The following is a 62,508-nucleotide window of genomic DNA, read 5'->3' on the forward strand; positions in this document are numbered from 1 at the left end:
TATATATATATATATATATATATTTTAAGAATAATATTGTAGTAATATTTATCTTAATTTCGTATCATTATTATTTTGATGATATAATGTCCCCATCTTTATTATATATTTTCCAACAATCTAAGAAATTATGACAAATAATAAAAATACTTCAGAAACTATTTCTGATACCATCAATGTTAGTGTTTCCCTCGTTTCTTCAGTTCCAATTGTCTTACCATATGCCAAATCATTTCCGGATGTGTCAAATATTGAAATTTTTGCCGATGAAAATTCAAAATGTGGCAAGGATGTATATTTTCATTGCTTGATGTTCATGGTGTTGCACATGCACTTACATCCATAACCGGGTGCAGACGTTGATAACAAAATTTTGGAATCATGGCAATATGCCAACAAGGTATGTCATCATATTATATTATAGACTATTTTTAACGAGTTGTTTGGTGTATATTGTAGCTGCAAAGAAGCAAAAGTCATTTGGGAAAACTTGATTAAAATATTCAATGCCGAAATGCCACCAAACAAAAATTTATGGCTGGAAACCAATGACAAATGAGTAACGAAAAGGAGACGAAAATTCAAATCAATGAACATCAAAATTTGCTTGAAGACTTAAAGGCTGAGGGAATCACTCTACCAGAAAAATTTGTTATTGCAATGTTAATTGAAAAACTACTGGACTCATAGAATGACTACAAAAATAACTTAAAGCACAAACAAACAAATTTCACTATTGAGAAAATAGTGACTCACATTCTGATTGAAGACACCAGCATAAATGAGTCATTCAAAGCTAAAGAGTTGGCGTTCGAGGCAAACGTACTACAAGGTCAAAACAGCAATGACAAAAGGTATGATAATAACTCTAATGTTTATAAGCCTTATAATTCAAATTTTAAGAAAAATAGAATCTCTTGTTTTACTTGTGGAAAACCAGGACATCATGCCGCACAGTGTAGGAGGAGAATAAAAAATGACAAGGAAAAGGTCCTCCCAAGGCTAATTTAGCTGAAGGAGATCAAAATTATTGCAACTATCATTTCTCAAGTAAACATTGTAGCACATATAAAAGAATAGGTGTAGACTCTGGGGCTACTCGGCACATTTGTGCGAATTGGGAAGCAATTGCCTCCTATACATCAATGGGGGATGACAGTGAAGCAATCTACCTTGGAGATTCAAGAACAACTAAAGTCTTGGGGTAAGGGTAAAGTGCTCCTGAAACTTACTTCGGGAAAAACTTTAGCCATTATAGATGTGCTACATGCTCCTACTATGCATGCAAACCTGATTTCCATAGCCTTGCTTAATAAAGCTGGAGCGAAAGCGTCATTTAAATGTGACAAAATCATACTGACAAAAAATAATGCGTTTGTGGGAAAAGACTATTGTAACCAAGGACTTTTTTTACTTAATGTTTGTAATGTTGTCAATTCGAAAGCATCTTCTTCTGCTTACATGATTGAATCTATTTCTTTATGGCATGCTAGTTTAGGACATGTGAATTTCTCTTATATAAAAACTATGCAATCACTTGGCTCTATATCTTACTTAGATTCAAATAATATTAATAAATGTGAAGTATGTACTAAAGCTAAAACTACTAAAAAGTCATATTTTTCAGTTAGTAGAGAAACTGAATTATTGTCTCTAATTCACACTAATTTAGGTGATTTAAAGCAAACAATGACTAGAGGTGGTAAAAAATATTATGTAACATTTATTGATAATTTTTCTAGATTTACTAAGCTATATTTACTTAGAAATAAAGATGATGTTTTTAATGCATTTACTTCTTATAAAAGTGAATTTAAAAATCAACTTAGTGGAAAAATCAAAAGAATTAGATCTGATAGAAGGGGAGAATATTAATCCTTAAATGTCTTTTGTGAAAAAGAAGTAACTCCACCTTACTCTTTCAAATTTAATTGAATAGCTGAAAGGAAAAATAGAACATTAAAGGAAATGACGAACTCTATATGTTAATAACTCCTCATGTACTAAATAATTTGTGGGGTGAAGCCATATAATTTGCATGTCACTTACAAAATAGAATTCCTCGTAAAGAACTGGCAAAACACCTTATGAACCGTGGAAATATTATAAACCAAGTTTAAAATATTTAAAAGTATGGGAGAGTCTTTCTGAAGTTCTTTTTCCTGAACCTAAGAAGAGGAAAATAGGTTCTAAAACAGCTTATTGTAATCTTAATGAATATGCTCAATATAGTGTTGCATATAGATTTCTTGTTTTAAAGAGTGATTTGCTTGATTGCAATACCATTATTGAGACTAGAAATGATGAGTTTTGTAAAAATATTTTTCCACTACGTGATAAACTTTCTCATGTACCTGATGAAAGAAATAGTGAATCTATTTCTAATATTGAAGAACTAAGGAGGAGCGAAAGGCCTAGGAAAAAATATTTTTCTTATGGAAATAATTTTAAAACTTTTCTTGTTGACAGTGAACCATAAAATTATTTTGAAGCTATATCTTCCTTTCTATGATGCTAAATTTTGGAAAGAGGCACTAAAAATTGAAATTGATTCAATTACGAAAAAAATACATGGATTTTGATTGATCTATCTCACGATGCAAAATATATTAGTTGTAAATGAATTTTCAAAATAAAACTTAATCATGATGGATCTATAGATAAATATAAAGCTCGGTTAGTAGCTAAAAAGTTTGTTCTCAAAAAGAAAATATTGATTATTTTGATACATTTGCACCAGTGACTAGAATTTCTTCTATTCGGATGTTAATTGATTTAGCACCAATTCATAACTTTTTTCCCATCAAATAGATGTAAAAACAACTTTTTAAAATGGTGATTTAGCAGAAGAAAAATATATGGTTCAACCTGAAGGATGTATTTTTCTTGGACAAGAAAATAAAGTTTGTAAATTATTTAAATCTTTTTATGGCCTTAAACAAGCTCCTAAGCGGTGACATGAAAAATTTGGAACTCTTGATGAAAGACGATTTTTCTTCTGTTGAAGTGGAAAAATCCGTTTATACGAAAATTGTTGACAATGATTATGTAAAATATATTTAAATATTGATGACATGCTTATATTTGGTACAAGTTTAGATATTGTACAGAATGTCAAATTATTTTTTCTACTAATTTTTATATGAAAGATCTGGATGAAGTAAATTGATATTGAGAGATAAAAGTTATAAAGAGTGAAGATGATATAATGTTGTCACAAGAAAATTATGTGGAAAGACTTCTTAAGAAGTATGAATTTTTTTAGGTGACACCTGTGGCTACTCATTATAATGCTAACTCTCAATTGAAAAAGAATAAAGGAACCCAACTTCTCAGTCTAAGTATGCTCAGATTATTGGGAGTCTGATGCACTTGATGAATTTTACTAGGCCTCATATAGCCTATGTTGTGTGTAGAATGAGTAGATATACTCATAATCACAATAAAGATCATTGGTTTGCATTAAATAGACTAATGAAATATTTGAGAGAAAACATGAATTATGGTATCATGTATAGTGGATTTCCTTCAACATTAGAAGGGTTTATGATGCAAACTGGATCTCTGATTCAGATGAGACAAAATCCACTATTGGATATGTGTTCATGTTAAGTGGTGGTGCAATATCGTGGAAATCAGCAAAATTGACGATCATTTCTAACTCGACTATGGAGTTAGAGTTTGTAGCTACGGAATGGTGGTTCTGAGGCTGAATCGCTAAGAAATTTCTTAGTGAATATCCTTTAAATAAACGATGAATTGCCTCCTGAATGTGATTGTCAAGCCGCAATTGCTAGTGCGAAGAAAAAATCTTACAACTGTAACAGTAGACACATGAAATTGAAACATGATGTCGTTAAGAAACTGCTGAGAGATAGAGTAATTCCCATTGATTATGTAAATTCAGAATTGAATTCGGTTAATTCACTGACTAAACATGTGGGAAGAAAATTAATTCTTCAATCCTCGAAAGAGATGGGTTAAAGCTAATATGATTTTCAATAGAGATGGTAACACAATCTATGTGATTGGAGATCCCATTAAGTAGGTTGATATGGGTAATAACAAGTCGACTTTGACACTGCGCACTAATCAAGAGTGTTTGAACTGCTACTAATTATGAGGGGTGAGTTAAAAACGCTTAATGAATTCATAGTCCTTATGGATGGTGTATTTAATGTAGTATACACTTGATGAATTCACCTATATGAGAAGTGGAGTAAAACCGCTCCTATGAGATTTTGGCTTAGTCTCTAGAGCTCTCATGAATAACCAGGCACAAATATGGCTTATTGGTGCGAAACCGTGTTGAACAACAAAACATGAGGTTTAAAATGTGATTGGTAGAATCTCCGACTTACATAAGAATAATTGGTGCATAGAAATTTTATATATCACCAATAATTCTATAAGTTAAAATTATATCTGTCTAAGTTTGGTTCATAGTCCAAAAGACCCCAAACCTATAACATCTTGATCATATGAAATAAATCAAGTCGAGATATTTTAAAATAACTTTAAACCCCTTATTGAGATCAACTCTTATGTCATATTAAATGACTTGGATCCCAAGGATTGCCAATTGCATCAGCACTAACGTAATCAACTTTAGCCACTATATATATATATTGGTGGGTTTTGTATTGTAGATGAACAACAAAGGAAAGGATTAGTACTTAGCCAACTCTCCAACTCTTTATCTCTTCTCTCAACTTGCTTTCTTTTTTATTATTTTTATTTTGTTGATTCCCGTATCCTCTAATTAATTAGACAAGACTTGTCTAATCCTGAGGCAATATTTCACCCTGAAATAGTTTTACTGGACAATGTCTAGCACGACTCAAGGATTATATAAATATATGCATACATATATATTATTGAAGAATAATATTATAGTAGTATTTATCTTAATTCTTGTATTATTATTATTTTGATATTATAATTTCCCATCTTTATTATATATTTTCCAACACTCCTTTGTCGAGAGCACAAAAAGCAGAGTTAGACAGTCTAAGGTTGAAAGATATGAAGGCAAAAATAACTGTAATTTTAAAGCCATTGATATCTTAATATTGAAAACTATTCTTTACAAATATAGTGTTTAAAAAATATGAAAATTCATGAAGAAGAAGTATGAGGAAACGATGAAGGAAAAAAGGGCAGAATCGAAAACACTTTGCGCTGATTTCTAGACATTACAAATGATGATGGAGGAATATTACTTCCCGAGGACTATGGCAATAACAAATAAATAGCGGATTCATGGTGAAAAGTTGAAAGATGTCACCAAAAATTTCCTTCGCTCCATGACATGAAAATTTAACTATGTTGCTTGTTCAATTGAGGAATCAAAAGATACTACTGATCTATCAATTGATGAATTTCAAAATTCACTGTTAATTCATGAGAAAAAAAATAAATCAACAAGTACTGAGGAACAAGCTCTTCAAGTCCCATCCAACTATCATTATTCAAAAGGTGGTGGTGGGAGGAAGAGGGAGAGGAAACAATTCTGGTGGTGGGAGACACTTACACCGAATATTTGAAAAAGATTCTCAAGGAAGGGGAAGAAGTTTTGAGAACAACAACAATTCAGGTTGTTATAAGGCGAAATCAGTAGACAAGTGAAAGGTTAAATGCTACATATATCACATGTATGACCAATATAAATTAAAATGCAGAACTAATTGCTTAAATAGTAATGATGGAAGATTGTCTAATTTTGAAGAAAAGTAAGAAGAGATCTATTTGTTAAGGACCTATCAAGAGAAAGAATAACTGATGGAGGAAATTTGCTGAATATCTTGCCATTTTGTAGCTAAAAAATATCACATCATCACTAAGAATGTAGGTTTACCAACGAAATAAATTTTTCTCTAGAAATTGTCATAGTTAGGAACGATTGCAATCGTCATAAAATACAAAGTTAATTTGTAGGTAATAAGTAGGATATTTTGGGACAAATTTTATTCTTTTTTATCAAATGTCATACCTTTTATGAATAAAATGTGACTGTCTTAAAACGTACAAGAAAATCATCGCTAAAAGTTAATAATATACTAAAAGAAGTAAGATAACAACAAAAAATAATTTAAAAAACAACATCATATATTAACTAAGAACAACCAAAATAACATTCATGAGATGATATCTCATTACATATGCCTTAAAGAAAAATGTAACTTAGATATACTAAACTTGCAAAAACAAATAAAAAAATGAAGTAATAAAATTGAGGTTGCCTATCAAAAATATCATTGTTAAAGCACTTCTAGAATAGTTTGTCCTGATTTTCATCTTTCACAACCTGTGTAAACAAAGATTTAAGATTTATTTTTCACATATAAGGTAATTTAAGCTTAAAAAACAATTACAATTAGATCACTCATACAACCTGTGTTGAATTTTAAAAGTGTAATTGAGGGAATAAGATCACTTTTCCAGCAAATTAGATTCAAGAGTGTGCATAATGTTTTTTCTTGTAGGTAAAAGCTAACAGAACAAAATTGAACACAATTATCCTTGAAGAAACATAGTTATTATTGTACCTGAAGTGATAATTTGAGAAAGTTCTTTGATCGATGTATCAAGAAAATGAAACATAATTATATATTAGTTAAACAAGTTGTAATGAAATTATTATAGTTTAAAGTGTACTATGTCTAACCTTGATAGTGATGAACTCATAAACTGTTGCACTTGTTTCAAAATGTCATCTTGACGTGCCAATACAACTTCCAATTTTGAGATTAGAGTTGTTATTTGAGGCTGTTGTTTTTCTACCACGACTTCCGCTGCATTTAATCGTTTCTGTAAATCATGTTGGACAATAGCAGCTTCCTCCTTCACCTTTTTAAGTGAGTCTTCTAACTCTGCCGCTTTCCTTTGAGTTGCTCGAATAGTATCAGGTTTCGGACCATAACCAAGACCTTTTATGTATCCCGATTTTGTACCAAGTACAGCATCCACAATTTCATCAATAGTCATTGAAGACTCTCCTCCCGAAGTATATATAGCTTTAAATCATTCATGCTATTCTGGAAGAAAATATATTTGTTTGAAGTAATGATAAACATAGAGTAAAGTATATTTACATATGTGCTTAAAATACTTATTTTCTTACATAGTCAGTTTCAGCGAGTTGAGATAACCAACCCTTTACAACTGAGAAGTGGATGTTTTTGTAGAACTCAATTCTATCCGGCTCTACCCCTTCAAGTTGTTCACCCTATAAAATAAAATAAAAAATTTATCTCATAGGAGGACAATGAAGTAGTCTCTTCCAAAAAGTAAGAAACGGAAAAAAAATTGGGTACATGTTCATAAAAGACGATATTCACAATAGTTTCAACACTATATCACCACTAGTGAGAAAAGAAAAAAAATATAAAGCATACAATTTCAGCACCTGCAACTACAAATGCTTTTGATCCCATGAAATGATTACATTTGAGCTTGATCAATTGACCTTGTTTACCCGACATCGTTTCTAAAAAGAATATACAATTATAATTCAATCCTCCTGGAAATAACTATAATGCGTATTTATTTGAATATGAGTCACCTTATGTTTTGGATCACACCACATGTCGCAAAGCCTATTCCAATTCCCAGAGGTTAGTTCTTCCACTTCTATTTTACGAGCATCTTCCTCAAAACGTGCATTGTCAAACATCTTTTTTAATTTATAACGCCATTGTTGACTCCTATTTTTGAGGATTTCTTCATAACTATCTTTGACGTAACGTTCGTCCAAATTAATTTCAAACTTCTCCTGAAAAAGTATATTTCCAAAGGGAAAAACATAAAAATAAAAATCAAACACTAAATGTCATGACGATACTAGATTAAAAAGTACAGAAATCTTACGTTACACCTAAACAGAGCAGAATCTTTTTCCTCTGTTGTAAGTTCCTTCCACTTGTTTGGAACTGCAAGACAGTTTCATGCAATTATTCCCAACTCATTTGATAGTTTTGATGACTGGGCTGCCTTAACTGGCCTCCCCTTACCAAGTGGGATCTCTATCACCATCTTTTTCTCCAAAGTTCTCTTAAGTTTTTCAACACCTTTTCCCCTGGTTTTTCCTCGACCATTCTTAATTCTTGTTGTATCGTCTGAGTAGGAAAAATATGTTTAAAATAGTTATGTATGCATCTAAGTATATATAATATAGATTTGTATTTGTCAAGGCAATCAAGGTCTCTGTAATCTTGAATGGACATTTTTTTAACATAAGTCTAGGCGTGCAAGGTCTCTAGAATCATGAAAGGACATCTGAGTTTATATAATATAGTTATATATTGATTAGTATAAGAAGTTATATTACCTGTTTTATTAGTCGGAGTACATGTATTTGATACATCACCATGTTCAGTAGCTGTAACAGTTTTCCTAGTTACTGTTTTTTCCTTATAGATACGTCCTCCAGGTGACATGGCTCGCTCCTGTTTTTGAGTAAGATTTATCGACAATTTTGAGATGTTTAAGTATTTTCAACTATACAAATATCAAGTGAATAGTTGAAACTCAAGGGATATAAAATTAAACTGACATTATTCCAAAAGCCATACAACTTGTTCAAGACAACGAGATCGACGATGAACAAAAATTTAAATCGAAAGAAAAGCAAAATATTTAACAACTTCAGAAAGAACGGTACGAAAAAAAATCGTTCATACATGAATCATAATACCTAACTTTGTATATCAGTTTTTGTTTGTTGATGGTTTATGTACTCACTATCGTTCAAGCAAACAAAAACGAAACCGTTCATACCTAGTTCGTGTCTTCAATCTGATCTTGAATCCTTCTTCACTGTGAGATCAGTCTTTTCATCAATCTATCTATATATTTAGATGAATATTTTCGAAATATAAGCGCCAAAACTTCATTTTCTTAGTGCAATGTTGATTCCTTTTTTTGGTGGGAATTTGCAATCCGTTTGAAGCCCCCAAAACAGAGGAAGACTAGAAGCTTTTTTTGAAAGTTGTAGCGTGATTTCTCTGGGAACAAATTATAATACTTAGGTTTAATCTACAGAGTATTTAAAACATTAATAAGTAAAAATTAAATAACAAAAGAAATAGAAAAAAATCCCACACCCTCTTTAATGTATATATTTATGCTATAAAAGTAACACTTCAAAAATAAATTTAACTATCGGTATGATTTATTAAAAAAAATGTGTCGTGATTATACAGCACATGACGAGTGTAAGTGTTCCTTAATTAAACATGAGATGTATAATTTATATATAAAAATTGTATCGGGTTGGTATATAAAAAAATAGAGAAGGTAGTCGACTAAAGGGGAGGAGTGAGTTTAGAAAAACGTGGTATGAAACACTCTATATAGTTATAACTACGCTTTGCATGCCCCAACATCGTTCCAGAATGTCGATTTGTTGAAAATAAGATTGTTAGACGTTTTTGATAGCACATGACGAGTGTAAGTCTTCCTTAATTAAACATGAGGCATATAATTTATGTATAAGAATGTATCATTTTTATATTTAAAAAATCGAGAAGGTAGCTCGACTAAAGAATAGGAGTGAATTTGGAGAAACGTGGGATGAAACACTCTATATAGCTATAAGCATGTCTTGCCCCAACGTGATTCCAAAATGTCGATTAGATGAAAATAAGATTGTTAGATGTTTTAGATAGCACATGATCACGAATGTAAGTCTTCCTTAATTAAACATGAGGCATATAGTTTATACATAAAAAATGTATCGTGTTTATATATAAAAAATCGAGAATGTAGCTCGACTAAAGGGGACGATTGAGTTTAAAGAAATGTGGTATGAAACACTCTATATACATATAAGTACTCTTTGCGTGCCCCAACGTCGTTCCAAAATGTCTATTTGTTGAAAATACGATATCGTGTTTATACATAAAAAAATCGAGAAGGGACCTCGACTAAAGGGGAGGAGTGAGTATTACATACCTAATAAGATTTTCCATGTAATTTAATAAAATTAATTATTTGACTTTTGGATATACTCCCTGCCGACGTTCATTAGAAACACCACATGATAAGAAGCTTGGTTGTCCACCTTCCAATGACCCACCTTTGTACAAATTTTAGCTGATGCTTTTGGAATTACCTCAGCCTCACTAGTGTTCAAGTAAGTATCTGTCCTTCCTCTTAATGTTAATTGGAATTTTATCCATCTATGTTCCCTTTTGACTTGGACCAGTAATTATCCATACACAACTTCAAGAACTTAAAAGACTAATTTCACTGTATTGATAATGAATACTTGACCCTTTCATAACGTTTAATTATTATGTGATTATGCATATTTTCAGTTTATAATGGACAAAGGATGGCTAAATTCTACAAAGTTCTCTAAAAGATATGTTGAGGGAGTCCAATCTTTTATGCAATTTGTTCGGTCTCGCTTTGATCGAAATTCTAAAATTCGATGTCCATGTTATGATTGTTTGAATATAAATTTTCAAACACAAGATGTAGTTTATGACCACTTGTTGTTGAAAGGATTTAAGAAAGATTATATTCACTGGAACTACCATGGACAACAATATCAAATGAGAGATGATGATACAATACTTTACAGTGAAGATGAAAAAGGGGAAAGGATAAATGAAGAACATGTCAGCAATAATGATATTCATGTCATCTTAGCATAAATTAGTGAAAGATTAAAATTCAATCTTGTGGAGGATACAATTGATGATAAATCATGTGATAATTCGAGCAAGAGTGAAGCAAAGAATTTTGATGTTTTGTTAAAAGAAGCGGAAAGTGAATTGTATCTAGGATGTAAAAAATTCTCCAAGCTTTCATTTCTTCTGAAATTGCTACACTTGAATGTGTACAATCAATGGAGTAACAAGTCCTTTAATGTGTTGTTGGAGTTGCTATGAGATGCATTGCCTAATGGTGAGACTCTTGCAAAGTCGCATTATGATGCAAAATGTATGCTGCAAGGTTTGGGATTAGGAAACACTTCAATCCATGCTTGCAAGTATGATTCTGTACTTTATTGGAATGAATTTAAAGATAAAAAAGATGTACTTATTGTGGTACTTCCATGTGGAAAATTGATAAGGAAAAAGGTAAAAAGATTCCTCATAAAGTTCTGCGATATTTTCCATTAAAGCCGAGACTTCAAAGATTATTTATTTCTACAAAAACAAGCACAGATATGAGATGGCATAAAGAAAAATATGTGCAAGATACCAATGTGTTAAGGCATCCAGTCGACTCTATAGCTTGGAAAGAGTTTGATAAGACTCATACATGGTTTGCAGAAGAACCACATAACGTAAGACTTGGCCTCGCGACTGATGGTTTCAATCCATTTGATAACATGAGCACAACTTATATCATGTGCCTGTAATTTTATTTACTTATAATCTTCCTCCTTGAAAATGCTTTAAGGATCCGCTTACGATGATGTCACTACTTATCCCTGGTCCTCAAGAACCTGGAAAGGATATTGATGTTTACTTGAGACCTTTGATTGATGAATTGAAAGAGTGATGGAGTAGAGACATGTGATGCGTCTACAGGAAAGTGCTTTCAGATGCATGCTGCTGTTTTATGGACCATAAATGACTTTCCGGCTTATGGTAAGCGTTTAATTTTCTGATTGTTGAAGTTGTCTGAATCATCTCCAGTCATACCCGAGTCATTATTCCTCAACTCAGTTAGAACATTGCTTTTTGTGTTTTCACTATTGATACACACAGTAAATTAGTCTAGATGAAGCACTAAAGGATACATTCTTCAAATTTCTCTGTTTTTTTCTGTTTTAAAATTATGCCATTCATACAGTGTGGCTTTGTACATTGCTATGTAATTTTTGTTTCTATTTCTCTGATTTTTAAAATTCAGTTAGAACATTGCTCTTTTTTTGTTTTAAAATATCTTTTTTTGTATCAGGTAATTTGTCTGGATGGAGCACTAAAGGATACATGGCATGTCCTACTTGCAATAAAGATGAAAATTCAAAAAAGATAAGAAGCAAAATTTGTTACATGAATCACCGTCGGTATCTTGAACCTAGTCATAAATGGAGAAGAAGCAAGAAGTTTAATGGAAAGATAGAAAACAAATTAAAACCAAAAGTTCTCTCAGGATATGATGTTCTACAACAATTGGATTTGCATAGTACTGATATGCCAGGAAAATACTCAAATAGTAAGAAAAGAAAAGTTCTTCCTACAGAGTTGAATTGGGTGAAGAAAAGTATTTTTTTTGAGTTACCATACTGAAAAGACTTAAAGTTACCAAATAATATGGATGTCATGCACATAGAAAAGAGAGTGTTTTAGGAACATTATTGAATATTGATGGGAAGTCTAACGACACATATAAATCGAGACAAGATCTTGAGGATATGGGCATAAGAAAAGAACAATGGTTGCAACATGATGACTCTGGTTATACGATATCATTTGCTTGTTATAATATGTCGGAAAAAGAAAAAAAATATTTTGGTGATTTTTGAAATCTGTTAAATTTCCTGATGGTGATGCTTCAAATATCTCTAGTTGTGTAAGTGAGGATGGTGGTAAGATAACTAAACTCAAAAGTCATGACTATAATGTTTTGTTGCAGTGATTGTTGCATATATTTTATCGTGGTTAAAGAAATAAAGATGTTTCTTTAGAATTGATTGAGTTGGGTCATTTCTTCCAAATATTATGTTGTAAGACATTGAAAATGGATGACTTAGAACAACTTGAAAAGGATATAGTGATTATATTATGTAAGCTTGCAATGATCTTTCCACCTTCTTTTTTTGATGACATGGTACATTTGGCTGTGCATTTACCACGAGAGGCTATGAATGCGGGACCGGTACAATATCGTTGGATGTATAAAATTGAGAGGTTTTTATGCAAACTCAAGCGTTTTGTGCAAAACAAGGCATGACCAGAAGTTCTATTGCAAAAGGTTATATTATTGATGAATGTTTGACATTTTGGTCCATGTATATTAGGGACATTGAGTTCAGATTCAATCGCGAAGATCGAAACGATGATGGATCTAGTAAGAAAGATGAACATGTTTTAGACATATTTTCAGATAATGTTAGACCATTCAAAGGAGTTTATGATGCATTACCAAAGAAAGACTTTGATATGGCTCGATGGTATGTGTTTAATAATTGTGAAGAAGTAGAACCTTTTTCTAAAGTAAGTTTATTTATTTATTTACATTCATATTTTGTTATTTTCAGTCGCGTATTCTAACATGCAGAGAACATGAAAATGAGTTCATAAAGCAAGGTGTTGAGAATATAAAAGAGAAACATAGAGAACAATTTCCTCAATGGTTCAAAAGAAAAGTAAATGATTTTTTAAGATGATAACTTTGTTTGTGTCTAAGTTTTAAATTTTTTCCATTACTGATTGAATGCAATACTTTATTATAAGGATAAAACAATATCTCTCAAGAAATTATATCCTTTGACAATGGAACCTGATTTACGTGGAAGGAAATGTCCTGATTGTATTGTTAATGGTGTTAGGTACGAAAAAAAACATCATGAAATCATCCATAAATATGAGATTATGAACCTTGATTTCATAATGCAATTCAAGTAAAGTTAAGATCAAAGTCAAAGAAGTTGAGAGTTAAGTTTAAAAGTTAAGTAAAAAGTCAAATTAAGTTCTTAAAGTTTTCAAGAGTCTTTAACAAACGTTTTAACTTTGTTTTAAGGCTCTACTTGCAAGTTAAGTAAAGAGTAAAGAGTTGTGTTCATTTCTAAAAAGTTATAAGGGAACAAGTATTCCCTAAGAGTTAAGTTGCAAGTTGAGCAAAGAGGAAAGAATTGAGTTCATTTCTAAATAGTTTATAAGAGAACAAGTATTCCTTAAGAATTACAAGTGTTTTCACAATTTGAGAAACCAAGGAAGTTGAGACTTCCAAAAGAGTCTTCCGCTAGTTTTAGTAAAGAGGAAACTATGATTTCCAAGAGAACTTTTAAAGCTAAGTTTCAGCAATAACCTCAAAGAAGAGAACAAGTTGTTTTTAAAATATATAAGCTAAGAATTTTTTAGAGTGGTATTGAGCACCGATATTAGGACGCAAGTTCATATTAACTCAAGACCCCATAAACCATATAGCTAACATGGACAAAAGAAGTTTCATTTTTTTAGATGATTCCGTAGTGTTTTTTAGCATAGACTAGTAGATACACTTAGTAGTTCAGGTTCTATACCTACCTACAGAAATAGAACGGTCCTCTTGCAACGTGAGTTAAGACGTTGTACCATATTTTAGGCTCATAGTGATGGTTGTCTATTAGAGAATACCACATAAAATATATTACTTCATATATAAGTAAAATTGAGTTTTTATTGCATTTTCTCTAACGAACCAAGTGTTTTCATTGATTTACAAGATTTTATATATTGCATGTGTCTTATTGCTTTATATTAAGTCTAGTATTCATGAGTTAAGCAGAACCAAGGTAAGTGTTTCTTCTTACTCTTTTTTTCAAGCTTAAGTTGTTGTTAGCATTCCAACACGCATACTCGTACATTCAATGTACTAATGCAAATTGGCCTGCATTTTCTTATTATGTAGACGCAGGTAACTATAATCAGCATAATCCAGCCCCTCGTTGATCCAGTTGAGCATTCAGAGTTAGTGGTGAGCCTCCTTGCATTCTAGAGGACATTTTATTTGTTTTTTAGTCTTTCATTTATAGGATGTTGTGGGGTCTGTCCCAACATCCATCTTAGTATTATAGAGACTTCATATACAGTCAGATAATTTAGTTTTGAGTCTCTCATCTTTGTATTGCAAATATTTTCTTATGAGACTTCAGTGTCATTTTGGCCAACTTATTATTCTTACATTTATTAAATGACACTGTTTTATTGAGTTAAGTCTTCCACTAAGTTAAGCAAGCCAGACCAAGGGTCCGCTCGAGGCCAACAATGGTGTTAGAGTGTCGGCCACGTCCAGATTGTAGGCTCTGGGTGTGATAAACTTAAATTATAGCACAGAAATCAAGAGTCCTAAGGAGTCTATAAAATCATGTTTTTAGATTCTAGTTATCGGTCTGAAGCATGACCAGAAGGTTCTATTGCAGAAGGTTATATTATTGATGAATGTTTGACATTTTGGTCCATGTACATTAGTGACCTTGAGTTCAGATTCAATCGTGAAGATCGAAATGATGATGGATCTAGTAAGAAAGATGAACATGTTTTAGACATATTTTCAGATAATGTTAGACCTTTCAAAGGAGTTTATGATGAATTACCAAAGAAAGACATTGATATGGCTCGATGGTATGTGTTGAATAATTGTGAAGAAGTAGAACCTTTTATAAAGTAAGTTTATTTATTCATTTATTTATTTACATTCATATTTTGTTATTTTCAGTCACGTATTGTAACATGCAGAGAACATGAAAATGAGTTTATAAAGCAAGGTGTTGAGAATATAAAAGAGAAACATAGAGAACAATTTCCTCAATGGTTCAAAAGAAAAGTAAATTATTTTTTAAGATGATAACTTTGTTTGTGTCTAAGTTTTAAATTTTTTTCATTACTGATTCAATGCAACACTTTTTCATTGTAGATTATGCAATTGTATTATAAGGATAAAACAATATCTCTCAAGAAATAATTTCCTTTGGCAATGGAACCTGATTTGAGTGGAAGGAAATATCCTGATTGTATTGTTAATGGTGTTAGGTATGATATTCAAAGTCGTGATAAATTATGCAAATGTCAAAATAGTGGCGTGGTTTTTGAAGGCTATCATGAAAATGAGGTGATTGATTTTTATGGTATAATAGTTGACATCATTGAGTTACAATATGTTGACGGCAATCGAGTTGTCTTATCTAAATGCAAGTGGTTTGATCTTCACAAGAATACAGGAATGCAGAAAGATAACAATTTCACCAGTGTTAATGTAAAGAGATTTGGTATTGAACATGATTCTATTGTACTAGCCACACAAGTGAAGCAGATTTTTTAAATAGATGATCCAAAATTAGGAGGGAATTGGCGAATTGTGCAAAAATTTCAAGATAGACATATATATGATGTCCCAGAGATTCAAAATTCTAATGTGGAAAGTGATGAATTCTGTTTTACTAATGATGTGTATCAAGATGTTTCAGTTGAAAGTAGAGTGATTGACAACGATATTGAGGATGTCCCAAACCAGTTACATAGAGGTGATGAGGATTCGACTATCTTGGATTTCAGTTTAGTTGAGATGGAGATTCAAACAGGACATGGAGTTGACTACAATACAGAAGATTCAGATCAAGATGATGACACTTTAGTAGATTACATTAGTGATCATGAGAGAAATGAAGGTACTAAACGTATTAATAAAGATGAAGATAATGAGACAGATTATGATGACGAAGACAATGATTTGATAATGTAACCTTCCATTGATTTTGAAAAGTGCATCTCCATTTCTTCTCATGTATGTATTCTCTCCCTTTTAACTTCTTTATCCTTCTCGTTGTTCTTCTTCTTGATCATCATCGTCTGATTCTTACATGAAAAGTGTTCTAGATCACTAGAATGGGGCATGTCAAGCAGGGAATGGTTTTGAAAAGAATTACTACAGAAATTATTTTCACCTACTGTTAAATAGGGACTGAGAATGTTAGAAAAACAGTATCCTTTAATGTATTTAGGCAGAATTTTTCTTTAGAAAACCATTTTATATTATCTAGCATTTTCTCAATTTTTTCGTATTCTTGGTTTTTTGGAAGTAGTTATCGCTCTTCCTTGCATTCTTGCCCGTGGTTTTTACAGTCCTGTCAATGGTTGTTATTCGTTGTTGCAGTCATAGCTGCTTGTTTCTTTATGGACAATGGTTGCTGATTGAACATTGATGTTGGTTGTTGCATTATATACAAAATGGTTGCTTGTGGTGGTTGTGTTCTATGAGATTGGCAGTTGTAGCTATTTTTTTTTTTTTTTGCAGTATTGACAATGATTGTTATTCGTTAGTGCATAATTGACATGGTTTCTACTTCATTTTGTTCATGTTGCTACTGCTAGTGTAGTAGTCTTATTTTAATTTCGAAATACAATTGCTATTAAAATCTAAGTTTATATTAGTTATCGGAACCGTATTGGTCATACCTCTTTTAAATTATTTAACCAAATGATTCAGATAGTCATTTTACTTTCTTAAACTATGTTTCAAGTCAAAATAGATTACACAAATCAAAATGAGTAATTAAGTATAATAAATAGAGATCCTCAAAGCTTAAAAAAGACATGAGAAACTCTATGTCAAATTAAAAAGTATAGCAACAAGAACTATTGTGTTGGTATAATAGTATTCTTTCACTACACAAACCTCTATTGCATTTCTTGATCATGTGATTGTGTTATTTAAGAAAAAAAATTTAACACAGAACTTATTTTGTGACGAATTTATTGTATCTAAATCGTTAATTGATTAAAAACGATAGATTAAACATCACTAATTATGTATAACATTAGCGACAATAATTAAGGTCACAAATAAATATATTTTTTGCCTCTAAAACATAAGTTGTTTGACTACAAACAATAGTTTGTCACAAATGTCACAACATCTTATTTGTGACGATACTTTTTCGTTCCCAAAACAGAACTAATTTAAGGACAAAATATAGTTTGTCACAGCTTAGCAAAATTATTAAAGAAAAATAAAATTCACTTATAACTTAAAGTTCGTCGTTAATAATACTTACTAAATGGCGCCAAAATATATTTTAGTGGGAAACTTTAAAGGACAAAATTTTACCACGAACTTTTGTGTTTCGTCACTAATAGGTTAGGCTCATATATTTAGAGACAAAAACTCATTTCTGTCACAAAAAATGAACAAATAGTGACGAATTTTGTAGCGTAGTAAAGAATTTCGTAGCTGAATATTATTTTTGTTGTAGTGTGGATAAATGATTCAAAAAAGGTGTGGAAAAGGTTACTACAACTTTCTTTTAGTATTTGCGTAGAAAAGTTTACTACAACTTTCTTTTAGTATTTTACTGCATTCTTACTTAGTCTATGATAATTTTTATTTGGTTCTTAAGTTTTATTTCAATTGAAATTAATACTAAATTAGTGCCCTTTTAATGTTGCATTTTACTTGAGCTGTGAGCCTATTTAAAAGCATTACTAGTGATGAATGAAAAATGGTCTTACAATGCTAGATATCATTCTGCTCATTGAGTGTCTGTTACACTTCCTCTCAAACTTGCTTGTTAGTTTCTGTTGTTCTCGCTCCACCGTTCTTATACCTAGTCCATTCGGGGATGAACAAATATTTAATTTCTATTTTATGTTACAACCCATTCAGTATTTTTTAAAAATATTCATGAAAAAGTAGATTATAAGTTTTCTTGGGAATACTAAATTTGTGTTTTAAAAAATTAAAAAAAGTATTAGTTTTTGAAAAATTAAAAAAATTATTAGTTTTCTTTGGAATAAAGATAACTAAATTTTGCTATATCGAGTATAAATCTACCAAATAATCTATCTCATACATAAAATATATAACAAGTCAACCAAAAGGTTATGAAATGGAAAATATAAATGGACCGATACTAAAGAAAGCAGTAATATCAAGTCAATAAATTAATGAAATACTAGAATCTTATATTGACCATTAGTTACAAATGGAAATTCAAAATTAAATCAAATCAAGTCACACCAAAAAAATAGTCACTACAAATATGGTATATGAACTTTTCACTTGAGAAAACAAATTTGTTACTATAAAGAGTCCTTATGAGAGTTGTCATTGATAGTCCTGATAAGTGATAACATTGGATCACCTGCATAATGATAAAATGTAGAAGATATTATGGGTGTGACAAAAATAATTTCTCAAATAATAAGTCAATTCAAAATACCATCACGGAAAAACTTCTTTTATCAAAGGATAAATATAAGTACTTCATAAATTTAAATATTGACATTTTTTTAATACTAAGACATTTTATTCAAACACTAAGGACTCATTTAATTAAGAAGAAGAAGAACATCAAAGATTATAATACAAACCAAACATGGAGAAAATACAATTTAATCCGGTGTTTAATATGCATATATAATACAAAAAAAGTAATTCAAAATTTATACTTATTTTAGCTTATATCAATAATGTAATATGAAATTTATATAATGCTAAATTAGATAGAAGTACTAACCTGATCAACAAAGTACACTTGACCAAATGTCTTATTCACTGGGTGGGTCAGTACTCGAAGATTCAAGATTCTGGGAGAGATAATCTATATTAGTGAAATCAAAATATGCATCACAATCATGATTCTCATCTGAATCACTTTCTTCATGAATTTCTGTCTGATCATTTGTTGCCACCACAATATTGCTTGGATTTGTATCTATTGCACTGAATTCATTAGTGGATGTATCTCCAACGTGTATATCAGCTATCAATCTGCTACCTAAAAAACTTGTCACATTGTCTGCATTGATATTCAAGTTGTTGTCATTAGTTATCGCATTCCCAACATTTTCATTGGACATTTTTTTGCTACCCAAATATGATGCTCCATGGGACACATTGTGATTCATGTTGTAATAACTTTGAATATTATGATATTCACCATTGAACGCCAGGTTAGGTTTAGAACTAGTACTCTCAATATTTGATATTTGTAGTCCTTGTGAACCCAAAACATCAAGTAAGGGTCCATGTTGTTGTTGCAGCTCACCAGCAAAATAAGTTTTGGTCCACTGAGACGAGTCATTGAATGGATTGCAAATGGTGGAGTAATAGGGTTGAGCATGAAGTTGTGGACGATAAAGTTGTTGGATTGAACTCTCTCCTCCAAAAGAAGTATTATTAGTCTTGAGATTAGGAAATGGAAACTCTGGCACTATTTGGGTTCGATTTGAGTGAACTTGCAGATTTGTTTCATTTGTTTGAAGAGAAGGCATAGTCCCAGATTTTTGAAAGGTACTTATTTGCTGAGAACTATTTGAGAATCTCTGGTCTGATGAGCGACGAGTAGATTTCTTCTTTTCTGAAACTTTCCAGTGGAGACGACAATTCTAAATGGTGTTACAAAAAAAATAAGAAGAGAGAGTGAGATCATGTATATGTTTATCATCTAAATTTATTGATATTTCGGTGTGATTGAAATGACCAAATTCATTTTAATAGAAAATATTTTTGATATTTGATAATTAGCGAAAGGTAAAATTCTTTTCAAATAATATGAATTAAATATTGAGTATAATATTTTTTTTTCATTGAACTACAAAATATTAGAGTTGACCAACGAATAATTAACTTCTATCACTAAAAACAAGTAACAAAAATTTACGCTAATCTTGATTTATTAGTAATGCTTTGATATGACATTTGAGTATAAAATGGTAAAAATAAAGTCTAAACATTTACATGCTAAAATAAGATAAAATTAGAACACTTTTTACTTAATTTTTATATAAAATCAAAATAATGAGTGTTGAAAAAATAATAACAACTTCTCGCATAAATATATTTGCAAATAACATTTAAAAAATTATTTTTCTAGTACTAAACACATATAAATAATATATAATATATCACTAGTCTATTAAAAAGGTACCTGTAAGTGGCTTGCCACTTGTGTCCTAGTAATATCAAGCACATTCATCTGCTCCCATATCTTTTTCGGGCGACATCCTACATATTCCATAAAAATGTAAGTTAAAATTAATAACAATTTTTTCAAATCAAGTGAGGGTACATGTAAATACAACAATTGTTATGCCTTAATTGTAAACAAATTAACGTTGTAGCTATTACTATAATAGTGAAGAAAACTTACTTTCTATCCCGATTTGGTGTACAACTTTCATAAATTTTGCCTGAAGATCGTCATTCCAAACTAGGCAAGCTTTTCTCCTAATAAAATCACTACTTTGATGTTCTCTTTGATCAGTCTCATTCATATTTTTTCTCTCTCTCTTCTTTGTTAACTTGTATTTTCCATTCGACCCCACATCATTTCCAGCCTCATCAATATTATTTCTTTGATTTGTAGTATTTGTGACATTTTGTCTCTCTTCGGATTCTCCATTGACTCCAATAATATTATTGTTTTGATATATATTTATTTCTGATCCTTCTTCCACTTGTTGCCTTTGTGTTTTTTTCCTCGATACAAATTTTGATAAGTATTTCACAATATCCTTCTCAAATGAATTTTCAAAGTAAAGATAAGCTCCCTCATCCAAAACCTTCTTTGCTACGAACTCATTGTATTTATCACAAACCACTGCATAGTTATTTTGAGAAAGTAAGAATTAGAATTCAATTACTTCATCCATTATTATGTAAATTATTAATGTAATGCATATTCATTACAACACCAATGTTATCTAACTAGCTATCACAAATTGAAAGACTAAGCATGAGTAATCAATAATTTATGTCGCTAAATAAAAAGATTCAATGTTAATCATATTTAACGATGGATTATAGAAAATTACTATAGCTACGAACTATTAAGAAACCAATTAATGGTGAACTTTTTATGGCTAAATTTGTTACACTGGATTAATTAAGAATAACTCAACTAACCCATATTAGACGTCATAAGTGAAAGAGTAAATAAATACTTACCGACTGAAATTATATCCATGGCCACAGCCTTAGCTAAGAGGTCCAAAGAAAGCATGTTTGATGAATGATCATTGATTATAATGACATCAAATTTTTGTTTTTCTCTGATAAGCATTGACAATGCTGCTGAAGTGGTATCAACCGTCGTAACTGCATTAATATATTATAAAAATCAGCGAAGAGAATAGTACAAAATTATCAACGGGATATACCAATTCAATTATATTTTTTAGGTTATATTGCTACACCTTATTTATGCAACAATTTATTTTAATCAACTTAAGTTTTAATAGATGTGTGCAATCTTAAACAAAGGTTCACATAATAACGCTATGTACAATACTAGTTTGAATTAATAATTAGATTAGGTAGTTTAGAGAAGATCATACATAGGGATAATAACAATTTATTTCAATTTATTCAAATAACTTGTTGAAATCAAAAAACTATTTTTGTAATCAACCCCCCAAGATAATAGGATCAAAATATGCAACAAATAAGATTAAAAGATGTAACAATGATAAAATGATTTATAAGTAACAAGGAAAACTTCCTTTTTTCTAACATATTTTGCTATATACATTCTTAATCATGCCGTCAAATTAAAGTTCTCTTTTAGAAAATCACTACAGGTGCTTTATTTATTATTTCTAAATTAGTTTCTTTTATGCATCAATATTACATCATACCTACAAAAGTCGTTAGCAATGAAATTCAAGCAAATATAATTTGATACACCTTGAACAAAAAATAATATGTGAATACTAACAAAGTTATTGAAAAACTAAACAAATAAAAAGAAGAAGTAGCCAGAAGCACACCTTTACTATAAATTTGTAGATATATACGTTTTTTCTTTGCAAGGTAAAATAGTTCAAGCAAAACATCCTTAAAAATAATTATCGGATAAATAAATTATAATATTTACTTGTTTTTTTCAAAGATTTAACAATTGTCGATTGTGCTCACATTAAGGTTGAGACATAAAGTAATTAGTGCAAGAAACCATAAACTAGATCCAAAATTTTGTTTTCTTCCAAATTAGGAAAAAATTAATAAATTAATTCTATTATAAAATTTATAATTTATGTGTGGTCAAAATGATGAAATAAAATGTGTATATTGAAAATAATTAATAAAATATTTTTTAGAAGATGATTTTTTTGTTGAATTGTAATGGTGAAAATAAATAAATTAAGAAGAAAAAAAAACGGGCGAGGCAGGGGGGGGGGGGGAATTTTTTTTTTTTTTATGAAAATCAAGGTTCCACAGTTGTTTTTTTTTCTACATATGATAGAAGACAAAATTAAAAGTTATCGCAAAGTAGAAAGTCATATCAGCTCTTATTTTGTCCTTTCTTGCTCTTTGTCCTTCCTTCTTTAACCCTAATTTTGTGCCTCCACCACCTTAACATTGTACTTATCAAATGATAGATAAAATGATAACGGAAGTAAAGATCTAAACATTCAAATATAATTTTTGAGAAAATTAAATTATTTTCTTCGCCAACTATTTGAAACTCTTGGAAAATCCCCCCTCCCCCAATCCTTTCTTAATAAAGAAGGTCAAGTGTAGAATAAATAATTCCCTAAAGGGACATAGAAGCTGATCTATTGTGTGACATTTTTATAGCAAGAATCAAAAATAGAGAATCTAGTTTGATTATTAATAACCACACAAAACTCATTTCTTAAGTGTTATATCAACATATAGCAGCATACAAACAGTATTAGGATAAAAGAGAAAAGAGGAATCTAAGATTTGTAAGATATATAAATGAAACCTTAAAAAATATTGATGTTAAAATAACAAATGGGATAACATCCTTCATACCAATTAAGTCTGTTTTAAAAGAAAAAGCACATAGAATTTACTTGTATCAAAGGCGAAAGCTTATAAGTTTTATATATTTTTACAGATGTTACCTTTATAGTCATAGGACTTCGACAAATTAATCATCTTAGTCACAAACTCTTTGTCATTATCCACAAGCAACAAATGAACTTCTTTTATCGTACCATAATTGGGAGATGCCATTGATTATCTATTGCTTCAATATTTTGAGGATTTTTTCTATTCAAACATAAAAAGGAGGAGAAAAAAATAAATTGTTATATGAGAGGGTAAAGAGAAACACTCAACTCTTTGATATGTACTTATATAGTACCTCTATTTTCTAGTGGGCTTGTCTTATGTGGACCTAACTTATAATTTTTGGTTGACCTAATTGATTTTTTTAATCTAGTACAAACATTCCAGGCATATATACTTATTCATTCTATACTTTCAAATAATTACATATTAGTCTCCTTTATTGATAATTTCATATCATATTTTAAGTCAAATACACAACTCCTTCAAATTCCCCCATGCTCTCTCCTTCTCTTTTCCTCTCCCCTAACAGTTCTCTCTTTCCTATTAGTTCTCTCTTTCTATGTACAAGAAAAGTGTTCATTATCTAGAGATTTTCGTGGGGTAGTACAATAAAATTCTCAAGTAATTTGATGTGAATCTTCTTGTCAATTGAAATCAGATGAAAATTTTTTTGTAGCCAACTATTACTTGAAAATTTAGAAATTAAAATATCTAGCTACGTAAGTGTCACGATCCAAAAATGAACGTGATGGCACTCGTCTTATCCCACCAAGACAAGTCAGCTTAACCCGAATAAGTTCTCCACCAGTCTCTCGCTGGTCCATGAAGCTGGAGTGTAACATATCGAACCCCGTGTGACTCAGCTAATCCAACCACCTCTAGTAACTCTCGGCACGTAGTTAGAAACTCATGAGCATCCTCGCTATTCCCACCCTGAAACAGAGGTGGGTCCATTTTTTGAAATCTCTCATACCTACGCTGCTCACCTCTGTCAGAACAACCACCGGTGCAACTTGACCCCCAACTGTTGGTGCAACATCATTCTGAACCGCGGGATCTACTGGTAGTTGCCCCACCGCATCCTGAACAACTGAAGCTTGTTGCTGCTCTTGGGTCTGAGCCCCCTCTCTAGTACGAGAGTCATGTGGTGTGGTAGTCGCACCAGAAATCCACTTGCCTCGAATAGTCTAACAATGACTCCAGAACTTGAGCCTTCGTCTTTCGCTTGACTTCCAAACCAATAAAATCTATTCAAATAAATAATCACGATATGATTACGAAACTAACAACATTCATATTGCTATATCTCTAGCTTAGACCCAAAACTCATATGAATTTATAATAAAGTTTCTAAATCTTTATTCCAATCAATTTTTCAAATCTCATATTTCCTGCATTTCAAATCTACGGTTAAATCTTAATTCGTCGAATAATATAATTCTAATGATGAAAACAAAGGGTAATAAAAGGCAATGTGAATAATTGCTTGTGTGTGATGTGTTGATAATAATGAATGGTTCAAAAAGTTTGTTGAATCATTGTTGATGTTGTTGTGAATTGTGCAGTGTTATGAAAGTGGTCATATCCTCTTTATTTGTGTGAACATGTCATTCGCATTATTTTAAGACATGGTTGTTACATGTGTTATGTGCATTGAGAAAGAATGAGAACCTAAAGAGGATGTACCATTTCGAGGGACGTATCGCGCACCGCGATGGTTACTATATTTCGAGGAACGTATCGCGCGCCGCGATGATTACTATTATCGAGGGTCGTGTCTTACGCCGCGACAGATGCATTGACAAATATGTCCCCCATGGGTCCCATACTTAGATACAGCGGGTGTGTATCATTAGGGAAGACATGCATCACTATACTTGACATTGCATTCCATTGCATTGCACATACTTATCATTATTGAACTTGTTATTGTGATTTGCTGATCTTGTAATTGCCTTTTTGTGGAACTTGTAATTTTTGAATATTGAGCTTGTGATTGAGGATATGTAATTTGTTGAAGTGTTGTTGAGGATATGTAATTTGTTGAAGTGTTCTTATTGAGGATATGTAATTTGTTGAAGTGTTGTTGAGGATAGATAATTTGTTGAAGTGTTGTTATTGAGGATATGTAATTCGGTAGGTGTAGTTGTGGAGGATATATATGTAATTTGTCAAAGTGTTGTTGTAGAGTTACGTGCTATGTAAATGTGAACTAATAGGTTAGACTGTATTTTATGCAGGTTGTAATTGTGGAGGTTCGGTTGGGGTGGTAGGAGTACTCGTATTTCATCCCCTTAGCTTGTGTTTAGACGTTTACTTGCTCAGTACCGTGTGGTTTGATACTCACCCCTTGCTTCTACAATTTTTTTTGTAGGTTACTAGCCCTTATTTTTATGATATATTCTCTTCTTTTTCTGAGGCTTCGTGGAGATTTGTGAGGTAGCAGTTTGTCATCTCAGCAGACCTTCTTAATCCTATTTATGATCTTGTTCTACTCTAGCAACAATGTCATATGAGACTTGTATTTTTGTTTTGACTCGATTGTAATACTTTAGAGGCTTGTACACGTGACAAACAGATTTTGGGGGTATTTTAAAGTTGAACATAAATTTCCGTAATTTTATTGTAATGGTCGAGATTTAGGCTGACTTGTCTTGGTGGAATAAGATGAGTGCCATCACACTCATTTTTGGGTCGTGACAATAAGTTAGTTGCGAGAATAAATTCGCGCATTTACTAATTTATCGGTGATTAACTAGCAGACATTTGCAAGATTTTTTCAGTAAAGTTTCATGTGAAAAGGAACTTATGAAATTTTGGAGATCCTATGAATATCCCCAAGTTAATTCTTATAAACTTTTGAGGTTAGTAGCCTTGATTAATAAAATAAAGCCTCTTATGAATATTTATGAAATGATTTCCTAAGAAAATTCTATAAAATACCCCAAGTAAATTGGCAAAAAGAAATTCTTCCAAGAAAATTTTCATGAACATCTACCGTGGAAATCCCAAATTAAATGATAGTTCACATTTAAATCGCTATACAAATTTCATAATCAAACAAAATCTATTTGAAACCCTTGGTAATTCTTTAAAACATCATTCAATATATGTCTAATGTAAACCATTTCAACTAACAAAAAAAATATAATTTATAACATCCAGGTCAACAATTTATGATTCTTAACTTGTCCAAAATAAAATATATCAAATTTTAATCATCAATAATACTACAAACCATCTTAATCATAATTATGGCTACTTTCAATTACGTTATTCGTGTTAGAATCTCTTTCATTCATGATATCAAAGTCATCATCACTTTCATTTTCAGAAGCTTGGTTGTCTTCTTCAGATGATCACTTATTTCAGATGATTTCTTGTACACATGCTTCTTCAACAAGTCTAATTTCTTTCTCAACCTCTTATTTTTATGTCACTCGTTCTGCAATTGAGCTCATGTAACGACCCTTTAGGTTGTCATGGGTGAGCTAATTGTAAGAGAAATCATGCGAGAAAATTTCTAGAGTAGTTACTTGAAACTATGAGGTGGTTAGTCTTGGACGAAATTTGAGCAAGATGGGGTCTAGCAAAATTCGGTTTAAGGATTGGTGTGAAACGTCTAAGTAGAGTGGTTTTTCTTATTTCTAATACTTTAAGTAGTCCATAGAACTTTTTATAACTCAATTCGGGTAAGTAAAACGTCTGATATAGAACTTGGCATGAATGATTGGTTTGGAACGTCAAGGTTTGAAGGTGTATTGCGAAATGGCAAATTTTTGGAGTATTTTTAGGTTCTATCGTGCATGACACTATAGTGAGTGAAATTCTACTTCAAAGGGGGACATGTCGCTATGGTGTCCAAGTAATTTCTCTCTATATAGGAATATCCCTCCTATGGAGCCGTTACTATAGTGGGATTGGACCGCTATGACAGATAAGTCACTCATTATGTAGAAAAAACTCAAAAAATGCCTATTATGATTCAACAATAGTTTGGGAGAGTGCAATAGTAACCTATGGTATTTTTATTGATTTTTCATTAGAAACATCTGTAAAAGTAAGTAAATTACTCTCCTAACTTGGTAAATTAATTCCTAGGCCTTAGAATCTATGATGGTGACTTTAAGAGATATTTTTGTTTGATTTAATGGTGGAAAACCCCTTGTTTGGGTGGGATAATCGTGAAAAAGGCATGGGGTATGGGATTAAGATATAATTTGGGTGCATTTAGGCTATTTGGACCTGATTATGTGCTATATTGATTGTTTATAGACCAAGAACAAACTATATATCATAAAAGGGGTTATTGTTGAATTTGTTTCCCATTTATGTACATGTGCATGTTAAATGTTTTTTTAGTATTACTTGTACAATACATGGTTATGGAGATAAAAAGGATGAAACGGAAATGATGTCCTATTGACACTTCAATGGAATAAACATCATATTTTCTTGTATTTTCAAGTGTGATTAAACACATTGTGATTATGATTGTGATTGTGTATGACTGTTGGTGGCTCAAGTACCTCTCCTAGTACATATTTTTAGGTTGTTCAGGTAACACACTTGGTATAAGATATATCTTGTTTGGATCGGCTACCACATTTGATACATATTATTGATTGGTTAGGATCCATGCCTAGTTTTAAATATCCATCAGTTAGCTTGAGTACCACGCCTGGTACATGGTCTATATCGATTGGATTGGATATCATTCTTGGTACAGATGTAATTTTTTGTGTATTGGTTCCATGAATGAATCAAGATGGCTTCATTACAATGTTTTTGAGCATGTTTGTTGTGATAATTTTTTCAAGTCTAGGATATCTTGTTTATGTTTCTGAATTTGTTTATCAATGCACGTTGTCAAGTTTTATTGAGTTGTGGTTACATTTTCATCTTTGTACAATTGTCGCTTGCCAATGATCTTATAGACTGTTGACTTTATGTACTGATACTGCGCTTGATATTCCTTTGTTGAGTACATACATATTTCATTGGCTACTACGCGACCTTAGTTGTGACTCCGCGCTTCCTGAATCCATGGGTGATTTGTTCTTTAAGACTGCTATGGGTCTATCTTTTACCTATGGTCTATTTTCCGAACTCATAGTTCTTGTTTTTTTTGGGGGGGGAGGGGGAGGGGGGTTGCATCGGCGGCCTCATATTGTAGACTGGTAGATGTTTTGGTACACGACATTGAGTTACCAGGAGGTTCGGGTTTTATAACATCTCGCAACTTGAAATAACTAAGAATAAGTTAAGAAACTAAAACTAATCATTTTTGGAAAGAAAGCGAAAATCAGGAAAAAAGTTCTAAGTTAAGAAAGTGAGTTTTGGTCATTTTCAAACGGCCATAACTTCTAGATCAATATGATTTTGAGGTTCTTCTAGATATGGGTGGAGAGATCTTGGAACAATCTTTCCAACGCCGCTGAGTTTGTGCGATATCGTTATCGTATTAGTGAAATATTTATTTCGGAAGTTCGGTTGTTGGATTGAGGAAGGTACCAATCCGGACTTACAGAAGGTCAAACTAGTCTTTTCACCACTTAATATTCTATTTCGTTGTAGGGGTATATTGGGGTAAAAATAAGTCTCAGATCAGTTTGAAAAGTTAGAATTACGCTTAGGGTTTGGAGAAGAGAGAAAAGATGAAAGAAAGGGAGAGAAGTCAAGAATTCACCAAGAACGTCAAGCGTTGTGAGTGAAATTCGTCGGGGGTAATCCCTATCAAGGTATCTGAGATTCCGTTCACCCAAACACCAAACATATTTCAATTTAGTGATTTTCAAATTAGGTGAATGATAAAAAGTGAAGTTCTTGAAAAACATTGTTGAATTCTTGTTGGTTGAGTTGTTGAATGCTTAGTATTGATTTGATTCATGTTTCCGGGTTGTTTTCTAACTTGACTCTATTGGTATTGAGGGTAATAATGATCCTAAGTGTTTGGAAAAAGAACCATGGAAGTTTATAGGGTCTAAAGATGAAAAACAGGGGAGAAAAGTCGAGAACACCTGGCTAAAGGGGTTGCAACGCCGCACCTCCCATAGCCCCATAGGACAATCTCTGTCAGGCCTTGGGGCGCCACGCCAGCCAGAGCGCCCCAACCTGGCCTCTGAAGTTTGGGTCCAGGCGCCTCACGCCTCATAGAGCGCCAAGGACGCCAGTTCACCCCATTCTTCCCTCATTTTTTTGAACAAGTTTCTAAATGATGTACCTACGTTTCCTAGTTGATTCTAACCCTATAAGGTACGAATAAACATCATGAAATCATCCATAAATATGAGATTATGAACCTTAATTTCATAATTCAATTCAAGGAAAGTTAAGATCAAAGTAAAAGAAGTTGAGAGTTGAGTCTAAAAGTTAAGCAACAAGTCAAATTAATTTCTTAAAGTTTTCAAGAGTCTTTAACAAACGTTTTAACTTTTTTTAAGGCTCTAGTTGCAACTTAAGCAAAGAGTAAAGTGTTGTGTTCAGTTCTCAAAAGTTATAAGGGAACAAGTATTCCCTAAGAGTTAAGTTGCAAGTTGAGCAAAGAGGAAAGAATTGAGTTCATTTCTAAATAGTTATAAGAGAACAAGTATTCCTTAAGAATTACAAGTGTTTTCACAATTTGAGCAACCAAGGAAGCTGAGACTTCCAAAAGAGTCTTTCTCTAGTTTTAGTAAAGAGGAAACTATGATTTCCAAAAGAACTTTTAAAGCTAAGTTTAAGCAATTACCTCAAAGAAGAGAAGAAGTTGTTTTTAAAATATATGAGCTAAGAATTTTTGGGAGTAGTATTGAGCACCGATATGAGGACGCAAGTTCATATTAACTCAAGACCCCATAAACCATATAGCTAACATGGACAAAAGAAGGTTCATTTTTTTAGATGATTCCGTAGTGCTTTTTAGCATAGACTAGTGGATACACTTAGTAGTTCAGGTTCTATACCTAAAGTAATATATAAGATGGACGTCTTGCAACGTGAGGTAAGACGTTGTACCATATTTTAGGCTCATAGTGATGGTTGTCTATTAGAGAATCCCACATAAAATACATTACTTCATATATAAGTAAAGTTGAGTTTTTATTGCATTTTCTCTAACGAACCAAGTGTTTTCATTGATTTACAAGATTTTTTATATTGCATGTGTCTTATTGCTTTATATTAAGTCTAGTATTCATGAGTTAAGCAGAACCAAGGTAAGTGTTTCTTGTTACTCTTTTTGCCAAGCTTAAGTTGTTGTTAGCATTCCAACACGCATATTCGTACATTCAATGTGCTAATGCCAGTTGGCCTGCATCTTCTTATTATGTAGACGCACGTAACTATAATCAGCATAATCCAGCCCCTCGTTGATCCAGTTGAGCATTCAGAGTTAGTGGTGAGCTTCCTTGCATTCTAGAGGACATTTTATTGGTTTTTTAGTCTTTCATTTATAGGATGTTGTGGGGTCTGTCCCAACATCCATCTTAGTATTATATAGGCTTCTTATACAATCAGATAATTTAGTTTTGAGTCTCTCATCTTTGTATTGAAGATATTTTCTTATGAGACTTAAGTGTCATTTTGGCCAACTTATTATTCTTACAGTTATTAAATGACACGGTTTTATTGAGTTAAGTCTTCCACTAAGTTAAGCAAGCCAGACCAAGGGTCCGCTTGAGGCCAACAATGGTTTTCGAGTGTCGGCCGCGTCCAGAGTGTAGGCTCGGGGTGTGATAAACTTAAATTAGAGCATAGAAATCAAGTGTCCTAGGGAGTCTATGAAGTCATGTTTTTAGATTCCTAGTTATCGGTGTAAAGCACACCACATCTATAATTAGAAGGCTCCAACATTTAGGAATTTCTTTACATCTTTCATATTCCTTTCGTGATTTAGAGTTTATCTCTAAAAGTTTCTCTCTAATTTGTGCTTGCGCGTGTTTCAAATAAACATGCCTCCACTAAGAGAAGCCCGAGGTCGTCCAGCTAGGAGAAACATTCAGCCGCAAGAGAAAGGGGTATCTAATGCACCAAAATTGAAACCTTAAGACGAGGTCACTAATGCTCAATTTCGGGAGGCTATCCAGATACTAAGACAAGTTGTAACTAATCAAGTTGGACAGAAAAGAGAAGCCACGCAAGAAGAGGCTGACACTTCGAGGATTCGTGAATTCTTGAGAAAGAATCCTCCAAGTTTCACGGGTTCGATCCCAAATGAGGATCCAGAGAATTTTGATGAAGAACTGAAGAAGGTTTTATGTGATGCATGTTACTGATTCTTAAAGGGTTGAGCTAGATTCATATCTACTGAAAAATGTGGCTAGGACTTGGTTCGATTATTAGAAGAAGGGTAGAGATGAGGATGCGTGACATCTGAGTTAGGTTTGTTTAGAAAAAACTTTCTAGGGGCGTTTCATTCCCCGAGAATTGAAAGAGGCTAAGGTATGGGAGTTTCTTACATTGAGATAAGACTTTTTGAGTGTGCACGAGTATTGGTTGAAGTTCACCCAGCTGTCCCTCATGCTCCTTAAATGGTTAAGGAAATGAGGAGCAGAATATTTTTTTTATCGCTGGCTTGGGTCGTTCATCATGCAGAGAGGGCAGGGTTGCGGTGCTGATAGGTGACATGGACATATCCCGGTTGATGGTCAATGTGCAACAGTTTGAAGAGGAGAAGTTGAGGGACAAAGTGAAGTGTAGAAGAAATAAATCTAAGACTGGGAATGAGTTTGGGAAACCATTAGGTAGTATGAACCGTCCATCTTTTCAGAAACAAAAGGACATGCGTCATCATCTACTAGTGCACCTGCACCCAGAAACAGAGATGATTCTAATGTCCAGAATTCACAGAGCTTCAAAGCTAGACCAGCACAGTCCCAAAGTAGTGTGTCACAAGGAAGCAGTTGGGCTATGGTATGGGGTAGGTTTGGTAGGAACCAAGCGGTAAGTGTCGTGATGGTCAGTCAGAAAGGGAGAGAAGTCAAGAATTCGTGAAGAACGTCTAGAGTTGCGAGTGGAATTCATCGGGGGTGATCCCTTTCAAGGTACGTGAGATTTTTTAATGTTGGGTAAGTTCAACCACACAACAAACTTGTTTCAGTTATGTTATTTTTTTAATTAGGTGAATGATAAAAAGTGAAGTTCTTGAAGAACATTGTTGAACTCTTGTTGGTTGAGTTATTGAATGACTAATGTTAATTTGATTCGTGTTTCCAGGATATTTTTTGAGTTGAATATATTGGGTATTGAGGCTAATACTGATTCTAAGTGTTTGGAGGAAAGAACCATGGAAGTTTAGAGGGTCTAGGATTAAAAATGAAGGACAAAAGTCGAGAATACCTTGATACAGAGGTTGCCGCGCTGCGCCTCCCATAGACCCACAAGACAATCTCTGTCCGTAGGGCCTTGGGGCTCCACGCCAGCCAGAGCACCCCAACCTAGCCTTTGAAGTTTGTGGCCTGGCGTCCCATGCCTTTCAGAGCGCCAAGGACGCCAGTTCACCCCATTCATTTTTTTGAACTAGTTTCTAAGTACTTTACCTACATTTCCTAATTGATTCTAACACTCCAAGGTACGTCTAAACATCATGAAATCATCCATAAACATGATATCATGAACCTTGAATCCATAATTCAATTCAAGGAAAGTTAAGATAAAAGTCAAAGAAGTTGAGAGTTAAGTCTAAAAGTTAAGAATCAAGTCAAAGAATGTTCTTAATGTTTTCAAGAGTCTTTAACAAACGTTTTGAATTTCTTTTAAGTCTCAAGTTGCAAGTTAAGCAAAAAGTTAAGAGTTGAGTTCATTTCTCAAAAGTTATAGGGGAACTAAATATTTCCTAAGATTTAGGTTGCAAGTTAAGCAAAGAGTAATGAGTTGAGTTCCTTTCTCAAAGTTAAAAGGGAACTATGTATTCCCTAAGAGTTACAAATGCTTTCACAATTTGATCTAGGAAGGAAGCTGAGACTTCCAAAAGAGCCTTTGACTAGTTTTAGTAAGAGGAAACTATGATTGGCAAGAGAGATTTTGAAAGCTAAGTTTGTGCAATTACCTCAAACCACAAAAGAAGTATTTTCAAAAACATATGAGCTAAGTATTTTTGGGAGAAGTATTGAGCATCGATGTGAGAATGCGAGTTCAAATCAACTCAAGGCTTCATACATCATGTAGACAACATGGACAGAAGAAGGGTCATACTTTTTAGATGATTTCTTAGTGCTTTTTAGCATAGTCGATCCACTTAGTCGTTTAGGTTCTATACCGACGGCAAGGTATAGGATGGTCATCTTGCAACGTGAGATAAGATGTTGTACCATCATATAGGCTCATAGTGATGGTTGTCGGTTAGAGAATCCTACAAAAACTATATTACTTCATATATAAGAAAAGTTGAGTCTGTTGTTGCATTTACTTTAAAGAACCAAGTGTTTTCCTTGGTTTACAAGATTTTATATATTGCATGTGTCGTATACATAGTTTATTTACATAAATAATTCATCTCACGGTAATATTTTCATCACATTGTGTCTCAAGCACATGTATCTAGTTTACTAACATAAATATTGATTTTATTCCAACTGAAATACACACTAATAGTTTTCTTAACCGCTTAGTCTCATCACCAATCAACTCAACAATAACTAATTCTAATTAATGGTTTTGATATTATGGCATCCACATAAGTGTCTCAACATTTTTTTAATATTTTTCATCATATATTTTACCCTTCTTGTGCAACAAAATATTCCATTTATTTAGTATTGTACTTATCTTACCTCTTATATATTACGAAAGACTCTTTTCAATATAATGTATCAAGAATCAATATCATTTTCAACAATAAAAACATTGGAAGTATTTTCACTTTTAAAAACTGAACAACACTTTATTTTATTTTATTTTTGCAACTCTAATATTGCATTCAATAAAGTCACAATTGATTACCACAAATATATATGTATACAACATTTATTAACAAACAGTTCACAATCTTAAATTTTGGTTTTTCCTTTCTTAGGATCATGTAGCACAATATTAGCAAGACACCCCTATACTTTCAAATATTTCATAATAGTCAATGTTCATAAAGTTTTCAAATTTTTATGCCACAATATCATATTAAAATATATCAAAAGACTTCATTATTATTTCTCAACAAAAACTACTTCAGCATACCTAGAGAAATAGTCAATAAATGTAGCACAATTACATTTGTCACCTTTACTCATTATTTATACAAATCTCACAAAAACTTGAAGAGACATTTTGAACAATTTAAATTCTCTAAACGCAAGCATATAATTTTATTTTATTTTTCCTTATGTACAATTCCAACACAAACTTCACACTTCAAGTTTTTATAGGAATAACACATTGTGTGTGATTAAAGTAGAAATAATTTAAAAATTTTCATAATTCAAATGAATAAATCAAGTAAATCTAATCACAAGCATTTTCATATAGAAAAATATTAACCACAATTAAATCATGTCTACATATCTTCATTATTTTTAATTACGTTTGTTAACAGATTATCAAATTTAAATAAACATTCTTTCAATCTTTTCTCATCAATCCATTAGCACCAATTTAGCACAGATATTAAAATCATGTACCATCTCAAATAATGTCATTATATAGATGTGAATATCTATAAAGAAATTTTCATTTTAAGAATATAAATAGTTCAAGAATAACTAACATATATACAGTTATTCTTCATTTTTCTATTTGGGAACACAAAATAATTTTAGTTGGCATAGATGTACTCAACATTACAAAAGTCTAACATCCAATTTCTCACTTTCACATATTAGCCACAAGATTCGCTTGATAAATGACCACAATAATTTACATCATCCGCTTAGTCAGATTTATTTTTACTTGGGGGATTATCATTTCTCCGAATCTTCTCAAACATAGAAAGATACGATGACTTAATTTGCCACACACAATTCAATAAAAATATGAACATATAATATCATCACAAACCTCATTAACACGAATGCAAAGATCCAATTGTCATTCACCATAATCACTTTTGTAGTATATTTCTCTCCCAACAACCTGGTTTATGTCGATTTTGTCTTCTCTAGTCCCAACACCTCTCAACAATTCAAAGGTACCAATAAATTGACAATTAGTTCACTGCACTAAGACAAAGAACAGGAGCACTATTGGACTACAAATCATTCTCATTTATTGGTCATGCTACTACGAAGTTAGTTATCAACAATATTAACATTGTGAGCCAAAGTAAAATTTAAAAATCAATAAAATCATAAGAAAGATATGACTTATCCTTCCCTGCAACTTCATGAACTTTTAAAGGTTAATTTAAACACAATGATAACTTCTTCAAAAAATCAAAGAATTATTCACTTATCTCTTTATTAAGTCATTACGGCCCTCTCTGTAATTAGTATTTTCCATGATATTTAGTATTATAAATATCCTTAAAATTTTTGTAAAATATACAGAAGATATCTTCATCACGAATACTTGTATCAAATTTATCAAAGCTTGTACTTCGTCAATAACTCTTATAGGAAAATCTCATCGCTTGAGGCGTGCCGAAAGACACTGTCCTTAAGGGGATTATCATTTCTCCGAATCCTCTCAAATATAGAAAGATATGATGACTTAGTTTTCCACACAAAAATTCAATAAAAATACGGAAAAGGGCCTAAAAACCCTCGAAGTATTGGAAATTGGTACAAAACTACCCTCCATCCACCTATTGGCTCCAAAATGCCCTTCTCATCCACCTATTGACTCCAAAATACCCTTGTCATCCACCTTTGGATTCAAAATTGACCACTTATTTAACGGTTTTAAAATTAAATTATTTAAATATTTTTTAATATACTTTGCGCTCAATTATTGGATATAATTTAATTTATTAATATAATTTTTAAACCAACCAACTACCCACTCATTACTATCTAAATCCCACCTAATTAGTAAAACAATTATAATATCAAAATTGCCATAAATACTACTAAAACAAGAATAAATTATAGATTCCTGAAAATGACATCCAAAATTATTCGAGTCCGAACTGAAGCCCCAATTAAATTTAAGTTGAGCCGCTTATTTAGGACGTTACTTTCAATAGAATTCTCTTTCAACTTTGAATTCAAAATTTATGATTAAATGTAAAGAAGTAGTACATCCCGAATTAATTCATGCACTTTTTTTAGATATAATTTTATAAATATTTGTGACATATTTTAAAACCTGTAATATATTATTTTTTAAAAAAAGTTATCAATGAAGTAACATCACATAATTGAGGTGAAAGAATAATTAAGATGAATATTGTCAGATTTTTAAGTTTGTCGGTAATTTTTATTTAGACACTTCAATGTATGATAATGTACTTCTATAGATATTTTCGCCTCAATTTTTTAAAAACACTCATTGGCAGTAACTTTCCTGTTGTTGCATTAGTAATGTGACGGGCTTATTAATTTGGTGGGATTTAATTAGTAATGAGTGGGTAGTGAATTGATTTATAAATTATACTAATAAGTTAAATTATAACAAATAGTTGAGTGCCACATATTTTTAAAAAATATATTAATAATTTAAATTTAAAACCATTAATAAGTGGTCAATTTTGAACACAAAGGTGGATGAAGAAGGTATTTTGGTGCCAATAGATGGGCCTCAAAGGCATTTTGGAGTCAATAGGCGGATGAAGGGTAATTTTATACCACTTCCAATACTTCAAGTGTATTTTAGGCCCTTTTTCGATAAAAATATAAACATATAATGTCATCACATACCTTATTAACACGCATGCAAAGATTGAATTATCATTCACAATAATAAATTTTGTAGTATATTTCTCTCCGAACAACCTGCTTTATGTCATTTTATCTTATCTAATCCCAACACCTCTCAACAATTCAAAGGTACCAATAAAGTGACAATTACTCCAGTGCACTAAGACAATGAACAAGTGCACTATTGGACTAAATCATTCTCATCTTCAGGTCATTCTACTAAGAAGTTAGTTATTAACAGTATTAACATTGTGAGCCAAAGTAAAATTTAAAAATCAATAAAATCATAAGAAAGATATGACTTATCCGTCCCTGCATTCATGAACTTTTAAAGGTTAATTTAAACACAATGATAACTTCTTTAAAAAGTCAAAGAATTATTTACTTATCTCTTTATTGAGTCGTTTCGGCCCTCTTTGTAATTAGCATTTTCCATGAGAATTAGTACTAGAAATATCCGTAAGATTGTTGTAATACTTAAAAACCATATATTTCATCACGAATACTTGTACCAAATTCACCAAAGCTTGTACTTCGTCAATAACAAATATAGGAAATTCTCATAGCTTGAGGTGTGTCGAAAGACACTCTCCTTAAGGATATTTCACCCGATATGAGTATTATCCCCCAGGATTCAACAAGCTCTTCTAGTATAAACTAGAAGTGAGATGCTAACGAAGTTTCAATGAACAAAACCCTGCACACCAATAGACTATAGAAGAAAAGATTTACTCTAATATGTATGTGTTCTATCTCTCATATGTAATAGAGGAAAACCAAATTTATATGGAAACATAAATTAAGGTAAAGCCTCCAATGGATTGATAAAGATATTAATGTCCATAATGAAGAATCAATAATGATGACAAATCAGTCGAAATGTAAGAAAATTTTTGTAGCAGAAGAGTTTAAGGACTATTAATTGACAGTTAACACTATTTAACGAGAGGAAATATTTAGGAAATAAAATGATATTCTCTTCCAAATATTATAGGAGATAAAATAATTTCTTTTGAGATATATAGTAGCATTTTCCCAACAAATAGGTCATCAAGAACGCTCACAAAAAAATTTGGTCAAAAAATCATCAGACGCACATATTAGACAAAAAAAAAGGACTAAACACACAAAAAGTAAAAAAAATCCCTATTTTCTATTTCAAGACTCATTTGAACTTTGAAAAATCCTACATTTCCCACCTTCAAATCAACTTGCACCATTAAATAGATCATCACAGACGCACATGCAAAATTCCGATCAAAAAACCTCTAACACCCCATAGCCAAAACAGATCAAAAATTAGTTTTTCAGAAAAATTTGCAGGTGCTATCAACGGTGACACCGACGGACCATAGACTGAACCACGGTCCGTCCTGCACAACCGTCGATGGAATCAGAAACTCCCAAAAATTTCAGCCTTGAAAAATTGGTTAAGTCTTGGACGACGGACAGACTTACGGTCCGTAGGTCAAACGACGGTTCGTAGTCCGTGACCGTCGATCAAGACTCCCTTCAATCACTCTCTAACAAGAGCTATGGATGACCAGCATGGTTCGTAGGTGAACCTACGGTTCGTAGGTCTGACCGTAGGTGGAAAATTCGCATCCAGTTAAGGGAAAATGCAGTTGGGTCAACTTAAAATGATCATAACTATTAGCATAAAATGAATTAGGTCTCCCATGACATACCCACAGATTGAATTATCTTTCCATATCCACCGAACTTGATAAATTCAGACCTCCGAGTAAAAAGTTATGCCCATTTTAGTAAAGGCCTGTCGAATAGGCCCTCATGACGAACCCAACGACAGGGCGTTGGTCTCACAACGGACCGTCAGTCCTAGCCGTCGTGAGGCCCGACAACGACCTTTCTCAAGGGTCTTTTTGACCTTTCCCACTACGTTTACACCCTAAGTTACGTCGTTTTGACCCTAAATCATCAGATTCTAGTCATTTTAAGCCTAGAAACATAATTAAAACATATCCAAGTTAAATCATTAAATCAAAACTTAGAAATTCAGAAGAAAGAGAAGAGAAAAAAAGCTCAAGAACCCTAGTTCAAGAACGCAAAAAGCTCAAGCAGTTCCAGCCCCGAAACTTAAGTATTTTTCCGTGGATTTCATCACTAGGTATGTGGGATTTCACTAGTGGTCCTAGGTTCCGTGTCCGCGTCTCGAGGGTAGCTCGGGGCGTGACAAAACCTTGTATTAGAGCACTAGGTTCAAGAGTCCTAAGATGTATAAAAAAGCTGCACTAAGTAGAGTCCTTTTTATGGGTGTGAAGTGCACCACATCTAATTAGAGGGAGACTATGAAATGTTTTAGGAAAAACTTCACCTTCTTGTTACTCTTATCGTGCGTAAGGTATGATCTAATTCCATTCTAACTCGACGTTGAGAGCTTAAGATCATTCATTCTCGTAGAGCTTAGGCATGGAATGCTAATGCACGTAATGCTAACACAGTTCCTCTAGTACCAGATAAGGAAGTTCAAATGCAGACTTTCAGAAAGCCAATTCAACTTTTGGCTAGAGTATGACCAACCAGAATAATCAGTAGGTTCTAGTTCCTACTAACAGAAATGATCAATCAATGGCCACCAGAGTTTGTGATTTTTTTAGGATGAATCCATCTAAGTTTTTTGGGTCGCGTGTTGGTAAGGACCCACAGAAGTTCATTGATGAAGTCAAGAAAATATTTGGTGTGATGTCAATAACTGGTAGTGATAGGTGAGATTGGCATCCTACAAACTCAAGGATGTGACTCACATATGGTTTAATCAGTGGAAAGACAACAGAGATGACTTTGCCTTTTGTAACTCAGTATAGCAGTCCAATTCAATGTCATTCCGGAAACTCTCTCAGAATTTTTCTCAGTCTCTACTCCAATTAGTGACCTAGTTATAGCTAGACGGGTATACAGAAATTGCCCTGTCATAGTCTCTCAGAAAGTCACCTCAGCAGATCTAGTAGAGTTAGAAATGGTAGACTTCGATGTCATTGTAGGAATGGATTGGTTACACTCATGTTATGCCTCAGTCAATTGTAGAACTATGATTGTTCATTTTCAGTTTCCAAACGAATCAATCTTAGAATGGAAGGGTAGTAGCCTAGCGCCTATGGGTCGATTTATTTCTTACCTTTAGGCCAGAAAGATGATATCTAAGGGTTATCTCTATCATATAGTTCGGGATAAGGTTTCTAGCCTTGAAACTCCACCTCTTGAGTCAGTTCCAGTAGTCTGTGAATTTCCAGAAGTATTTCCAAAAAATCTTCCCGGGGTTCCTCCCGAAAGGGAAATCGACTTTGGAATTGACCTCCTTCCATTCCTCCTTACATAATGGCTCTGGCAGAGCTTTAAGGAATTGAAAGAGCAGTTGAAAGACCTTCTTGATAAGGGTTTCATTAGACCTAGTATTTCACCATGGGGCGCACCAGTATTGTTCGTAAAGAAGAAAGATGGTTCTCTCAGAATGTGCTTTGACTATAGACAGTTGAACAAGGTCACAATAAAGAAAAAGTATCCTATCCCCAAGATTGATGACTTGTTTGACCAACTTCAGGGTGCTAGTCATTTCTCAAAGATAGACCTCAGATCGGGTTATCATCAGCTCAGAGTCAGAGATAGTGACATTCCGAAAACAGCCTTCAGAACTCGGTATGGTGATTGTGAATTTGTAGTTATGTTGTTTGGACTAGCCAATGCTTTTGTAGCTTTCATGGATTTGATGAACAGAGTGTTCAAACAGTACTTAGACTTGTTCTTTATCGTCTTCATTGATGATATCCTCATTTACTCCAGGAGTGAGGAAGAACATGCAAGTCATTTGAGAGTTGTTTTGCAGATTCTCAAAAGATCACCAGTTATTCGCTAAGTTTAGTAAATGTGAGTTTTGGTTGCAATCCGTTGCTTTCCCTGGTCACATTGTATCTAGCGAAGGGATCCGCGTAGATTCACAAAAGGTAGAAGCAGTGAAACAATGCCCTAGACCTACCTCTGCTACAGATATCAGAAGTTTCTTAGGTCTAGCAGGTTATTACAGAAGTTTCGTGGAAGGATTTTCATCCATAGCCTCACCAATGACTAGGTTGACCCAAAAGATGGTCAAGTTCCAATGGTCAGATGATTGTGAGAAAAGCTTCACAGAATTGAAAACTAGATTGACTACAGCTCCTTTCTTGACTCTACCATAGGGTTCAGATTGTTATGTGATCTATTGCGATGCATCCAGAGTTGGCCTTGGTTGTGTGTTAATACAAAGAGATAAGGTTATATCTTATACCTCTAGAAAGCTTATGGTGCATGAGAAAAACTATCCAACTCATGACCTCGAGCTTGCAGCAGTGGTGTCTGCACTCAAGATATGGAGACACTACTTGTATGGTGTTCATGTAGATGTGTTCACCGATCATAAGAGCCTTCAAGTATGTGTTCACACAGAAAGAGTTGAATCTTCGCCAGAGGGGATGGCTTGAGTTCCTTAAATATTATCATATGAGTGTGCATTATCATCCTGGAAAGGCAAATGTAGTGGTCGATGCACTTAGTAGATTATCTATGGGTAGTGTAGCCCATGTTGAGGAAAAAACAAAGGAGCTAGTGAAGGATGTTCACAGGCTTGCTCGCTTGAGAGTTCGTCTTATGAGCAAATCAGAAAGCGGTGTAACAGTTCAGAATGGGGAAGAATCGTCTTTGGTAGTGGAGGTTAAGGAAAAGCAAGAGAGTGATCCGATCTTGCTTGAACTAGGAAGTGCAGTCAACAATCAGAGAGTGGAGGTTTTCTCCCAAGGGGGAGATGGTGTACTTCGCTACCAAGGTAGATTGTGTGTTCCTGATGTGGGAGAGTTGAGGCAGCATATTCTAGCAGAAGCTCATAACTCCAGGTATTCTATTCATCCAGGTGCCACTAAGATGTACTTCGATCTGCGGGAAGTTTATTGGTGGAATGGCATGAAGAGGGATATAGCAGACTTTGTGAGTAAGTTCCCCAATTACCAGCAAGGCAAGGTAGAACATCAGAAACCAGGAGGTATGACTCAAGAGATCGATATTCCTACTTGTAAGTGGGATGTGATCAATATGGATTTCATCACTGGGCTACCTCGTACTCGCAAACAGCATGACTCAATTTAGGTGATAGTTGATAGGATGACTAAGTCTTCTCGCTTTTTGGCGGTCAAGACTAGATATTCGGCAGAGGACTATGCCAAGCTTTACCTTACTGAAATTGTGAGGTTGCATGGGGTTCCTTTGTCTATCATCTCAGATAGGGGTCCTCAGTTTACCTCTCATTTCTGGAAGTCATTTCAAAAAGGTCTTGGTACTCAAGTTAACCTTAGTACAATATTTCATCCACAGACGGATGGGCAGGCAGAGCGTACCATTGAGACCTTAGAGGATATGTTAAGAGCTTGTGTGATCGATTTCAAAGGTAGTTGGGATGATCACCTTCCTCTTATTGAGTTTGCCTAGAATAATAGCTAACATTCCAACATTCAGATGGCCCCTTATGAGGATTTATATGGGCGTAGATGTAGATCTCCTGTTGGTTGGTTTGAAGTAGGTGAAACAACTTTGATAGGGCCAGATTCATTCCTTTATGCTATGGAGAAAGTGCAACTCATTAGAGATAGACTTAAGACAGCCCAAAGTCGTCAGAAATCTTATGCAGATGTAAGGATAAGGGAACTAGAGTTCCAAGTTGATGATTGGGTTTTTCTGAAAGTTTCACCTATGAAATGGGTGATGAGATTTGGAAAGAAAGGGAAGCTCAGTACTAGATACATAGGCCCTTACAAGATCTTGAAAAGGATTGGTAAGGTGGCATATGAGTTAGAGTTGCCAGCAAAATTAGCAGCAGTGCATCCGGTCTTCCACATCTCACTCTTGAAGAAGTGCGTGGGTGCCAAGCCTCTATAGTGCCATTAGAGAGTCTGGCGGTGAAAGATAGTCTTTATTATGAGGATAGTCTTTATTATGAGGATGTACCAATTGAGATTCTTGACCGCCAGGTTAGAAGGTTGAGAAATAAAGAAGTCGCTTTAGTCAAAGTTTTGTGGAGGAGTCAGTCCATAGAGGGAGCTACTTGGGAAGCAGAAGCAGCCATGAAAGCCAAGTATCCTTACCTTTTTCCTTCCGACTCCACTCCAGCTTGAGGTAATAGTTCCTCTTCAGTTTTACAGTCATTCATGCGTAAATTCAGTTTTAGAATCATGTTCCCTCAGTTTGTACTTTCATTTATAGCGTAATTGCATGTACTCAGAACTCAATTCAGTCAGAACTCAGTTCTCAGCGTTTAGTAGTGGGGTTTGCATCTCTCTCCCTCTATTTCAGCTAGTTTAGTCTTCATTCGAGGACTAATTTTCCCAAGGGGGAGATAATGTAACACCCCGAAGCCAAAACAGACCAAAAATTAGTTTTTCAGAAAAAAGTGCAGGTGTTACCAACGGTGGAATCGACCGACCGTAGCCTGAACCACGGTCCGTCCTGCACAACCGTCGATGGGATCAGAAACTCCCAAAAATTTCAGCCTCGAAAAATTGGTTAAGTCTTGGACGACGGACGGACTTACGGTCCGTAGGTCAAACGACGGTCCGTAGTCCATGACCGTTGATCAAGACTCCCTTCAACCACTCTCTGACAAGAGCTATAGATGACCAGCATGGTTTGTAGGTGAACCTACGGTCCGTAGGTCTGACCGTAGGTGGAAAATTCGCAGCCAGTTAAGGGGAAATGCAGTAAGGTCAACTTAAAATGATCATAACTCTTAGAACAAATTGATTTACGTCTCCCATGACCTACTCACGGATATATAATTTAATTATCTTTCCATAGCCACCGACCTTGCTAAAATCAGACCTCCGAGTAAAAAGTTATGCCCATTTTAGTAAAGGCCTGTTGAACAGGCCCTCACGACGGACCCAACGACGGGGCGTCGGGCTCACGACAGACCGTCAGTCCTGGCGGTCGTGAGGCCCAACAGCAACCTTCCCAGTGGTCTTTTTGACCTTTCCCACTCCGTTTAAACCCTAAGTTACGTCATTTTGACCCTAAATCAGCAGATTTTAGTCATTTTAAGCCTAGAAACATAATTAAAACATATCCAAGTCAAATCATTAAATCAAAACTTAGAAAATCAGAAGCAAGAGAAGAGAAAAAAAATCAAGAACCTTAGTCAAGAACGCCAAAAGCTCCAGCTGTTCCAGCCTCAAAACTTAAGTATTTTTCCGTAGATTTCATCACTAGGTATGTGGGATTTCACTAGTGGGTTCCTTTCACCCATTGGGTCCTTACTTTCAGTCAGTTCTTGACTATCTTATCATGATTAAAACCTAGGGTTTCTAGAACTTTGATATAACTTCATGAATTTATTAAATATATGTTCCAAATCAGATTATCATGTTATTACTCAGATTGACTCATGAGTGGCAGAACCCTAACTTTGTATTTCTTTAGTTCTTGAATTACACATGCTAGGTGATATATTTCATACACTTCAGATATACATGCCTCAGTTATAAATTCATAATTACCAGATTAATTGTTGCATTCTTAGTTTGCATGTTCAGGTTCGAGCTATCCAGTATTTACAGAAATTCAGATATAATAAGTTAATTTATAGAATTCATTGGGAGTAGCATAATACCGAGTTGGACTACGGTTTAGCGTAACCAATAGTCCCAGAACTACTAGCCATGTAGGTTGTAAGTCCCCTCTATTGGCAATCAGTTTAATGATCACGCTGGCATGCCTTTATACCTTTGACAGGGTATATTGGGTCCTCTCGATGGGGCGTATACATCGGACTCCACATTTAGCTCATGTGGTTTTATTATCGGTTATTAGTAGCTCCCGCAGTTCAGTAAGACTTTCTGCATTGACCATTTATCAGCATATTTAGTATTCAGTTTCAGCATGTTATAAGTTGGTCATTGCATCCAGTTAGCTCAGAAATCAGCACATCACGTTCAGATTATTATACTTGTTTTGTGCTTGTTCAGTTATGTTTTATTTCAGCTTTACTCTATCCTACATACTCAGTACCTTTCATGTACTGACACATACGTGCGCTACATCTTCTCATGATGTAGGTTCAAGTTCTCAGCATCTAGATCACGCATCAATTTTCCGATCTCCAGTTCTTCAGATTCAGTGGTGAGTTCTCATTCTCCGAGGACAACAGTCATGAGTTTCGTTTCAGTCTTTAGTCATTTAGTTTCAGTTTTTGCTAGATTTAGCTGGGGCTTGTCCAGTATTTCTAGTCTAGTTTAAAGGATATTTTCAGACATAGTTAGATTCGGCTTAGTATTGAGTTAATATTTCTTTTGTATTAAACTCATTGTTTTCAAATATGTCAGTTATAGAATATGGTATTCCCCATCTTTTCATTCTAAGTATGATTTAGCTTCCGCAACAGTTTATTATCTTTAGTATGCTCATGATCATTCCAGCAGGGTTAGCTTGGGATCACTTGTGGTCCTAGGTTCCGTGTCCGCGTCTCGGGCGTAGCTCGGGGCGTGACAAAACTATCGGTCGCACATATCGCACAAAATCTATAGACTATATATAATACATGAAAAATTAAAAATTTCATGTATCCCATTTTTAGCATCATTTGAACTTGAAATAAGTCTATGTTTTCCCCTCCAAACCAACCCGGTCCATTAAATAGATCATCAAGGATGCACATAAATAACTTCTGCCAAAAAATTGACAAACGGACATATCAGACAAAATCTTTGGATTATTATACATGAATCATAGGAACGTCTCTATTTCTCGTTTTGGGCCCCGTTTGAACTTGAAAAACTATATCTTCTTGTCAATCCATTTTACATGAGAATTTTTTTTGATCTAAACCAAAATAAAGAAAAGGCGATGGAAATTTATTGCAACAAGCAATTCACAATTTCAATTGCTAGGAATCCGCATACATAGAATAACAAAACACATTGACATTTGTTTTTATTTTATTTGTGAGATGATGGGAAAAGAGAGATCACATTGAAGATTTTCTACACAAATGAAAAAGTAGCAATTATATATGTGAAACACCTCAATATTAGAAGGATGTCTATTTCAGATCATTGCTTGATGTTAGTGATTTTGAATCAAGGAAATATTTTGACACTACAACAAATTTGATTATTTGAGTCGAAATATTTAGTGATAAGAAAATATTCGTCAAGCTTTCGTCCCTAAAGCATGGGTCACTAAATTTATATTGAGACGAATTAGTGTCTTGTCACAATTTAGACCTAAATTGTCTAAATGATTTTTCGCCCCTAAATGCATTCGATTCTTGACAAACGTGATTGTCGTAGAATTAATTTTTTTGTAGGTAATAACATTGTTTCGTCACTAAAGAAGTTATAATGGTGACGTCAATGATTGCGTCACTAGTTATTTATTTTAATTAGTGATGATTTATTTTGTATCCAATCATATATTTATATCGTCATTGAATAAATATTATTTTGTCACTAATACTACCTTTTACATACGCATTATCATTTTTTCACTAATTATAATAATTAGTGACAACGCTACTTTCTTGCCATTGTGTAGCTAAATAATTTCACATCGTCACTAAGAAACTACTTTTACCAATGAAATAAATTTGTAACTACATACGCATTATCTTTCTGTCACTAATTATAATTAGTGACAACGGTACTTTCTTGTCATTTTGTAGCTAAATAATATCACATCGTCACAAAGAAACTACTTTTACCAACAAAATAAATTTGTCACTAGATACATATTATCATTTTTTCACTGATTATAATTAGTGAAAACGCTACTTTCTTGCCATTTTGTAGCAAAAAATATCACATCGTCACTAAGAAAGTACTTTTACCAACGAAACAAATTTGTCTCTAGAAATTGTCATAGTTAGCGACTATTGCAATCTTCCTAAAATACAAAGTTAATTTGTAGGTAATAAGTAGGATATTTTGGGACAAATTTTATTCTTTTTTACAATATGTCATACTTTTTATGAATAAAATGTGACCGTCTTAAAATGTACGAGAAAATCATCGCTAAAAGTTAATAATATACTAAAAGAAGTAAGATAACAACAAAAAACATCTTTAAAAAACAGCATCATATATTAACTAAGAACAACCAAAATAACATTCATGAGATGATATCTCATTACATACGCCTTAAAGAAAAATGTAACTTAGATATACTAAACTTGCAAAAAAGAAACGAAGTAATAAAATTGAGGTTGCTTGTCAAAAATATCATTGCAAAAGCACTTCTATAATAGTTCGTCCTGATTTTCATCTTTCACAACCTGTGTAAACAAAAATTTAAGATTTATTTCACATATAAGGTAATTTAAGCATAAAAAACATTTACAATTAGATCACTCATACAACCTGTGTTGAATTTTAAAAGTGTAATTGAGGGAATAAGATCCCTTTTCCGGCAAATTAGATTCAAGAGTGTACATAATGTTTTTTCTTGTAGGGAAAAGCTAACAGAACAAAATTGAGACACAATTATCCTCGAAGAAAACATAGTTATTATATTACCTGAAGTGATAACTTGAGAAAGTTCATTGATCGATGTATCAAGAAAATGAAACATAGTTATATATTATTTAAACAAGTTATAATGAAAATATTATAGTTTAAAGTGTACTATGTCTAACCTTGATAGTGATGAGCTCATAAACTGTTACACTTGTTTTAAAATATCATCTTGACATGCCAATACAACTTCCAATTGTGAGATTATAGTTTTTATTGAGACTGTTGGTTTTCTACCACGACTTCCACTACATTTAATTGTTTCTGTAAATCATGTTGGACAGTAGCAACTTCCTCCTTCACCTTTTTTTATGAGTCTTCTAACTCTGCCGCTTTCCTTTAGTTGCTCGAGTAGTATCAAGTTTCAGACCATAACCAAGACCTTTTATGTATCCCGATTTTGTACCAAGTACAACATCCACAATTTCATCAATAGTCATTGAAGATTCTCCTCCCGAAGTATATATAGCTTTTAAATTATTCATGCTATTCTGGAAGAAAATATATTTGTTTGAAGTTATGATAAACATAAAGCAAAGTATATTCACGTATGTGATTAAAATACTTATTTTCCTACATAGTTAGTTTCAGTGTGTTGAGATGACCAACCCATTACAACTGAGTAGTGGGTGTTTTTGTAGAACACAATTCTATCCGGTTCTACCCCTTCAAGTTGTTCACCCTATAAAAAAAATATTAATCTCATCGGAGGACGATGAAGTAGTCTCTTCCACAAAGTAAGAAACAGAAAAAAATTTGGTACATGTTCATAAAAGACGATATTCACAATAGTTTCAACACTAAATCACCACTAGCGAGAAAATAAAAAATATATAAAGCTTACAATTTTAGCACGTGCAGCTACAAATGCTTTTGATCCCATGAAATGATTACATTTGAGCTTTGATCGATTGACCATGTTTATCTGACATCGTTTCTAAAAAGAATATACAATTATAATTCAATCCTCCTGGAAATAACTATAATGCGTATTTTTTTGAATATGAGTCACCTTATGTTTTGGATCACACCATATGTCACAAAGCCTATTCCAATTCTCACAGGTTAGTTCTTCCACTTCTATTTTACGAGCATCTTCCTCAGAACGTGCACTGTCAAACATCTTTGTTAATTTAAAACGCCATTGTCGACTCCTATTTTTGAGGATGTCTTCCAACTATCTTTGACGTTACGTTCTTCCAAATTAATTTCAAACTTATCCTGAAAAAGTATATTTCCAAAGGTACAAACATAAAAATAAAAGTCAAAAGCTAAATGCTACGACGATGCTAGATTAAAAAGTACAGAAATCTTACGTTACACCTAAACAGAGCAGAATCTTTTTCCTTGTTGTAAGTGCCTTCCACTTTTTTGGAACCGCAAGACAGTCTCGTGCAATTATTCCCAACTTATTTGATAGTTTTGATGACTGGGCCGCCTTAACTGGCCTCCCCTTACCAAGTGGGATCTCTATCACAATCTTTTCCCCCAATGTTCTCTTATGTTTTTCAAGACCTTTTCCCCTGGTTTTTCCTCGACCATTCTTAATTCTTGTTGTATCATCTGAGTAGGAAAAATATGATTAAAATAGTTGTATATGCATCTGAGTATATATAATATAAACTTGTATTTTTCAAGGCAATCAAGGTCTCTGTAATCTTGAATGGACATTTTCTTAACATAAGTCTAGGCGTGCAAGGTCTCTATAATCATGAACGGACATCTGAGTTTATATAATATAGATATCTATTGATTAATATAAGAAGTTATATTACCTGTGTTATTAGTCGGATTACATGTATTTGATACATCACCATGTTCAGTAGTTGTAACAGTTTTCCCAGTTACTGTTTTTTCCTTATAGATATGACCTCCAGGTGACATGGCTCGCTCCTGTTTTTGAGTGAGATTTATTGACAATTTTGAGACTTTTAAGTCTTTCCAACTATACAAATATCAAGTCAATAGTTGAAACTCACAGGATATAAAATCAAACTGAAATTATTCCAAAAGCCATACAACTTGTAAAAGACAACGAGATCGACGATGAACAAAAATTTAAATCGAAAGAAAATCAAAATATTTAACAACTTCAGAAAGAACTATACGAAAAAAATCGTTCATACATGAATCACAATACCTAACTTTGTATATCGGTTTTTTTTTCTTGATGGTTTATGTACTCAACATCGTTCAAGCGAACAAAAACAAAATCGTTCATACCTAGTTCGTGTCTTCAATCTGATCTTAAATCCTTCTTCACTGTGAGATCAGTCTTTTCATCTATCTATCTATATATAGAAATGGATATTTCCGAAATACAAGCGCCAAAACTTCATTTTTTTAGCGCAATGTTGATTCATTTTTTTGGTGGGAATTTGCAATCTGTTTGAAGCCCCCAAACAGAGGAAGAAAGAAGCTTCTTTTGAAAGTTGTAGTGTGATTCCTCTGGGAAAAAATTATAATACTTAGGTTTAATTTACAGAGTATTTAAAACATTAATAAGTAAAAATTAAATAACAAAAGAAATAGAAAAAAATCACACACCCTATTTAATGTATATATTTATGCAATAAAAGTAACACTTCAAAAATAAATTTAATGATCTATATGATTTATCAAAAAAATGGGGCGTCTGATTTATTTTAAAAAATGTGCCGTGATTATATAGCACATGACGAGTGTAAGTGTTCCTTAATTAAACATGAGACGTATACTTTATATATAAATATTGTATCGTGTTGATATATAAAATATCGAGAAGGTAGCCAACTAAAGGGGAGGAGTGAGTTTAGAAAAACGTGGTATGAAACACTCTATATAGTTATAAGTACGCTTTGTGTTCCCCAATGTCGTTCAAAAATGTCGATTTGTTGAAAATAAGATTGTTAGACGTTTTTCATAGAATATGACGAGTGTAAGTATTCCTTAATTAAACATGAAGCATATAATTTATATATAAGAATATCTCGTCTTTATATATAAAAAATCGAGAAGGTAGCTCAACTAAAGAGGAGGAGTGAGTTCGGAGAATAGTGGGATGAAACACTCTATGTACCTATAAGTATGTCTTGTCCCAACGTGATTCCAAAATGTCTATTAGATGAAAATAAGATTGTTAGACGTTTTAGATAGCACATGATCACAAGTTTAAGTCTTCCTTAATTAAACATGAGGCATATAGTTTATATAAAAAATGTATCGTGTTTATATATAAAAAAATTGAGAAGGTAGCTTGACTAAAGGGGAGGTTGAGTTTAAAGAAATGTGGTATGAAACACTCTATATAGCTATATGTACGCTTTGCATGCCCCAACGTCGTTCCAAAATGTCGATTTGTTGAAAATAAGATTGTTAGACGTTTTAGATAGCACATGACGAGTGTAAATCTTCCTTAATTAACATGAGGCATAATATATATATATATAAATTGTATCGTGGTTATATTTAAAAAATTGAGAAGGTAGCTCGACTAAAGGAGAGGAGTGAGTTTAGCAAAACGTGGTATGAAACACTCTATATAGTTATAAGTACGCTTTGCGTGCCCCAACGTGGTTTCAAAATGTCGATTTGTTGAAAAAAAGATATCGTGTTTATACATAAAAAAATCGTGAAGGGACCTCGACTAAAGGGGAGGACTGAGTATTAAATACCTAATAAGATTTTCCGTTGTAATTTAATAAAATTAAATACCTAGCTTTTGGATATACTCCCTGCCAACGTTCATTAGAAACACCACATGATAAGAAGCTTGGCTGTCCACCTTCCAATGACCCGCCTTTGTACAAATTTTAGCTGATACTTTTGGAATTATCTCAGCCTCACTAGTGTTCAACTAATATTTGTCCTTCCTCTTAATGTTAATTGGTATTTTGTCCATCCATGTTCCCTTTTGACTTGAACCAGTAACTATCCATACACAACTTCAAGAACTTAAAAGACGAATTTCACTGTATTGATAATGAATACTTGACCCTTTTATAACGTTTAATTATTATGTGATTATGCATATTTTAAGTTTATAATGGACAAAGGATATATAAATTTTCCAAAGTTCTCCAAAAGATTTGTTGAGGGAGTCTAATCTTTTATGCAATTTGTTCGATCTCGCTTTGATCGAAACTCTAAAATTTGATATCCATGTGATGATTGTTTGATTATAAATTTTCAAATACAAGAAGTAGTGTATGACCACTTGCTGTTGAAAGGATTTAAGAAAGATTATATTCATTGGAACTACCATGGAGAACAAACTCAAATGAGAGATGATGATACAACACTTTACAGTGAAGATGAAAAAGAGGAAAGGATAAATGAAAAACATGTCAGCAATAATGATATTCATGTCATCTTAGCATAAATTAGTGACAGATCAAAATTCAATCTTGTGGTGGATATGATTGATGATAAATCATGTGATAACTTGTGCAAGAGTGAAGCAAAGAATTTTGAAGTTTTGTTAAAAGAAGCTGAAAGTAAATTGTATCCAGGATGTGAAAAATTCTTCAAGCTTTCATTTCCTGTGAAATTGCTACACTTGAAAGTGTACAATCAATGGAGTAACAAATCCTTTAATATGTTGTTGGAGTTGCTATGAGATGCATTGCCTGATGGTGAGACTCTTTCAAAGTCGCATTATGATGCAAAATGTATGCTGCAAGGTTTGGGATTAGGATACACTTCAATCCATGCTTGCAAGTATGATTGTGTACTTTATTGGAATGAATTTAAAGATAAACAAAAATGTCCTCATTGTGGTACTTCCAGGTGGAAAATTGATAAGGAAAAAGGTGAAACAAAATTCTCATAAAGTTCTGCGATATTTTCCATTAAATCCGAGACTTCAAAGATCATTTATGTCTACAAAAACAAGCACAGATATGAGGTGGCATAAAAAAAATATGTGCAAGATACCAATGTGTTAAGGCATCCAGTTGACTCTATAGCTTGGAAAGAGTTTGATAAGACTTATACATAATTTGCATAAGAACCACGTAGCGTAAGACATGGCCTCGCGACTAATGGTTTCAATCCATTTGGTAACATGAGCACAACTTATAGCATGTGGCCTGTAATTTTATTTCCTTATAATCTTCCTCCTTGGAAATGCTTTAAGGATCCGTTTATGATGATATCACTACTTATCCCTGGTCCTCAAGCACCTGGAAAGGATATGATGTTTACTTGAGGCCTTTGATTGATGAATTCAAAGAGTTATGGAGTGATGGAGTAGAGACATTTGATGCGTCTACAGGAAAGTGCTTCCAGATGCATGTTGCTGTTTTATGGACCATAAATGACTTTTTAGCTTATGGTAAGTGTTTAACTTTCTTATTGTTGAAGTTGTCTGAATCATCTCTAGTCATACCCGAGTCATTATTCATCAACTCAGTTAGAACATTGATTTTTGTGTTTTCACTATTGATACACACAATAAACAATAGTCTAGATGGAGCACTAAAGGATACATTCTTCAAATTTCTCTGTTTTTTCTGTTTTAAAATTAGGCCATTCATACACTGTGGCTTCGTACATTGCTCTATGATTTTTGTTTCTATTTCTATGTTTTTTAAAATTCAGTTAAAACATTGCTCTTTTTTTGTTTTAAAATTATCCTTTTTTGTATCAGGTAATTTGTCTGGATGGAGCACTAAAAGATACATGGCATGTCCTACTTGCAATAAAGATGCACCTTCAAAAAAGAAAAGAAGTAAAATTTATTATAGGAATCACCGTCGGTATCTTGAACCTAGTCACAAATGGAGAAGAAGCAAGAAGTTTAATGGAAAGATAGAAAACAGATTAAAACCAAAAGTGCTCTCAGGAAATGATGTTTTACAACAATTGGATTTTCTTAGTACTTATCTGTCAGGAAAATACTCAAATAGTAAGAAAAGAAAACGTCTTCTTACAGAGTTGAATTGGGTGAAGAATTTTTTTTTTTTTGAGTTACCATATTGGAAAGACTTAAAGTTACCAAATAATATGGATGGCATGCACATAGAAAAGAACATTTGTGAGAGTGTTTTAGGAACATTACTGAATATTTATGGGAAATCTAAGGACACATATAAATCAAGACAAGATCTTGAGGATATGGCATAAGAAAAGAACAATGGTAGCAACATGATGACTCTGGTTATGCGTATGTCATTTGCTTGTTATAATATGTCGGAAAAAGAAAAAAAATATTTTGGTCATTTTTAAAATCTGTTAAATTTCCTGATGGTTATGCTTCAAATATCTCTAGTTGTGTAAGTGAGGATGATGGTAAGATAACTAAACTCAAAAGTCATGACTATCATGTTTTGTTGCAGAGATTGTTGCCTATATTTTTTCGTGGTTATAGAAATAAAGATGTTTCTTTAGCATTGATTGAGTTGGGTCATTTCTTCCAATGATTATGTTGTAAGACATTGAAAATGGATGACATAGAACAACTTGAAAAGGATATAGTGATTATATTATGTAAGCTTGAGATGATCTTTCCACCTTCTTTTTTTGATGTCATGGTACATTTGGCTGTACAGTTACCAAGAGAGGCTATTAATGGGAGACCGGTACAATATCATTGGATGTATAAAATTGAGAGGTTTTTATGCAAACTCAAGCGTTATGTGCGAAACAAGGCACGACCAGAAGGTTCTATTGAAGAAGGTTATATTATTTATGAATGTTTGACATTTTGCTCCATGTATCTTAGTGACATGGGGTCCAGATTCAATCATGAAGATCGAAATGATGATGGATCTAATAAGAAAGATGAACATGTTTTAGACATATTTTCAGATAATGTTAGACCATTCAAAGGAGTTTATGATGCATTACCAAAGAAAGACTTTGATATGGATCGATGGTATGTGTTGAATAATTGTGAAGAAGTAAAACCTTTTTCTAAAGTAAGTTTATTTATTTATTTACATTCATATTTTGTTATTTTCAGTCACGTATGAATAGTTTATCTTCTGACATGCAGAGAACGTGAGAATGAGTTCATAAAGCAAGTTGTTGAGAATATAAAAGAGAAACATAGAGAACAATTTCCTCAATGGTTCAAAAGAAAAGTAAATGATTTTTTAAGATGATAACTTTGTTTGAGTCTAAGTTTTAATTTTTTTCATTACTGATTGAATGCAATACTTTTTCATTGTAGATTATGCAATTGTATTCTAAGGATAAAACAATATCTCTCAAGAAATTATATCCTTTGGCAATGGAACTTGATTTGCGTGGAAGAAAATGTCATGGTTGTATTGTTAATGGTGTTAGGTATCATATTATGCAAATGTCAAAATAGTGGCGTAGTTGTTGAAGGCTATCATGAAAATGAGGTGATTGATTTCTATGGTATAATAGTTGACATCATTGAGTTAGAGTATGTTGATGGCAATCGAGTTGTCTTATTTAAAAGCAAGTGGTTTGATCTTCAGAAGAATACAGGGATACAGAAAGATAACAATTTCACAAGTGTTAATGTAAAGATATTTTGGTATGAACGTTATTCTTTTGTACTAGCCACACAAGTGAAGCAGGTTTTTTATATAGATTATCCAAAATTAGGAGGGAAATGGCGAATTGTGCAAAAATTTCAAGATAGACATATATATGATGTCCCAGAGATTCAAAATTCTGATGTGGAAAGTGATGAATTTTGTTTTACTAATGATGATGTGTATCAAGATATTTTAGTTGAAACTTGGGTGATTGACAACGATATTGAGGATTTCCCAAACCAGTTACATAGAGTTGATGGGATTCAACTATCTTATATTTCAGTTTACTCGAGATGGAGATTCAAATAGGACATGGAGTTGACTACAATATAGAAGATTCAGATCAACATGATTACACTATAGTAGATTACATTAGTGATCATGAGAGAAATGAAGGTACTAAACGTATTAATAAAGATGAAGATAATGAGACAGATTATGATGACGACGAAAATGATTTGATAATGTAACCTTCCATTGATTGTGAAAAGTGCATCTCCATTTTTTCTCATGTATGTATTCTCTCCCTTTAAACTTCTTTATCCTTCTCGTTGTTCTTCTTCTTGATCATCATCGTCTGATTCTTACATGAAAATTGTTCTAGATCACTAGAAATGGGGCATGTCAATCATGGAATGGTTTTGAAAAGAATCACTACAGAAAATATTTTCATCTACTGTTAAATAGGTGACTGAGAATGTTAGAAAAACAGTATCCTTTAATGTATGTAGGCAGAATTTTTCTTTAGAAAACCAGTTTATATCATCTAGCATTTTCTCAATTTTTTCATATTCTTGATTATTTCAGTTTATATCGCTCTTCCTTGCATTCTTGCCCGTGGTTATTACACGGAGTCAATGGTTGTTGTTCGCTATTGCAGTCATAGCTGCTTATTTCTTTCTGGACAACGGTTGCTGATTGAACATCGATGTTGGTTGTTGCATTCTATACAAAATTGTTGCTTGTGGTGTTTCTGTTCTATGAGATTGGCAGTTGTAGCTATTTTGTTTTTTTTTGCATTATTGACAATGATTGTTATTCATTATTGCACTATTGACATGGTTGCTACTTCATTTTGTTCATGTTGCTATTGCTACTGCTAGTGTAGTAGTCTTATTATAATTTCGAAATACAATTGCTATTACAATCTAAGTTTATATTAGTTATCGGAGCCGTATTGGTCATACCTCTTTTAAATTATTTAACCAAATGATTCAGATATCCATTTTACTTTCTTAAACTATGTATCAAGTCAAAATTGATTACACAAATCAAAATGAGTAATTAAGTATAATAAATAGAGATCCTCAAAGCTTAAAAAAGACATGAGATACTCTATGCCAAATTAACAAGTATATCAACAAGAACTATAGCATTGGTATAATAGTATTCTTTCACTGTACAAACCTCTATTACATTTCTCGATCATGTGATTGTGTTACTTAAGAAAAAAATTAATACATAACTTATTTTGTGACGAATTTGTTGTATCAAAATCATTAATTGATTAAAGACGATTGATTAAACGTCACTAATTATGTATAACATTAGCGACAATAATTAAGGTCACAAATAAATATATTTTTTGCCGCTAAAATATAAGTTGTTTGACTACAAACATTAGTTTGTCACACATATAACAACATCTTATTTGTGACGATACTTTCTTGTTCCCAAAACAGAACCAATATAAGGACAAAATATAGTTTGTCACAGCTTAGCAAAATTATTAAAGACAAAAAAGAATTGTCAATAATAACTTAGAGTTCGTTGTTAATAATACTTACTAATGATGCCAAAATATTTTTTGGTGGGTAACTTTAAAGGACAAAATTTTACCACGAACTTTTGTGTTTCGTCACTAATAGTTTAGGCTCATATATTTAGAGACAAAAACTCATTTCTGTCACAAAAAATGAACAAATAGTGATGAATTTTTTAGCGTAGTAAAGAATTTCGTAGCTGAATATCATTTTTGTTGTAGTGTGAATAAATGATTAACAAAGGTGTGGAAAAGGTTACTACAACTTTCTTTTTGTATTTGTCGTGGAAAAGATTACTACAACTTTCTTTTAGTATTACTGCATTCTGACTTAGTCTATGATAATTGTTATTTGGTTCTTAAATTTTATTTCAATTGAAAGTAATTTTAAATTAGTGCCCTTTTAATGCTGCATCTTACTTGAGCTGTGAGCCTATTTAAAAGGCATTGCTTGTGATGAATGAAAAAACAGTCTTACAATGCTAGATATCTTTCTGCTCATTGAGTGTCTGTTATACTTCCTTTCAAACTTGCTTGTTAGTTTCTGTTGTCCTCGCTCCACCGTTCTTATACCTAGTCCATTCGGGGATGAACAAATATTTAATTTCTATTTTTTGTTACAATCTATTCAGTATTTCTTTAAAATAATCATGAAAAAGTAGATTATTAGTTTTCTTGGGAATACTAAATTTTTGTTGACCTTCACGGCCAAAGATGACTGGTCCATGAGCTTCGCTATAGAAATTGTGTCTCGTCATGACTAATATTGTTATAGCAAATACCCTTTACCATGGAGAAGCCCAATGAATAATTGGAACTAATTTTTTTTCTTTACATAACCTAAATTTTACTCAATTTTTGTGAGGGCTTCTCCTAAAGAAGTCTTAAGACTTATTTTAGAGGAAAGAGCTCAAGAGAAAACAGAGAAGATCAAAATTGCCACTCTGGTTTCTAGGATGAGCTCTTTAAGTTATGAGGGAGAATCTTGAAATAATTAACTAAAATACCCATCTTGCCACGTGTCGTCCACCAAAATTTTCACTACCTCACTTTGGTGAGTTAGAGTCGTATAGATCACCCTCACTATAGTGAGTCTCTACCTGCTATAGAGGTTTCGCTACAATAAAAACCCTACCGCTACAACGGGACCCTTTAATCATAAACTCGATGAAAGTCTGAGTTAAGCTCCATTTCATAATATAATTCTCGTTTATAAAACATCACGACATAAATCAGATGTGGAAACTACTACAAATACATACTACAAACTCATTCCTAGTCTTAAAATCCGCTATAGAGGTCTAGGTCACTATGACACTTTCTGATAGAACACAACTCAATACGTCAATCAAAATTTATAAATAATTTTTTTGTTTTAAACCTCCTCCTCATTGAATTCTAATACGCTCAATTTCACTGCGGAGACTCTAACAAGAGTACGTTATGAGAAAACAAATTTGTTACCATAACAAATATGGTATATGAACTTTTCACTTGAGAAAACAAATTTGTTACTATAAAGAGTCCTTATGAGAGTTGTCATAGATAGTCCTGATAAGCGGTAACATTGGATCACCTGCATAATGATAAAATTAGAACATATTATGGGTGTGACAAAAATATTTTCTTAAAAATAAGTCAATTGAAAATAACATCACGGCAAACTTCTTTTATCAAAGGATAAATATAAGTACTTCATATATATAAATATGATATTTTTTTAATACTAAGACATTTTATTCAAACACTAAGGACTCGTTTAATTAGGAAGAAGAAGAATATAACAGATTATAATACAAACCAAACATGGAGAAAATACAATTTAATCTGGTGTTTGATATGCATATATAATACAAAAAAAGTAATTCAAAGTTTATACTTATTTTAACTTATATCAATAATGTAATATGAAATTTATATAATGCTAAATTAGGTAGAAGTACTAACCTGATCAACTGAGTACACTTGACCAAATGTCTTATTCACTAGGTGGGTCAGTGCTCGGAGATTCAAGATTCTGGGAGAGATAATCTATATTAGTGTAATCAAAATATGCATCACAATCATGATTCTTATGTGAATCACTTTCTTCATGAATCTCTGTCTGATCATTTGTTGCCACCACAATATTTCTTGGATTTGTATCTATTGCACTGAATTCATTGGTGGATGTATCTCCAACATATATATCAGGTATCAATCTGCTACCTAAAAAAGCTTTCACGTTGTTTACATTTATTTTCAAGTTGTTGTCATTAGTTATCGCATTCCCAACATTTGCATTGGACATTTTTATTCTACCCCAATATGATGCTCCATGGGACACATTGTGATTCATGTCGTAATCAATTTGAATATTATGATACTCACCATTGAACGCCAGGTTAGGTTTAGAACTAGTACTCTCAATATTTGATATTTGTGGTCCTTGTGAACCCAAAACATCAAGTAAGGGTCCATGTTGTTGTTGCAGCTCACCAGCAAAATAAGTTCTGGTCCACTGAGATGAGTTATTGAATGGATTGCCACCTTGTGGGGTAAACGGGTTGAGCCTGAAGTTGTGGACGATTAAGTTGTTGGATTGAACTCTCTCCTCCAAAAAAAGTATTATTAGTCTTGAGAGTTAAAAATTGAAACTCTGGCACTATTTGGGTTTGATTTGATTGAACTTGCAGATTTGTTTCATTTGTTTGAAGAAAAGGCATTGTCCCAAGTTTTTTGAAAGCTACTTATTTGCTGAGAACTATTTGAGAATCTCTGGTCCGATGAGCGATGAGTGGATTTCTTCTTTTCTGAAATTTTCCAGTGGAGTCGACAATTGTAAATGGTGTTAAAGAAAAAAGAAGAAGAGAGAGTGAGATCATGTATATGTTTATCATCTAAATTTGTTGATATTTCAGTGTGTTTGAAATGACCAAATTCATTTTAATAGAAAATATTTTTCGATTTTTGATCATTAGCGAAAGGTAAAATTCTTTTGAAATAATATGAATTAAATATTGAGTAAAATATTATTTTTTCATTGAACTACAAAATATTAGAGTTGACCAACGAATAATTAACTTCTATCACTAAAAATAAGTAACAAAAATTTATGCTAATCTTGGTTTATTAGTAATGCTTTGATATGGCATTTTAGTATAAAATGGTAAAAATAAAATCTAAACTTTTACATGCTAAAATAAGATAAAATTAAAACACTTTTTACTTGATTTTTATATAAAATCAAAATAATGAGTGCCTAAAAAATAATAACAACTTCTCGCATTAATATTTTTGCAAATGACATTTTAAAAAATTATTTTTTTAGTACTTAACACATATAAATAATATATAATTACCACTAGTCTTTTAAAAATGTACCTGTAAGTTGCTTGCCACTTGCGCCCTAGTAATATCAAGCACATTCATCTGCTCCCATATCATTTTCGGGCGACATCCAGCAAATTCCATAAGAAAAATGAAAGTTTAAATTGATTACTATAATTTTTTCAAATCAAGTGAGGGTACATGTAAATACAACAATTGTTATGCCTTAAATTTAAACAAATTAACGTTGTAGCTATTACTATAATAGTGAAGAAAACTTACTTTCTTTCCCGATTTGGTGTACAACATGCATAAATTTTGCATAAAGATCGTCATTTCAAACTAGGCAAACTTTTCTCCTAATAAAATCACTACTTTGATGTTCTCTTTGATCAGTCTCATTCATATTTTTTCTCTCTCTCTTCTTTGTTAACTTGTATTTTCCATTCGATCCCACATCATTTCCAGCCTCATCAATATTATTTCTTTGTTTTGTAGTATTTAACACATTTTGTCTGTCTTCGGATTCTCCATTGTCTCCAATAATATTATTATTTTAATTCTGATCCTTCTTCCACTTGTTGCCTTGGTGCTTTTTTCTTCGATACAAATTTGGATAAGTATTTCACAATATCCTTCTCAAATGATTTTTCAAAGTAATGATAAGCTCCCTCATCCAAAAACTTCTTTGCTACGAACTCATTGTATTCATCACAAACAACTGCATAGTTATTTTGAGAAAGTAACAATTAGAATTGAATTAATCATGCATTATGTGAATAGTTAATTTAATGCATATTCATTATAACATCAATGTTATCAAATAACTAGCTATCACAAATTGAAAAAATAAGAATGATTAATTAATAATTTATGTCGCTAAATAAAAAGATTCAACGTTAATCATATTTAATGATGGATTATAGAAAATTATTATACCTACAAACTATTAAGAAACCAATTAATGGTGAACTTTTTATGGCTAAAATTGTTACACTGGATTAATTAAGAATAACTCAACTAACCCATATTCGGCGTCATAAGTGAAAGAGTAAATAAATACTAACCGAGTGAAATTATATCCATGGCCACAGTCTTAGCTAAGAGGTCCAAAGAAAACACGTTTGATGAATGATCATTGATTATAATGACATCAAATTTTTGTTTTTCTCTGATAAGCATTGACAATGCTGCTGAAGTGGTATCAACCATCGTAACTGCATTAATATATTGTAAAATTCAGTGAAGAAATAGTACAAAATTATCAACGGGATATATCAATTCCATTAATTTTTTAGGTTATATTGCTACACCTTATTTATGCAGAAATGTATTTTAATCAACTTATGTTTTAATAAATGTGTGCAATCTTAGACAAAGGTTCACATAATAACGCTATATACAAAACTATTTTGAATTAATAATTAGATTAGGTAGTTTAGAGAAGATCATATGTTCAAATAACTTGTTGAAATCAAACAACTATTTTTGTAATCAACCCCCCAAGATAATAGGATCAAAACATGTAACAAATAAGATTAAAAGATTTAGCAATGATAAAATGATTTATCAGTAACAAGGAAAACTTCCTTTTTTCTAACATATTTTGCTATATACATTCTTAATCATGCCGTCAAATTAAAGTTCTCTTTTAGTTAATCACTACAGTTGCTTTATTTATTATTTCAAAATTAGTATGTTTTATGCATTAATATTACATCTTACCTACAAAAGTCGTTAGCAATGAAATTCAAGCAAATATAATTTGATACACCTTGAACAAAAAATAATAAGTGAATACTAACAAAGTTATTGAAAATCTAAACAAATAAAAAGAATAAATAGCCATACTTGTTTTTATTTTACGAAAATCAAAGTTCCACACTTTTTTTTCTACATCTGATAAAAGACAAAATTAAAAGTTATCGCAAAGTAGGAAAGTCATATCAACTCTTATTTTGTCCTTTCTTGCTCTTTCTCCTTCCTTCTTTTACCCTAATTTTGTGCCTCGACCACCTTAACATTGTACTTTTAAAATGATAGATAAATTGATAAAAACAAGTAAAGATCTAAACATTCAAATATAATTTTTGAGAAAATTAAATTATTTTCTTTGCCAACTATTTGTCACTCTAGGAAAATCCCCCCCCCCCCCC

General features: G+C 32.6%; 1 protein-coding gene across 1 annotated transcript; it reads right to left on the reverse strand.

Annotated features, from left to right (window-relative positions):
• Positions 1-19,208: 19,208 nt before the first annotated feature.
• On the reverse strand, positions 19,209-29,638 carry LOC107016861 (two-component response regulator ARR1-like). The gene is made up of 6 exons (XM_015217189.1): positions 29,505-29,638; positions 24,458-24,612; positions 21,610-21,759; positions 20,813-21,262; positions 20,591-20,667; positions 19,209-20,048 (listed from the first exon to the last, which is right to left on the reverse strand). Exons 1-6 carry the CDS (start codon positions 29,636-29,638, stop codon positions 19,209-19,211), a joined length of 1,806 nt encoding a protein of 601 aa, XP_015072675.1.
• Positions 29,639-62,508: the final 32,870 nt, after the last annotated feature.

Source organism: Solanum pennellii, chromosome 4 (assembly GCF_001406875.1).
Source record: "Solanum pennellii chromosome 4, SPENNV200".
NCBI classification, from domain to species: Eukaryota; Viridiplantae; Streptophyta; class Magnoliopsida; order Solanales; family Solanaceae; genus Solanum; species Solanum pennellii.

Coding starts and splice junctions, on each gene's coding strand:
- LOC107016861 (XM_015217189.1), bottom strand. CDS start 29,638: ATGAGGCGTGAGGCGCCTGGACCCAAACTTCAGAGGCCAGGTTGGGGC. Junction 24,613..29,504: donor GTTGCAACCCCTTTAGCCAG/GTGTTCTCGACT, acceptor CTCTCGTACTAG/AGAGGGGGCTCAGACCCAAG. Junction 21,263..21,609: donor CATGGATATAATTTCAGTCG/GTAAGTATTTAT, acceptor ATAACTATGCAG/TGGTTTGTGATAAATACAAT.